The sequence below is a fragment of the Bos javanicus genome, chromosome 5, assembly GCF_032452875.1.
Source record: "Bos javanicus breed banteng chromosome 5, ARS-OSU_banteng_1.0, whole genome shotgun sequence".
Classification (NCBI taxonomy): domain Eukaryota; kingdom Metazoa; phylum Chordata; class Mammalia; order Artiodactyla; family Bovidae; genus Bos; species Bos javanicus.
Genome location: NC_083872.1, coordinates 100,217,325 through 100,274,373, shown reverse-complemented (window position 1 = coordinate 100,274,373; position 57,049 = coordinate 100,217,325). Strand labels below are relative to the sequence as shown.

The 57,049-nt window shown below is 40.9% G+C and overlaps 3 protein-coding genes across 6 annotated transcripts; 2 read left to right on the top strand and 1 right to left on the bottom strand.

The window, feature by feature from the left end:
• Positions 1 to 3,281: 3,281 nt before the first annotated feature.
• Positions 3,282 to 14,952, bottom strand: OLR1 (oxidized low density lipoprotein receptor 1). 4 transcript variants are annotated; one of them, XM_061417897.1, is made up of 6 exons: positions 14,794 to 14,952; positions 12,875 to 12,970; positions 11,124 to 11,369; positions 5,511 to 5,650; positions 5,075 to 5,190; positions 3,282 to 4,469 (listed from the first exon to the last, which is right to left on the bottom strand). In XM_061417897.1, the coding sequence occupies exons 1-6, from the start codon at positions 14,870 to 14,872 to the stop codon at positions 4,325 to 4,327; spliced, it is 822 nt and encodes a 273-aa protein (XP_061273881.1). In that variant the 5' UTR covers positions 14,873 to 14,952; the 3' UTR covers positions 3,282 to 4,324. The 4 variants fall into 4 exon arrangements, with proteins under 4 accessions (XP_061273881.1, XP_061273882.1, XP_061273883.1 ...); XM_061417898.1 differs by having other exon boundaries at positions 14,803 to 14,952; XM_061417899.1 differs by lacking the exon at positions 12,875 to 12,970.
• Positions 14,953 to 25,513: 10,561 nt separating this feature from the next.
• Positions 25,514 to 35,618, top strand: TMEM52B (transmembrane protein 52B). Its single transcript, XM_061417896.1, has 5 exons — positions 25,514 to 26,137; positions 28,403 to 28,446; positions 30,837 to 30,875; positions 31,431 to 31,597; positions 33,366 to 35,618. Exons 1-5 carry the CDS (start codon positions 26,084 to 26,086, stop codon positions 33,608 to 33,610), a joined length of 549 nt encoding a protein of 182 aa, XP_061273880.1. The 5' UTR covers positions 25,514 to 26,083; the 3' UTR covers positions 33,611 to 35,618.
• A 7,825-nt stretch (positions 35,619 to 43,443) lies between these two features.
• Positions 43,444 to 54,014, top strand: GABARAPL1 (GABA type A receptor associated protein like 1). The gene is made up of 4 exons (XM_061417895.1): positions 43,444 to 44,878; positions 49,574 to 49,652; positions 51,075 to 51,193; positions 52,645 to 54,014. Exons 1-4 carry the CDS (start codon positions 44,789 to 44,791, stop codon positions 52,708 to 52,710), a joined length of 354 nt encoding a protein of 117 aa, XP_061273879.1. The 5' UTR covers positions 43,444 to 44,788; the 3' UTR covers positions 52,711 to 54,014.
• The last annotated feature ends 3,035 nt before the right edge of the window (positions 54,015 to 57,049 follow it).

The following is a 57,049-nucleotide window of genomic DNA, read 5'->3' as shown; positions in this document are numbered from 1 at the left end:
GGGTGCAGGAGGAGAAGGGGACGACAGAGGATGAGATGGCTGGATGGCCTCACTGACTTGATGGATGTGAATCTGAGTGAACTCCGGGAGTTGGTGATGGACATCGAGGCCTGGCGTGCTGCGATTCATGGGGTCGCAAAGAATCGGACACGACTGATTGACTGATCTGATCTTATCTGATACCATTTCTGTCCTTCATTGAGCTCATCTTTGCATGAAATGTTCCCTTGGTATCTCTAATTTTCTTAAAGGGATCTCTAGTCTTTCCCATTCTATTATTTTCCTCTATTTCTTTGCACTGATCACTGAAGAAGGCTTTCTGATCTCTCCTTGCTATTCTTTGGAATTCTGCATTCAGATGCTCATATCTTTCCTTTTCTCCTTTGCTTTTGGCTTCTCTTCTTTTCACAGCTATTTGTAAGGCCTCCTTAGATAGCCATTTTGCTTTTTTGCATTTTTTTTTCTTGGAGATGATCTTGATCCCTGTCTCGTGTACAATGTCATGAACCTCCATCCATAATTCATCAGGGACTCTGTCTATCAGATCTAGTCCCTTAAATCTATTTCTCACTTCCACTGTATAATCATAAAGAATTTGATTTAGGTCATACCTGAATGGTGTAGTAGTTTCCCACACTTTCTTCAATTTAAGTCTGAATTTGGCAATAAGGAGCTCATGATCTGAGCCACAGTCAGCTCCCGGTCTTTTTTTTGTTGACTGTATAGAGCTTCTCCATCTTTGGCTGCAAAGAATATAATCAATCTGATTTCGGTGTTGGCCATCTGGTGATGTCCACGTGTAGAGCCTTCTCTTGTGTTGTTGGAAGAGGGTGTTTGCTGTGACCAGTGTGTTCTCTTGGCAAAATGCTGTTAGCCTTTGCCCTGTTTCATTCTGTACTCCAAGGCCAAATTTGCCTGTTACTCCAGGTGTTTCTTGACTTCCTACTTTTGCATTCCAGTCCCCTATAATGAAAAGGACATCTTTTTTGGGTGTTAGTTTTAAAAGGTCTTCTAGGTCTTCATAGAACCTTTCAGCTTCAGCTTCTTCAGCGTTACTGGTCAGGGCATAGACTTGGACTACCGTAATATTGAATGGTTTGCCTTGGAAACAAACAGAGATCATTCTGTCATTTTTGAGATTGCATCCAAGTACTGCATTTTGGATCCTTTTGTTGACTATGATGGCTACTCCATTTCTTCTAAGGGATTCTCACCCACAGTAGTAGATATAATGGCCATCTGAGTCAAATTCACCCATTCCAGTCCATTTTAGTTCACTGATTCCTAGAATGTTGACATTCACTCTTGCCATCTCCTGTTTGACTACTTCCAATTTGCCTTGATTCATGGACCTAACATTCCAGGTTCCTATGCAATATTGCTCTTTACAGCATCGGACCTTGCTTCTATCACCAGTCACATCCACAACTAGGTGTTGTTTTTGCTTTGGCTCCATCCCTTCATTATTTCTGGAGCAATATTTAATTAACATCAAAGTAGACAAGGCAAGCGAGAAAGGCAACAAAGATGAGTTGAAAAAAGTGAAGATGATATCAAGATGAGAGACTTAAATCTAACTGCATCAATGTCACAATAAATATAATCGTTTAAACACACAAACACAGGCAGAAATTGTCAAAGTATATAAAATAGCAAGACTCAACTGTCTGTCACCTGAAAGAAACACACTCAAAGTACAAAGACAAAAAATGATTAAAAGTAAAAGAATAGGGACTTTTCTGGTGGTAGAGTGGATCAGAATCTGCCTGCCAATGCAGGGGACACAGATTGGATCCCTGGTCCAGGAAGACCCATATGCCGTGGAGCAGCTAAGCCCACGTGCCACAACTACTGAGCCCATATGCTGCAACCACTAAAGCTTATGTTGCGCAGTAAGAGACGTCTCTGCAATGAGAAGCCCAGGCACTGCACAGAGGAGTAGCCTCTGCTTGCTGCAGCTAGTGAAAGCCCACATGCAGCAGTGACAATCCAGTGCAACCAAAAATAAATTAAAAAGTCAAAGAATGGAAAAAGATGCACAAGGTTTACATTAATCATAGAAAAACAGAACTGCCTGTATTCATTTCATTCAAATAGATTTCAAAGCAAACATTATACAGCCAAACTGATTTTTTTTTTTTAAGGTGGGGGGAGGCACAAGTAAACAATGTCAGGAATGAGAGAGGTAGCATCACTACCGACTCTAGAAATATTAAAATATAAGAAAATATAAAGAAAAATGTTAGGCCAAAAACAGAAAAAAAAAAATAGAAACTTAGATGAAATGGACAAATTCCTTGAAAGACAGAGCCACCAAAGCTCATTCAAGAATAAATAATTCGAATAGCATTGCACCTATTAAATAAACGGACTGTTTAACTGTAAGTAGTTAAAAACCTTATAAAACAAAGAAAAATTTTTGCCCAGATGACTTTAATGGTAAATTGCTTCAAACACTAAATAAACAAATAGTACCAATTTTACATAAAATCTTTCCAAAAATTGACATGAAGAAGTACTTCTCTGAAACCTAAACCTGACGAAGCCTTTACACGAAAAAAAATTACATATCAGTATCCTTCATAAACATAGTTGCAGAAATCCTAAGCCAAACTTTAGTGAATATAAAATTTGGTGATATATTAAAGTGATAATTTTAACCCCAAGAATAATTTTAATCCCAAGAATCCAAAGATGGCTTAGCCTTCTCTAATTATACAGTGTAATTTACCTTGTTAGAAAAAAAATAAAACTATATAATCGTTATCAATAGATGTAGGAAAAATATTAGACAAACCAATGTGTTAGTCTCTCAGTCATGTCCAACTCTTTGTGATTCCTTGGATAGGAATCCCCACCAGGCTTCTCTGTCCATGGAATTCTCCAGGCAAGAATTTTAGAGTAGGTTGCCATTTTCTTCTCAAGACAAATCAATACCCATTCCTAATAAAACCTCTCAGTATTATAGGAATAAAAGGAAAATTCCTCAAACTGGTTAATTTCATTTGTGAAAAATACACAGCACCATATTTAATAGTATAACATTGAATGACTTACTCCAAAATCAAGAACAAAATAAAGATATGTACTCTCACCATTCTTATTCAATATTTGACTAGAGATTCTAGTCCATGAAATCAGGCAAGGGAAAGAAAAATAAATCATCCAGAAAGGAAAAAAAAAAGTATTTTTTTTTCAGATAACATGATTATATATATAGAAAATCCAATGAAATACACACAGAAAAAACTTACCAGAAGAAATAAGTGAGTTTATCAAGGTTTCAGGGTATAATATTAATATCAAACTTTATTATAATTCTACATACTAGCAGAAGACTTTGAAAATAAGAACAACAAATGATAACAATACTATCTACAGTAGCATAAATAATGAGAAATACATGATGATAATCTAACAATATCTACACAAAGAACATTAAAAAGCATTGCTTAAAGAAAATAAGGAATACCTAAATAGAGCAATACACCTTTTTCATGAGTTGAACAAATTAGTATTTTTAAGAATTCAATTTTCCCTAAATTTATGTATGGATTCAGTGCAATTCAAAATTTCAAGTTTTTTTAGAAATGGACAAGCCAATTTAAGACAGAAATAGAAAAGCATAGATTAACCAAACAACTCTAAAAAAGAACAACAATGAATAACTACTACCATGTGATTCCAAGATATATTAAAGAACCATAGAATTCAAAATATCATGGTGATGTTGTAAGCCAAGAATAATAAATAAATAAATGGAAAGGAATAGAAAATCCAGAAATAGAGCCAGGCATGTATGGATAATTGTTGACAACAGTGCAAAGGCAATGTAGTGAAGGAAGAATAGTCTTTTCAGCAAATGTTGCAAAAACAATTGAATACTCACAAGCAAAAAACAAACAAAAAACTTCCATACATCCATATATCACTTAGAAATTAATCTAAAATAAGTTCTAGATTTCCATGTAAAATCTAAAACTCTACAATGTCTAGAAGAAAGCATAGGACAAAAATGAGAAAAATGCTGTGACCTTGAGTTAGGCAACAAGTTCTTAGAAACAATGGAAACAGGAAAATTGACTTCTCTGAAGTCCTGCAGGGGAGGACTTGGAACAAGTTAGGGAAAAATATACAGAGGGAATTACAACTTTTGCTATCAAGGTGCCAGGCAGCTGGGCCAGTCTCTGCTAAGGAGTTCTGCACTCAACCAGTAGCAGGCATTTCCCTGGGCTCTAATGGTTTACATCTAAGTGATGAAGTATAGCTTAAATTCCGGAAGAGAATTCAAAGGTTTCCTTCTTTTCCTCCAGATCCTTCAAATTCACTGTGCTCTCAATAGATTCGCCTTCTTTTGACATATACTGAATGCAGTTAAAATGCAGTTTTCAGCAAAAACAGTTCCCCTTTGAATATATGCACAGGTCCCTGAAGGATACATATTGGAAACAGCTCCCTGAATTCTAAACCTGCAGGCAGGGAGAAAAAAAAAACAGAAAAATTAGATTTACTGCCACCTTGTCTTAAAGCTTCAAGTCATTAATAAATGTGAGCAGGAAAAGGTAAGAGAAGATCCGAATGGGTAAATGGGCAGGTCCTTGTGTGAGAGAGTTGGAGAGAGAGATTCAGAAATTCCCCAGGCTTTTTTCCAGCAAGAGTATAGGACACTGCATGGAATGCAGCAGTAACTTCACTAGTAGGTTCAGTGAAGAATAAGAAACTTACGGACTTCCCTGGTTGTTCAGTGGTTAAGAATCTGCCTGCCAATGCAGGAGACATGTGTTCGATCCCTGGTCTGGCAAGATCCCATATACCTTGGAGCAACTAAGCCCATATACCACAGCTACTGAGCCTGTGCTCTACAGCCCAAGAGCCACAACTACTGAAGCCCATCCCCTAGAACCCATGCCTGGCAATAAGAGAAGCCACTGCAGTGAGAAGCCCACACATCACATGAGGAAGCAGCCCATGTGCGTGACAACTAGGGAAAGCCTACACAAAGCAACAAAGACCCGGTGCAGTCAAAGATAGAAATAAATAAATAAACAAAACTAAAAAAGAGCATCAAACTTACAAGTGGGGCGTCAAAGGAGTACCATCTTCCCAAAGCCACGAGTAATTGGGTTTCCTCATTGACAACCCCATCCAGAAGGGGAAACTGGAATGGGCAATCATTTGCTGGATGAATTCCTGTGGGGAGTAACATTTCTGTGTCGATGAATGAGTGGATGTGGACTTTTTAGATTAGAGTCACAAAACTAAAGAACTCAAAAAGAACTTTGACATCTTCTCCATGGCTTTACAGCGATGTCTACTGGAGCCTAGAAATGCTTAGTAACCTGTCCATCCAAGGTCATGCACATATCCAGTGGCCACACAAGGCTAGAAATCATGTACATGTTCTGATTCTTAAGCAAGCACTCCTCTACTGAGGGTCTAAACAAGATCTACTTACCTATGACCCAATATTCCAGCCCGACACACATCCCATACATCTGTTGAACACTCACCAGTTCATCTGTGCTATTAATCTTCAGCAAGTGGGCATCCAAAGACAAGCAGTTCTCCTGGCTTTTTTCCCAATTAAAAGAGCCAGAGGAAAATTGGTAACAGTTTTCTTCATGCCAGAGCCAGTCTTGGGGACAAGGACCTAGGAAATATAGTATATCTAATCAGTGAGTTATGCCTGAGAAAAGATATTAATATTTCTACAATTCTTAACTCAGTTCACCTCTCAGGACTCCCACATGCATACCATCTCTTCTTAGTCAGAATTACACCCAGACTCTGCAAATCTCTAAATAGCCTAGAGTCTTTATTTCTCCATTTTTTTTTTTTTTGGAGAAAAAGAAATGCATTCTGATTTTAGAAAACTAAATTAAAAAGCGAGGCTATTAAAAAGCAAGGCTTGAGCTGGGATGTAATATTAGAAACTGATCTATTTTTTAAAAAATTATGTTTGGAACTATGGAAATGAGAGTTAGGGGATGAATATTTAGTAGCTATTCTGTAACTAAAAGATGTGCTTATATATTTTAAAACTTCACCTCTTTGAATAACAAATTTAGGCTTAGATCCTGTAACTCTTACTTCTGAATAGGTAGCCCTGTGAGACTTTTGAGTACTTGAGTCATGGCTCATCTGCAGTGAGATTTGCAGTATGTATAAAATATACCTAATTTTGAAAACTTAGTATGAAAAAAAGAATGTAAAATAATGCATGAATAATATTTATACTGATTAGTGTTGCAATAATATTTCAAGTATATTGGATGAAATAAAATACGTCACTAAAATTAATTTCATCTCTTTAATTTTTCATGTGGCTCCTATTGGGGTGGCCAAAAAGTTTGTTCAAGTTTTTTCTGTAATATTTTATAGAATAATAGAAGCTTTAACATTGCATATGTGGTATACCCTGTATTTTCTTTTGGACAGAGCTGCTTTAGGGAGAACAGTATATGGAGGCAAAGTGGGCATCTCCATTTCAACAAGATTTCAGTAGGTAGAGAGTTTTCAGCAGCAAAATTCCCAGGAAGTCCAAAAACCTCAGGGCTTAGGCAACAGGCAAAAACGTGATGGTGTCTGTGTGTCTGTGTGTGTTAGTTGCTCAGTCATGTCTGACTCTTTGTGACCGCGTGGGCTGTAGCTTGCCAGGCTCGTCTGTCCATGGGATTTCTTAAGCAAAAATACTAGAGTGGGCTGCCATGTCCTTCTCCAGGGGAACTTCCCGACCCAGGGATTGAACCCAGGTCTCCTGCATTGCAAGCAGACTCTTTCCTGTCTGGGCCACCAGGGAAACCTGTCTATGTGTTTACAGATATTTTAAACACTCCCCAATTCCTTCTCTTCCATTCCCTCTTCCTCTCACTTCACCTCACCTTTTTCTCCCTCTCATCCTTCCCCTTTCTTCCTTTCTTCATTACCATCATCACCATCTCTCCTGTGTGTTAGTAATACTTGAAACCTCTCTACTAGGGAACAAAGACCTTTGTGCTACTCTGTGACCAAAAATATAAAAATCAAATCCTTGAGAAAGGCAACATTTCAATTTCACTTTATGGCATAAAATCATGAGATAATTTTGTAAGAACAGGCTTTATCAGAGAGGTCAAAATAGAAGGCAGTGAACTACAAAAGGAGAAAGTGAATGAAAGAGGACATACAGAACACCAGGCTGAAAGCAAAGAATGCAAGATTCTTCTCAATTTGCATAGTCCTGTCTTACTATGTTGAAGGAAAGAGAATATTGGCTTTCTTGAACTAAAAGAAAAGTCTAGGTAGGTTTTCCAAGTCATGAAAAAGTGAAAAAGATGAATCTCATAATGTATTCAAACCACCTGTATTTCTTTAATCATTTTTTATTTAACAAACCCAAAAACTGCTAGGTGCCATTAATGGTTGGCAATAATTTTATGTATTAGCTCATTTAATCCTCATAACAACAGTATGTATAAGTTCATTCATTTTCTTCATTTGGAAGAGAAAATGAGAATTTGAACTTAGGCAGTCTAAATCCAGCATCTGTGTGTTTTATCAGTATATCCCATGTGTGTGTGCTCAGTCACTTCAGTAGTGTCTGATGCTTTGTGACCCTCCAGGCTCCTCTGTCCATGGGATTCTCCAGACAGGAATACTGGAGTGGGTTGCCATATCCTCCTCCAGGGGATCTTCCCAACCCAGGGATTGAACTGTGGCTCCAGCTACTACTACATTGCAGGCGGATTATTTACACACTGAGCCACTTGGGAAGCCCCCATTATATCACATTACCTCTCAAGCTCCTGAGTTTGAATGAATTGAGGCAATACTTCTTGGTGCCCATCAAGACATGTTGACACAGTGTTTTGAGGTAAATCTGGAACTTGCCACTTTTAACAAACTACTTGGGTGACAATTACGTACACTAAAAGTTGAGAACCACCGCTAATTTCAGTGCTAAAATATCTGTTACTTGGAAGGCACTGCATCTTTCTAGCTGGCTGACCTCAAGCAAACTACATATGCAAATTTCCCAGCATCTCACCCTCTTCATACTTTTATGGAGAATCACAGACTTGTCAGTAAGAAAGATAAAACTTATCTCAAACTTGGGAAAACTGGCATATTTTTCTGCATAGTATTTTATTGCTGCTTTTGAGAATCTTCTCAAAGCTGCTTGATGAAAGGCATGTCTGCCAGCAGAAGACACAACATCTAGTATTTTTGATTAGTTGTCTAAACTTGGCACCTCTAGAAGATGGTTCTGAACAGTCCTGACATAGTTTTACTCCCATACGACTGATAAAAACAAGACTAGTTTATGGCCCCACCTGTGAAATAAACTATTTTTGATATGTAGCTATGTCTACTTATATAAACATCCCTGTCCTTGATATATTAGGATCCTTCCTTTAAGCCTTATTTAAGATGGTTTTATTTCCTCAGCTGTTCTTTCCTTAAAGAGATTAATTGACACTTGCTTTAAAAAATCAGCTTGTCTAAAAATTTCTGCTTATTTTGGAAATTTAAATAACCCTGGCTGGAAGAAGCACAAGCTGGAATCAAGATTGCCAGAAGAAATATCAATAATCTCAGATATGCAGACGACACCACCCTTATGGCAGAAAGTGAAGAGGAACTAAAAAGCCTCTTGATGGACTCTGTGGGAGAGGGAGAGGGTGGGAAGATTTTGGAGAATGGCAATGAAACATGTAAAATATCATGTAGGAAACGAGTTGCCAGTCCAGGTTCGATGCATGATGCTGGATGCTTGGGGCTGGTGCACTGGGACGGCCCAGAGGGATGGTATGGGGAGGGAGGAGGGAGGAGGGTTCGGGATGGGGAACACATGTATACCTGTGGCGGATTCATTTTGATATTTGGCAAAACTAATACAATTATGTAAAGTTTAAAAATAAAATAAAATTGGAAGAACAATAAAAAAAAAAAGAAGAAAGTGAAAGAGGAGAGTAAAAAAGTTGGCTTAAAGCTTAACATTCAGAAAACTAAGATCATGGCATCTGGTCCCATCACTTCACAGGAAATAGATGGGGAAACAGTGGAAACAGTGTCAGACTATTTTTTTGGGGCTCCAAAATCACTGAGATGGTGACTGCAGCCATGAAATTAAAAGACAATCCTTGGAAGGGAAGTTATGACCAACCTAGACAGCATATTAAAAAGCAGAGACTTTTGCCAAGAAAGGTGCTTTTAGTCAAGGCTATGGTTTTTCCTGTGGTCATGTATGGATGTGAGAGTTGGACTGTGAAGAAAGCTGAGTGCCGATGAATTGATGCTTTTGAACTGTGGTGTTAGAGAAGACTCTTGAGAGTCCCTTAGACTGCAAGGAGATCCAACCAGTCCATCATAAAGGAGATCAGTCCTGTGTGTTCACTGGAAGGATTGATGTTGAAGCTTAAACTCCAATACTTTGGCCATCTCATGTGAAAAGTTGACTCATTGGAAAAGATCCTAATGCTGGGAAGGATTGAGGGCAGGAGGAGAAGGGGACGACAGAGGATGAGATAGCTGGATGGCGTCACTGACTCGATGGACATGGGTTTGGGTGGACTCGGGGAGTTGGTGTTGGACAGGGAGGCCTGGAGTGCTGTGATTCATGGGTTCGCAAAGAGTCGGACACTACTGAGCCACTGAACTGAACTGAACTGTACATACTGAGGGCCTCCCAGGTAGCTCAGTGGTAAAGTATCTGCCTGCCAATGCAGGAGACGTGGGTTTAATTCCTGGGTTGAGAAGATCTCCTGGAGTAGGAAATGGCTACCCACTCCAATGTTTTTGCCCGGAGAAATCCATGGACAGAGGACCCTGGTGGGTTACAGCCCAAGGAGTCACAGAGTCGGGCATAACTGAGCACATACGTACTGAAGGTATTTGTAAACTGCAAAAGTTTATACGAACCTACTTATCATTAAACTTACCTGGGTTTCAACTTTTTGATCTATAAAATAAATGCATGGGTATCTGTAAACTCTTACTATGTAATCTTTAGTCAACAAAATTACATGGTTGAGGCCATGAGCGATACAAGCAAGAAGCTGGAGAAATCTGTTTATTAGTGGCAGTTAGGTGCTAGTGTCCAGAATAAGATTCTCAGGCACCCCACCAAGAAAGCAAGGTATTACCAAAAGTGACTACATTTCACACTTTCTAATGCTCCCCATGAATAAAACACATACCTGATTTAATTATACACTGTTGAAAAACGAAATAGTACATATGGATCACTTCTGTAATATTATCAGAGTTCACATTATCCTCTCCTGGTTACAGATGCTACTATTTCTACCACCTCCTAGATTCTGAGTTCACTTCGTTGACTGAGATCAATCAGTTTTTCTCATATGCACTGACTTCCTGGGTCCCTCACATTTTTGTCTGATTTGAAGTATCTACTTAACACTTAAAAGCCAGCTCACCTCTATTGACTCAGTTTATGTTGATGTAGTTGTATACTTTAAGAAACAGTCCCATAGAATAAAGCTAATGAAGAAGTGGGAATCCTCAGGACAAAGGAGACCACTTGGGAAAAGAAATCAGTGATTATGATACATTGGAATGGAAAAAGATGAGAATCTGTACAAAGAAGTGGGAGGATTCTGCCAGAAAATCTCAAAACTAAAGTCTTAAAAAGAAAGAGAAAACTCTTGTGAGGAAGGAAATCTTAAACCCACCAGAAAGTGTGGTTGATTGAATCAGATAATCTCAAGAATTTGACATGTGATAGAGTGAGGATGACATGGAATAGGGGCTTCCTTGGTGGCTCAGAGGGTAAAGCATCTGCCTGCAATGCAGGAGACCTAGGTTCGATTCCTGGGTCTGGAAGATCCCCTGGAGAAGGAAATGGCAACTTTCCTTTTCTGGTATTCTTGCCTGGAAAATTGCATGGACGGAGGAGCCTGGTGGGCTACAGTCCATGGGATCACAAAAGTCAGACACGACTGAGCAACTTCACTCTCCAGAGCTAGGATGACAAAAATAGAGGACCTCTAATGTAGAACCTGATGAATGAAAAATGATACAGACATCTATACACCAATATTGTCCTTGGGACATTTCAAAAGAAAGGTTAAGATTTACAGATAAACTTCTATTGTCTCTCTGGACCCCTCTCTCCCTCATACCTGAATAGTTTGCTGCCTCTTTCAGAACTTCTTGGAGATTCAGGTTCTGGCGATGAAGTTCCATTAGTTTCTTGGATTTCTCATCCAGCTTGTGGGCAAGGGTTTCTATCATTTCTTTGAGTTCCTTCTGTGACTCCTGGGCAGATTTTTCTGATCGGCGCTGGGCTAAAATCTGTCCCTCCAGGATATCTTCCTGGTGAGTAATATTTGCTTGCTGTTGCTTTATGAGATCAGAGACCTGGGATACTAAATTAGAACTAAATTTAGATTCCAATTCCAATTCCCAATAAAAAAATTCCTCCACTGGATTTTGAAGAAATCAAAGAGCAGAATCAAGCCATCTGTTTTGACAACAAATCAACCCAACCTTACTCAAATTATGGATTTGGAAGTTATTTTATATTTCTGCAATATACATACATATATATATATATTAATGTTGAAAAATGTCTCAGATACTTGTGATAAAAAACAAACAAACAGGAATTTACTTGTTACTGAGAGTTACACACAAGTTAAAAGAAATCACAAGTTAAATCATTCATCAGTGGCATAAGTACAATGTAGATAATATAAAATAGGCAGACACCAATCATACTCAGTGACTATTAGTAGCACTTGTCATTAATGATTTACTCTACTGTGTATTAATTCTGTGTCTTAATTGCCCTCTCCCCACCTTCCACACTTCCTGATTTTACATAAAAACTGTGACACTCACCCTGTTTTTGAGAAACTCTCCCATGGGACTATTTTAAGCTGCTTTCGCAAGAATATGAAAACAATTTTTCAATTTTAGCTTGTTTTTTTTTTTTTTGTCTTTAGAAAGAGTGGAGATGAAAGGAAGGTTGTGAAATCAAGCAGGCAACAAATGTTAAGGGTCCAATGTCTTGATTCTATAAGTTTTATGGTTCAGTACCAAGTAGACCCTTTGGCTTGAAACCCATACTTGACCCTGTTAAAAAGTGATCAGAACCTCAAAGGAAGACTCTTTCAATGACCACCACTGAGTCAAGGGCTCTTCTCCCACATCATTAGGAAAGGATTTATAGGTCCAAAGTGTTTATAGATTGAAAAAATAAGTGATTTTTGACCTTAAACACCATTGAGGAACAAATTAGCACTTCAAAGGCCTTCATAACTTGGATTCTAGGATTCTAGAGAGCCAAAATAGCTCAAAGCTATAACCTAAATATATAGGTGGATTAGATGTATGATCATCGCCCTTTTTTTCCCTTCTTGGTCACTTTCACCTTTTCATTTCTTTTCCTTTGACATCCCCTCTTTCCTAAATGGCCATATTGTAAATCCAAAGACTGTTTTATTTTAAATATTGTATTTATGAAGACTGTGTTTCTGAGTTAACTTTAAATTGGTATTTAATCATTTGTATTAAAACTCAATGTGAACTAAATGAAGTGTCTTTTTATGGGTCCCTCCGGTGATCTTATGGGTTAGTAACTTCAAATTATTTCCTTCCTCATTATTCTGGGATTTAAATGGACTCTATCCATGAAGTTCCGGAAACAAAATCAAACAAAAACCTAATATCTGTAATCTTCATCCATGCCTCAATCTATTTGAGGGAAGAACACAATAAACTCATTCATCTTCCCATTCACTCCTAAAAACAGTCTGCCTCAAATGTATCTAAATCAAGGTGGCTTATAGTTACTATGAAACCAACTAATAAACCCTGTTTATAAGCCCTCATTTTTTTTTTCTCCCTTCTTTCCTGCTTCAGCACTTACATTGCAGTATCAACAATATAACAGTCACCAGTAATCCCAGACAAAGGACCCCTAGAGTCACAGCAGCAGGGTACCACCTCCAAGAGGAAACAAAACCTAGAGTGATTCAGAAAGACAAAAATGATGGAGGTAAGTGGTCAAACAATTCTTTGGATCCAGCCTGTACCTGGCACTTTGCACTACTTACTTCTAGTCTTTCCAATGACTCTGCAAATAATTCACTATCCACATTTACAGGCAAAAAATATGAGCAGTTAAAAACTTTAAGTAATTTACCCGTGGTCACACAACTGATGAAATTTAGGAGCTGGGATTCAATATCAGATATTTGACTCCAAGGATCTGATTCTAGTTAAGTTCATTTTTTTTTTTCTTTTTTCTTTTTGGCCTTGCCACTCTAAACTTCCCTGCCCAGGGACCAAAGTCATGCCCATGACATTGGAAGCATGGAATCCTAACCACTGGATCACCTGGGAATTCTCCAAGTATCTGATTCTAAAGCATATACTTTGTCTCAAGAAACTCTCAGTGCAGCTTGGTTGGATCAACTTCCACCACAAGGCAGAGAGTCTGATATTTTCAGTACAGACCATGTGTATGTATGCATATGTGTGCACACACACCCACACTCCCTACACACATAACCACCGTTATAAGTAACATATAATAAATGAATACTAGACATCAAACAAGTAAAGTCTTTAGTCAGTTAACCAACTGAGAAAGTCTCAAAGAACTAACATATAATTCTATGCTATTTAGTTTTTATTTCATTAAAAATAAATACATCTTGGACCTGGGGTTATTGACCAAAGAAAAAATATAAATGAAACTCTTTATTCACTTGATTCATATTAATATCATGTCCTACACTCATACCAGCTATAGCACTCTTGTTATGAGAAAAAAATTCCCTATTATTATAAAAGCAAATCATGTAGCTCACTAGCGTATGAATATCTTATTATGAAGTCCATCACCAAAAAAGCACAGATACTACCGGTTCAGAAAGAAAACATTTCAAATAAAGGATTTGGACTCCTCACCTTGTAAGATAAACAAATAAGGCACTGAAAATGTTAACTCTATATGCAAATAAGGAAACTGACAATTCAGTGAGTTGCCTAAGATCACACAGATGTTAAGATCCAAACAGAGATCTTTAATCCAATTGCAAGTAGCTACATGGCTTGGACCATCACATCACAAAAGCTCCAGTGTGAATGTATAATGATTCAAATCAATCAGTGATCAAATATTACTATTTTCACTGAGTTCTCAAGTGTTAAATGCACTCTACAGATGAATCAAACCAAATAGAAGTTTTGACAGGAAGGAATATGGTTGATTCACTGATTCAAGAGTGATTAAGCTTCTACAATATGTCTGGCAAATTAGTAGAAAGGAAGTTGAAGATAATTATGTGTCTTGCAAATAATTGCTCAATCCTAGCATTAGGAGAAAATATCTGGGTAAATCTTTCAATCGACATTTCCCTCTGGTCAATATTCCTCCCATATTATAGCTCAGTCTTAACTTTACCACTTAATAGCCACATAAAACTGGGTAATTTAGTTAATCCTCCTGGTTACCAGTTAGTCCTCTGTAAAAGGGATATGATAGTAGTCCCAACCTCAAGGTGTAAAGCTTTAATGCATATAAAATGAATATCATAGAAACTAGCCTATAGCAAATGATCAATAAGAGTTGGTTATCAGCACCCTCTACTACATCATCATTCATACCAAGTTGGCTTATCATTACCTTCTTTAATAACCATTATATCTGACTTGTTTTCCTTTTAAGTAAATGTTATTAACTCTAATACTTTCCCACACCCAGGCATTGTAGTTTTCTACTCCTATATTTAGTTAGTTTACATGTCTAAATTAACTCTGTCCTTGTATTCATTTACCCACCTGTAGTACCTTTTGCTGTCTTGCCATTTGGCTTCTGATCAAGTTGATCTTTCATACCCTTGGGGTCATCAACAGTCATTTTCAAATGTATTCCAAGAATGAGAGAGTGAAGCTGTTGAGGACTTCTACAAAGTAAAAGTTTGTGAGTTCCTGCTGGAGTGTTTAAATAGCTACTGATATCTGGTGGAATGACTCAATCATTGGTAGGAGGAAGGAGCAGCTTTGCTTCATATTGGGAAGTTGGCTGACGCAAATTCTTGAGATATGTCTATTGCAGGAAGGGAAAGTGGTGAATCTGAGAGTGTTTCAGGATATTTCACCAAGTAATTTATGAAAGGGAAAATTGTATTTTCCATGAGCCTTAGAGGAGTGGATTTTTACCCATGCTTCAGATAAGAAAACTGAAATTTAAAAGGCTAAGTCCCACAAAATTTGTAGAAGAGTGTGCATTTAGACCAGATTTTTATTCCAATATCCATAAATGTTTATTTCACTATAACAGACTATCTCTACACTGGGGTCTTTCATAAGTCTCACATTTTCTTTTTTAATTTTGATATATTTTTGGTCAGCAATAGGCTTAGGAATTTGGCAGTTAATCACATATGACTCATCTCTCTAGCCATGACAACCTTGGTAATCTTAGAACTTAGGAATGCTATTTCATATAGTGGCAGTATAGAGAAATTTGCAGCAGATGGAGCTAGTTCAGTTCAGTTCAGTCACTCAGTCGTGTCCTACTCTTTGTGACCCCATGAATCGCAGCACACCAGGCCTCCTTGTCCATCACCAACTCCCAGAGTTTATCCAAGTCCATGTCCATCGAGTCAGTGATGCCATCCAGCCATCTCATCCTCTGTTGTCCCCTTCTCCTCCTGCCCCCAACCCCTCCCAGCATCAGGGTCTTTTCAAATGAGTCAGCTCTTTGCATCAGGTGGCCAAAGTACTGGAATTTCAGTTTCAGCATCAGTCCTTCCAGTGAACACTCAGGATTGATCTCCTTTAGGATGGACTGGTTGGATCTCCTTGCAGTCCAAGGGACTCTCAAGAGTCTTCTCCAACACCACAGTTCAAAAGCATCAATTCTTCGGTGCTCAGCTTTCTTTATAGTCCCACTCTCACATCCATATGTGACCACAGGAAAAACCATAGCCTTGACTAGACGGACCTTTGTTGACACAGTAATGTCTCTGCTTTTTAATATGCTGTCTAGGTTGGTCATAACTTTCCTTCCAAGGAGTGAGCGTCTTTTAATTTCATGGCTGCAATCACCATCTCAGTGATTTTGGAACTCCCCAAATAAAGTCAGCCACTGTTTCCACTGTTTCCCCATCTATTTCCCATGAAGTGATGGGACCAGATGCCATGATCTAGTTTTCTGAATGTTGAGCTTTAAGTCAACTTTTTCACTCTCCTCTTTCACTTTCATCAAGAGGCTCTTTAGTTCTTCTTCACTTTCTGCCATAAGGGTGGTGTCATCTGCATATCTGAGGTTATTGATATTTCTCCCAGCAATCTTGATTCCAGCCTGTGCTTCCTCCAGCCCAGCGTTTCTCATGATGTACTCTGCATATAAGTTAAACAAGCAGGGTGACAATATACAGCCTTGACGTACTCCTTTTCCTATTTGGAACCAGTCTGTTGTTCCATGTCCAGTTCTAAATGTTGCTTCCTGACCTGCATACAGGTTTACACTCAACAGAGTTGAATTTTTCATCAAAGAATACATTTTATATGTGTTTGCCTTAAGTCACAAAGATTTCTATGGAATCTCAACAAAGATACTATATGTGCTGCTGCTGAGTCACTTCAGTCGTGACTGACCCTGTGCGACCCCATAGACAGCAGCCCACCAGGCTTCTCTGTCCCTGGGGTTCTCCAGGCAAGAATACATTCTCCAGTGCATGAGAATGAAAAGTGAAGTTGCTCAGTCATGTCCGACTCTTTGCGACCCCATGGACTGTAGCCTACCAGGCTCCTCTGTCCATGGGATTTTCCAGATAAGAGTACTGGAGTGGGTTGCCATTTATTCACTGATAAAATTCTCACCTATCCCCCCTCCACCCCCGACAACTTCCTAACCAGAAAAGAAATCTCTCCTTGCAATTATCCTTGCTTAAAAAAAAAAAAAATCCTTATCTATGAGAGATATTTTTTGAATTATTTATGGGCAAAAATGGTGTGATAGCTAATATATGCTTTAAAATATATAAAGAAGGGACTACATAGGGGGGCTTCCCTGGTGGTCCAGTGGCTAAGACTCCATGCTGCTAAGGCAGGGGCCCCGAGTTCAATCCCTGGGAAGGGAACTAGATCCCACATGCTGCAACTAAGACCTGATGTAGCCAAATAAATAAATACTTTTTAAAAAGCAGAGACTACATAAAAGAAGATTGGGGAAAAGTAAATAAATAAAATATTTAGGAAACCATTAGGAAAACTCACCTATATGATAGTTTAATTAGGATTTCATTTCTGTCCCTAAGTTTTTTGCCCTCCCTTTTTCTGTACAGGGTACCAGAGACCAAATTGAAAATAGTTTGTCTATCACTTAAAGTGCTACTCTGTGAGACAGTTCACAAAGGAAAACTCAGCATGTAGCCGATATGTCCTCCTCCAATCAGCTTGTAACAAATCAGTGTTACTTTCCTTTTAACTAAAGACCCATTCCATCTCCCTTGATTGTGAATGCCAGGAAGCAAGATTAAATACATTACTGCATTTGCCACAGTAACTGTTCACATAAATAGAATCTCAGGAAATTATTTTAATGATGATTAATAAATACTGAAATGACACCACAATGAAGTAGAAACCTTTTCATTTCTCACAGTGACAGCTATTTTGGAGGCCATCAATATTCTAGTGGATTAAGATAAGCCATTATGGGCTTCCCCCATGGCTCAGCAGTAAAGAATCTGCCTGTGACGCAGGAGACACGGGAGATATGGGTTCAATCCTGGGCTGGGAAGATCCAGGGGATTTCCTGGAGGAAGAAATGGCAACCCATTCCAGTATTCTTGCTGGGAATATCCCATGGACAGAGGAACCCAGCAAGCTACCATCCATATGGTCCCAAAGAGTCAGACACGACTGAGCACACATACACTAGAAGATGAGACATATAGGTAATTTTGTTGAGGGAAGGGACATGACACATGCTTCTTAGAGCATATCCCATCCTCCTAGCCTTTACGGGTTGTCTTGGGAAGTAGTGTATCAGAAGGATGCATGTGAGTACATAGTTAAAATACCCAAAGAAAATCACACGACCAGAAAGAACTATAGAAGCCCTAAGATTGAGCTAGATCTCTAAGAATTCTGATATTCACCTCCACACTTCACTTATGAGACCCAGAAAAGCATAATCATCCATTGTCCTTTGGGCCAACACTCACAGGAATCTCCCTAAGCAGTCTGGGACTTGGTGCCGAGCTCTACAAATCCTGTACTTCCTTCAGAAACAATTCTTTTTTGTTTTAATAAATCCTCTCAACTTAACATTTAGAGGTTGGACTGTCATCGTCAATTTCTTTTTCCACCTTCATTTTCTATATTCTAACATGCACTGTCAGTTCAGTTCAGTTCAGTTGCTCAGTCATGTCCAACTCTTTGCGACCCCATGAACTGCAGCATGCCAAGCCTCCCTGTCCATCACCAACTCCTGGAGTTTACTCAAACTCATGTCTGTTGAGTTGGTGATGCCATCCAACCATCTCATCCTCTGTTGTCCCTTTTTCCTCCCGCCTTCAGTCTTTCCCAGCATCAGGGGCTTTTCAAATGAGTCAGTTCTTCCTATCAGGTGGCCAAAGTATTGGAGTTTCAACTTCAACATCAGTCCTTCCAATGAATATTCAGGACTGATTTCCTTTAGGATGGACTGGTTGAATCTCTTTGCAGTCCAAGGGACTCTCAAGAGTCTTCTCTAACACCACAGTTCAGAAGCATCAATGCTTCAGCACTCAGTTCTCTTTATAGGACAACTCTCACATCCACATATGACTACTGGAAAAACCATAGCTTTGACTACATGGACTTTTGTTGGCAAAGTAATGTCTCTGCTTTTAATATGCTGTCTAGGTTAGTCTTAACTTTCCTTCCAAGGAGCAAGCATCTTTTAGTTTCATGGCTGAAGTCACCATCTGCAGTGACTTTGGAGCCCCCCAAAATATAGTGTCAGTGTTTCCCCATCTATTTCCCATGAAGTGATGGGACCAGATGCAATGATCTTAGTTTTCTAAATGTTGAGTTTTTGACTTTCCTCTTTCACTTTCATCAAGAGGCTCTTTAGTTCTTCTTCACTTTCTGCCATAAGGGTGGTATCATCTGCATATTTGAGGTTATTGATATTTCTCCCAGCAATCTTGATTCCAGCTTCTGCTTTATCTAGTCCAGTGTTTCTCATGATATACTCTGCATGTAGGTTATATAAGCAGGGTGACAATATACAGCCTTGACGTACACCCTTCCCAATTTGGAACCAGTCTATTGTTCCATCTCCAGTTCTAACATGCACTGTGTTGATTCTCAATTACTTTGGTGTTATTCCATCTCTCCATTTAAACTATAAACTCTTGAAAAGTAAGGATTTATTGCCTTCTGTTAAGGAAATCTCATTCTTTTCTACACCAGGCATACCATGTAAATTGTGTTATATTCTACAAACAGTTAACAGTTAGCACATGAGGTTCTTAACTATCAAGACATCACCAGCATGAACTAGACTTTTAAACTACAAAGAAATTTAAGGAAAATCTATCTCAATTGTATTATTTTGAGAAAGTAGAACTAAAGCCGTCCCCCAACACCACAACTCTATTAAGTGGTTTACTATCTTTTTTCTGTCTGATGCTACACAAAAACTCAGTTCACTGTTCTTTCAGTTATATCAGATCATAAAAGACATAGGTGATTTCTTCTGAGTGGTATTATAAATGCAGTATGCTGCTGCTGCTGCTGCTGCTGCTAAGTCATTTCAGTCATGCACAACTCTGTGCGACCCCAGAGACAGCAGCCCACCAGGCTCCTCTGTCCCTGGGATTCTCCAGGCAAGAATACTGGAGTGGGTTGCCATTTCCTTCTCCAATGCATAAAAGTGAAAAGTGGAAGTGTAGTCGCTCAGTCATGTCCGATTCTTCAAGACCCCATGGACTGTAGCCTACCAGGCTCCTCCATTCGTGGGATTTTCCAAGCAAGAGTACTGGAGTGGATTACCATTGCCTTCTAATGCAGTATGAAACTCTCTCAAAGGATTCAGTGAGAGAGTTTTCATATCACCAAGACAGAGAATATCAATTTCACACAAGACTTTAAACATGTTGTCTGGTAGAGGATACCTGCATTCACTCTCAAACCTTTTCTTTTCATTTGTTTTTATTTTTGGTCACACCCTACCCCTTGCAGGATCTCAGTGTCCCCAAACAGGTGCCTAGAGTCTTAACCAGAGGACTGCCAGAGAAGTCCTGCAAACTTTTTCTTGATGTCTCTTGAAGAAGGGACTCAGAGCTCACATGGAGGTGCCGTCATGTGGACAGTGTGAAAAACTAGATCAGTCACTGTCTTCCACATGATCTAGTTCCTCAGCACGGCCATGTTGAGAGCCATGTTTTGCCTTCTGCTATTCAAGCCCATTAGAAATAAGTGATTTTTTTAAATTGTGACAAATGTTATATACCATTTTAACCATTTTTAGGTGTACAGTTTCATGGCATTAAACACATTCACATTGCTGCTTATAAGACCTTTCACACTATCCATCTCCATAACATTCTCATCTTCTCTAACTGAAACTGTATCCTTTAAACAATAACTCCTGTGATGGTTGATTTTATGCATCAACATGACTGGGTCACAGCCTGCCCAGATATTTGGTCCAACATTCTTCTGAGTGTTTCTGCATGGGTGTTTTTGGATGAGATTACCATTTCAATTACCATTTCAATATGGGCTTCCCTGGTGGCTCAGATGGAAAAAATCTGCCTGCCATGCAGGAAACCCGGGTTCGATTCCTGGGTTGATAAGATCTCCTGGAGAAGGAGTATTCTTCAACCCACACCAGTATTCTTGCCTGGAGAATCCCATGGACAGAGAAGTCTGGTGGGCTACCGTCCATGGGGTAGCAATGAGTCAGACACGACTAACCAGCTATCACTTAATCAGTAGAGTAAAGCAGATTTCTCTCCATGTGAGTGGGTTTCATCCGATCAGTTAAAAGCCTGAATAGAACAAAGGACTAGCCTTCCTCCAAAAAAGGGAAAAAAAAAAAATTCTCCAAGAGATAGCCTTTGGACTTGGACAGGAACTCACTGCTGACTAGCCTAGGTCTAGACCCTGCCAGCTCACACTACAAATTTAGACTTGCAGCCTCCATAATTGAATGAGTCAATTTCTTATAATAAATCTCTTTAGGTATATAAACAAATTCTATTGGTTTCATTTCCCTGGAAAACCCTGACTCATACAACACCCCACTTCTTCTTCCCCCCAGTTTCTGAAACCACCATCCTATTTTTTGCCTTTATGAATCTGACTACTCTAGGAACCTCATACAAGTGGAAGTTTATGATATTTGTCCTTTTATATCTGTCTTATTTCATTTAGCATAATGTCTTTAAGATTCATCCAATGTTTTAGTATATGGGCTTTACCCATATATACCCAGGTGACTCAGTGGTAAAGACCTCGCCTGCAGTGCAGGAGATGCAAAAGATGTGGGTTCAGTCTTTGAGTCAGGAAGATCTCCTGGAGAAGGAAATGGCAACCCACTCCAATATTCTTGCCTGGAGGATCCCATGGTCAGAGGAACCTGGCAGGTTACAGTCCATGCAGTTACAGAGTCAGGCATGACTAGAGCATGAACACAACAGCAGTAACATTGTAGCAACTGTCAGAATTTCCTTCCTTTTTAAGGCTGAATAATATTTCACTGCATAAGTATGTCACGTCTTGTTTATCCGTTGATTCATTGAGGAATTTTTGGCTTTTTCCTGTTTTGGAAAGATCCCTGGGGATAATTTCTGCAATCTTTATGTGGCAGAAAAGTGGTTCTCATTATTCCTCTGTAATCTCTTCCTCTTAAACGTGGGTGGAATCTGTGGCTTGGGATGAAGTAAAGGTGATGTAATGTACGTGATCATGTATATGTGTTTACATAAGGTATTGTGCCTATCTCAAAAGACAAATGTGCATGAATTCTGCCTAGGGGAGCTTAGAAATGAATCCTTTCCCAGTTAAGCCTTTCAGTGAAAATGCAAGCCAGAAAACACCTTGAGCATAGCCTCATGAGACCCTAAGGAGAGGCTCTAACTAAACTGTGCCCACATTTCTGAGCCACAGGTATTGTGAAATAATAAATGTATATCATTTTATATCACTACTTACATAATTTGTAGTAATGTGTTACATGGCATATAAAACCAGTAATTCTATGATAGTCTTAATCCTCCTATTTTGTTAAACTTCCTTGAGTCTAGTCCTATCACTGACTTTTAGTGCCTCTCAAGTTGCCACTCAATACTTAAACTGGAATATTGGTTTGTAAAATAGAGACGCTATATTTTGTCTTCCTGGTGGAGCTTCCAGTAGTTGTAAGATAGAACTGGTTTCTCCTGTTATAGTATATATTTTTGAAGATCCACCGTTGAACACTTCATAGCTCACCCTAGATGCCTCAGAATAGTAATAGTCTTAGTCTCTGTTTTGCTGAATGCTTCCCTAGTGGTTCAGCAGTAAAGAATCCACCTGCCAATGCAGAAGATGAGGGTTCAATCCCTGTGTGGGGAAGATCCCCTGGAGCAGGAAAGGGCAACCAGCTCAAGTATTCTTGCCTGAGAAATCACATGGTGGGCTACAGCCCATGGGGTTGCAACTTAGCAACTAAACAACAACAGCAACAGCAACACTGACCTGACCTAGGCAAGGTCCAAAGGAGAATAATCAAAGGAACCAGACATAAAAAATTCCTTAGCCCCACTTATTACAGGTATTGTATAACAATTCCCTGAAGCATAGGTGAAAAGACCTGTGTACAGTCCCCTCCATTGGTTCCACACCATGTCCTTAACAACCTGGGTACAAGCTAATGATTCACGAGCATAATGGAACCACAAAATTGTGTAGGGTTGTAATGAGATCATTCCCTTCTGGCTCAGCCACCTGCCCTTCCAATGCAGATTGTCTTCAGTCTTCTCACTTGCCTTCTCTTTCCTCTCTCAGTCCCTACATGGATGCTTTGATAGAGACTGAGCTCAGAGTTAAAACTGCCACAAGGCATAATCACTTTCATTTGAATAAACAAGAAGTTCTCTTTCACTAACCCAGTGGTGGAGGGAGGGGTGGGGGAGGGGAAGCGGCAGCAGTAATTCTAAGAAAAATAACAAGAAGGTCATTAACAGAATTCCATTTGTTCTAACTTGTTAGGAAGCTGGAGGGCAAAGAGATGATGGCAATCACAAGGCAGGAAAGTGCAATGGGGGTGAAAAATGTCATGTTAATAGGAAAACCTGTTCATGCAGGTGACGGCTGGCATGATTGGGAGAGAAGAGGGCCAGGGTAGCAAGGGGAAATATTCAAGAACAGGAATCCCAAGAAAGCTACAACAAGGTCATGGTGACAATACATGAAGCAGGAGGACACGTTTTGCAGTCTATTGATGGTAAAAGTCATTGCTGAAACTGAGTGGAAATCAAAATAATCCTGGCTAACACTCACAAAATATTTTTTTCATATCAGGGTTGTATATGTAGCCTGGTGGAATACAGTCCATGGGGTCACAAAGAGTCAGACATGACTAAGCCGTTTTTCACTACATTCACGGTATATGTATTTCATACACATTAACATATTTAATCTAAATGTATAAAAGTTAGTGTTAGTCACTCAGTCATGTCCAACTCTTTGCAAACCCATGGACAGTAGCCCACCAGGTTCCTCTGTCCATGGGATTTCTCATGCAAGAATACTGGAGTGGGTAGCCATTCCCTTCCCCAGGGGATCTTCCCAACCCAGAGATTGAATCCATGTCTCCTGCATTGCAGGCAGATTCTTTAGCATCTGAGCCGCCATAAGTGTATGAAGTAACTTGATGCTTTTGAATTACGGTTCTGGAGAAGACTCTTGAGAGTCCCTTGGACTTCAAGGAGATCAAACCAGTCAATACAAAAGGAAATCAACCCTGCATATTCACTGGAAGGACTGATGCTGGAGCTGAAGCTCCAATACTTTGGCTACCTGATGCAAAGAGCTGACTCATTGGCAAAAATCCTGATGCTGAGAAAGATTGAGGGCAGAGGAGAAGAGGGCAGCAGAGGATGAGATGGTTGGATGGCATCACCAACTCAATGGACATGAGTTGGAGCAAACTCCGAGAGACAGTGAAGGGTAGGGAAGCCTAGTGTGCTGCAGTTCATGGGGTCACAAAGAGTTAGACACAACTCAGTAACTAAACAATGAACAATAACAGCAATTATTATTATTACTATTATCCATTTTATATAGGATGAAACTGAGCCAACAGAGAGATGTAATATCTTGCTCAAGATCCCACAGCTAATAAGTGACCAAGTAAGTATTTCACTCCACAGACAATGTAGCTGGAGTCTTAGCCATGATGCCCCACTGTCTCTGACATGAGTAAGAGAAGAGCAAGTTTAATGATGCTACATCACACTCTGAATAGAAATACTCTAATCAAAATTCCTTCATGTCTCTGATTGTATTTTTTCTATGGAACAACATCTAGGGCAGGTCTCACGGGCATTCCATTCCTAGTTCATGAATCGGAAAATTGAGGACTGAGAAATTATATGATAATTTAGTGAAGGGCCAAGATTCTGCCACCTTTGTCCTGTAAAATGCCTCCTACCTGGCCCCTCTTCTGCTGAAATTTGGGACATACTCTTATATTTATACCTGTGATGGATTCATTTTGATATTTGGCAAAACTAATACAATTATGTAAAGTTTAAAAATAAAATTTAAAAAAAAGAAAAAAAAACAAAACAAACAAAAAATGACGTAGTGCTCATTTATTTCTGAAAATGAATGATTTTGGATCATCAGTATTGTACCAACTTTTTCTCTCACTGTTTGAATTCCTTGGCTAAGAAAAAAAAAATTGAGTTTATATTCTCCATTCTTGTATCACATTGTTATGCTGTGTGAGGGTTTTTAGAACCAACTGCCCCCAATGGTCTTCCTTCAATAACTCAGTAAAATCAGATTTTCAGAGTTAGGAAGGATACAAAAGTTGCTTTTTTTTTTTTTCTGTAAACAAATGCCCAATTTTCCTATGAAATAATTTCTTTTAAAAAAATTCTTAATATTTTGTATTAAAAGATTATTGGCTTAACCACACATCATTTATGCAGCATTCATTTGTCCCTAGAGAGGTGTATCTCTATAAATATTGTATGTCCTTTCCATGGGTATTTATTTTGGCTCTGACTTTAGATTAAATGAGAGAGACAGAGAGACATATAGATCTTGAGTCTTGTTTTAGAAATGTCTGTTTGATTTTTCACTATTTCAATAAGAATTGAAGTCAGTGTGGAGGGCAACTTCAAGGACAGCATCCAGAAATTCTAATTTCCAAACTTGCTTTTCCAAAGATGCTATAGCTTTCCAGTTCATTTGGCAAACTCTCAGCCCTACTCCAGTGTCTAGAAATAAATGACCCAGAACCAGGAGAGTTGATTATCAACATAGTAAAGGGGGGTGGTTTCCAAGAGCAAGAGAGGAGGGCTAATCACATGGAGAGCCAGTGTGAATGGAGGTTGGCAGGGTGACTTTCAACCAGCAACAGTCATCCTGGAGTGCTTGGGTGAAGGGCCAAGAATATTACTCCTTTTCTGATGGAAAAGAGACTTTATTTGGTCTCCCTTTGATCCCCCTTCAAGTCCAGTTTCTTACCACTGCCTAGAAAAATACCTAATTCACAGGACTTACGTGTCCTTCCTGAGAGTTGTCCTTTTGGAGGCAGTGTGGACAAGGCATCTAGAAAGGACTAAAAGTAGAATGGAAGAAAAGGAGGGGCAGGGAAGCAAATGTAGAGACCTTGAGCCCAGGGGCAGAAGTAGAGAAAGAAGCTAGGATGAAAGGGGAGAGAAAAATTACAGAAAACAACAACTACAGAGAGTGAGAGGAGAGAAAGAGAGGAGGAAAAACCAGCGTATTGCTGAGAGAAGTTTCTGTCCTTAAGTCCTCTAGGTCAAGAAGTCAGACATGGCCCAGAGCACAGAAGGGAGACGACGGATGCCCAGTGCCTGATCTGGAGAAGTAAGAGTCCAGCCAGATGGGACTGCAGTCCCCAGCTCTGATGGCCTCCGCCCTGGTGTATTTCACCCAGGTGAGTCGTGAAAATGCAGGAAGGAGACTTTTGTTTGTTTCTCAGATAAGCCAACTGTCAAAAGAACCTGGGCGAAAACTGAATGAGGGGGAAAGACATATACTTTCGAACCAAAGGGGTGGGAGGGGAAAAGAATTAACTAGAATGTTCCCTTAGTATTATAGGGTTACATAGTGACCTGTGACGAATGACATCAATGAAAAGAAGGACATATATACAAGTAGGATAGCGAAGGCAATTTAGAAGTGTCTGTTATGTATATTTCTCTCTTTTAGTGTCTTATCACCTAGCCCTCAAAATCTCAAGTAAATTATTGAGACTTCCCTGGTGGTCTGGTGGTTAGGACACCATGCTTCCACTGCAGGGGGCACAGGTTCAATCCCTAGTGGGGGAATTAAGGTCCAAAAAGTAAGCCACTCATGTGGCCAAAAACAGAAAAAGGTTCTCAAGTAAATTATTAAAACCAAGAACATAATTCTCCTAAACGGTATGTCCCACATCAGCCTTAATACCACTCTAGCAGTTTAGGTGCCTCCCGGTCAGAGATAAGTTAAGAGACAGAAAACTCTTTAAAGGTAATTTGGACCTTTTATTTCTCTCCATTGAGAAGCAGGAGATTCTAAGTAACTCAATTGAGAAAGGGTCATTGGACTGAGGGATTCCAGACCATTGTCAGAGAGAAGTTTATTCAGTTATGAAATCTACTAAGAAGAAAAGCAAATGATGAAATGGGTTGGCTTCCAATTTCTGTACAGCTCCTAACAGGAAGGTTGCTGTCTATTTGCTTCCTATACACCAGTTAATAGAGGGCCTGAACCCATATCTTTTCCTTGTATTTTCTTTTTGCTTCCTCTTCTCTTCCTGTTCTTCCCTTCCAAATTTCTTTTCTCATTTCTTCTCTTTTTGTAACAGGCTTGAAAAGGGATGTTTTATCTACTAACCACCTTAGGCTTTTTTATTTTCCTTTAGTAAAGAAAGCAAAACGAAGTCCTGTGGATGGGTGGAGGAAACCCATACTTTGTCATCTTTAGTGAAACCAGGAGTTTCTCAAGTGTTCTTTGCAGAAGTCAGCTGTTAGTTCTTTTATAAGTCCTTTTCACCCAAAGTCATGAGTCTGAGTGTCCCCCTGCTCCCAATTTTCAATAAGTACAAATTTCCATCTCCTTAGAGAAATTTTGTGGCATTTATTGTTGATTTCCTGTAATATCAAATCATCCAAGTTACTGGAAGAGTGAAACAGTTTTTAGAACAAAAATTTACCTAGAGAGTCTTAGAAGGAGAAAGTCAACTGAAACATACCTAGAAGAGGCGGTGGAAGATTTCTTTCCTGCGAGTAGAAGGGATCTGACAGCAATGTCAAGGAGTTAGAGCAGTCTGTCTCTGGTTCCAGTAATTCATTCAACATGAACACATGATAGAATTTGGTTTGGAATTCTGGCCAAATCTATAGGTATGTGCAGTTGTCATGTTACTTAAATGTCTATGCCTTAGACCCTTAACATTTCAAAGTAAAGTACCCACTGGCATGGTTACTGTGCTGAAATGTTATGAAATCTTAAAAATTCTTAGCAATCTGGCTGGCAGAGAGTAGCTATTCAATAAATAGTTCTTCCACTCCCTTCCCCCCTTCTTCTCTTGTATGGTGAGTTTTTGCTTTTGTTTTAATATTTGCCCTCTGAACAAGCTGAATGACATATCTAGCTTAATCTTAAGTCATGTTTTCAAAATGTTTTACTCAGAGTGTAAATAGTACTACACAGAATTAAATACAGAATTACCACCACTAAGGCACTGAGTTGCTTTTTTTTTAACTTTTAATTTTAGATTGAAGTATCACCAGTGAGTTATTGATGTACAGAGGAAATAAAAAAAGAACACTGGGGTTGAATTCAACTTGTAAATGAGAGAGAATTTGAAGGATCTGTCTGGGGGACAGATGAGAAAGTTTCTAAGATGAACAAATTGGTATAAACACTGCATCTCATTCATAAAGTCAGAGATGCTCCCTCCCCACCACGGAAAAAAAGAAGAACCAAATCAGAGTAGACATTTGCTCTTGCAGGCTTTCCCACTTTGAATTTAATAAAGATCAGGCATAGGAGAGATGAAAACAGTCCTAACCATGATTGACCCTATGACTTTGTCCTTGTATTGACTACGCTCTCACCCGCTAACCTGACGGCACAGTCATGAGGGTGACACATAGGCTGCTGAGCAGAGCAAATGAGACCATTTCCCTGTCTGAGATTATTTCCCTTCCTACAGCTTCCTCGGGCAAGATGTGAGGAGAACTGTGTCAGTCCTGAACAGTAAGTATCTGAGAATGCTCAGTGGAAGGAAGGCGAGACAGACAAAAACATCAACACCCCAAACAGGGTCAAATGTCATCAGATAGCTGTGATTTCCCTATTTCTACTTAAATGGGCCTCCACCCACTGATCTCACAGACGGGTTCTCCAAAAACAAGTAAGCATTCCAGTCATCCTAAACACTCAAAATAATACTGCTGACAGCACTTTTTTCCAAAGCCAATCTTCCTATCAAAACTTTTTTGATAGGAAGTAATCTCAGTTTATACAGTCACGGAGATTTGGGAAAGATTTTCTTTCCCATGCTTCTCAGTGACTCATTGGGGCAGACAGAATTCACTAGACTCAGACAGATAAACCTGGGTGATTGCTAGAGTAGAACCACCATTTCAGATATGCAGAGCATTTCCTATTTTTTAGGGCACGTTAATATTTATTGGACTTTCCTGGTGGCTCAGTAGTAAGGAATCCGCCTGCCAACACAGAAGATGCAAGAGATGTGTAAGTTTGATCCCTGAGCCAGGAAAATTCCCTGGAGAAAGAAATGGCAACCCACTCCAGTATTCTTGCCTGGGAAATCCCATGGACAGAGGAGCCTGGTGGGCTACAGTCCATGCGGTGTCAACTGAGTCAGACAAAACTTAGAGACTACACAACAACCACAGTAACAACAATATTTATTGCAGGTGTCACTTAGCTCTCACTTTGAGGTGATTATCCCTCCATCTAAATCTGTCACAATTAGGTCTCGTGTAGACACAGGACACCAAGATGAAAAAGGGAAGAGATTCACTCCTCTTGGAGGTAAACTGTTTTAAGGAAGCAGGGACAGTTTGAGTAAGACTTACTTAGCCTGAAGAAAAATACATATTTAGCCACGGAAAGAGTTTCCCAACAGCCAAGTCTGTTAAACCCAGGGAGAATGGCAATGGCCTTCATTACTCGTCACATGCTCTTTGAGGTTTTACACGCCTACCACTGTAGGAGTGTTACTTTTAATAGAATCAGAATCATAACGCTGTAGAACTGGAAGAGGCTTTGAACGAATGAGAAATATGAGGACACTTAGAGACACTGTTTATTGATGAAACAAACTGTATGGTCTACAACTGTGCAGAGAGGATAGAGAAGTAGATTTCAATAGATCACTATATCAGAAAGGATTATTAAATGCATTAATAATTATCTTCAGTAACAAATGTTTTCCTTCCCCTTCTCTTCCTACTTACAAACTTATTCCACTTCTTGTCCCATGCAATCCATATTTTCTTCATTCTGTAGAGAAAATTGATAATTGCCCTAGTTCATTCAGAGTATTGAATTAGCTTTCATCATGATGGAGTTGGTTTTTACATTCCGCCCCCCCCCCCGCCCCCCCCCGCTTCTTGTTTGGCCTCAGGGGATATGCTTATCAGTTTTGATCCTGGATGTGAAAATTTAAAGCCCTTTTTATAGTGGGTGTTTTTATGGTTTTATTGTGACCCCCCTCTTTTTCTTTTTTTCCCCTTTGTTTCTGCTTTTTATTTTTTATCAAAATATAGTTGATTTATAATATTGTGTTAGTTTCTAGGGTACAGCAAAAGGATTAAGTTATATATATACATATTCTTTTTCATATTCTTTTCCATTATAGATTATTACAGGTCACTGAATATAGTTCCCTGTGCTATATAGTAGGGCTCTATTGTTTACCTATATAGTCGCCCTTTTTGCAACAGCTTGTAAAACAAATTATAAATGTTCATGCTTATAATTGAAATATTCTTTATATTTAAGCTATTGACTTCAAATATATACAAACCTTAACTGTCACATTCATTTTTACTCTTTGTAAGCTTACTCTGCAAGTTCTTTCTTGATAATCGTCATCAAAACTGTTTACAATGATTGTGGTTACATGTTCTATTAACATTACTTTAATGATAACTAGTTTAGTCTGTCTTATAGTGATTTACATGATGGTATAAACCGCTTCTGGGCTTCCCAGGTGGCACTAGTGGTAAAGAACCTGCCTGCTAATGCAGGAGATGTAAGAGACTCAGGTTCAATCCCTGGGTCAGGAAGATCCCCTGGGGGAGGGCATGGCAACCCACTTCAGTGTTCTTGCTTGGAGAATCCCATGGACAGGGGAGCCTGGCGGGTTACAGTCCATAGGGTTGCAAAAAAGTCGGACACAACTGAAGCAACAGCATGCACAATGAATAAACCACTACTAAAGGCATCCCATTTCATGATAGATTTAGCTGGTTACATTGAAGTTAACATAACCTGTAACGCTTTTATTATAAAGGTATCATACATTTTTGTAACTCATATTTCTGATTCTGAAAGTATAACAGGCATTGATTATATTTTTATTGCAAAATAAAATTATTATTCTTTCTCCATAGCTGCCTGACCACAGACTGGGTACATCTCTGGTATATATGGTAAGTTTCAGCTATGTTACCCAAATAGACATTTAAAAGGAAGCGTTTCTCAGGGGTATTAGTTTTTAAGTGTTTTTTTTTTTTTTCATTTTTAAATATATTGACAACAGAGGGGAAAAAATCTGAGATATTGAGCCTACTTACCTAACATCTCACGGAGTAAAGCCTCTTTTCCTCATCACTAACCTATGTGACAATATAGCAGGATTTCCTATTTCAATACCATCTCCTGGGCTAACATCAACAGATTGTTGTGTATTTTCTCAGGGTCAACTCTAGAAATAGCCACAGAAAGGAGACTACTTCAGTAAAAATTTGCCCCTCCAAAATGCATTTAAATCTCTCATGAATTGTTCAAGTGAACTGACTTAGTCTTGCTGACAAAATAAGGAAGTATATATATGACAGGAAAGCCTGGAACTGAAATCTTAAAAGCATTCTAAAAAATATTCAAGCAAGAATTAAAATGCAGACATTGAAGGCTGATTATGCAAATTGGTTTAAAAAACAAAACAAGGAGCACAGAGCTCTCAGTACTCCGTGGGGTCCTTGCAGGCTGCTGGTGGTCATCGGGGCACTGCTTCTCCTGTGCGGCCTGACTTCTGTGTGCTTCCGCTGCTGTCTGGATCGCCAGCAAAATGGGGGAGAGGAGGGCCAGCCACCCTATGAAGTGACGGTCATCGCTTTTGACCATGACAGCACTCTCCAGAGTACGGTCACTTGTGAGTATATGGACATGTAACACGGGAAGTGAAGCCGGGTTTAAAAGAACACCTGGTGCGAAGGTTTAAAAACATTGATCAAACAGTATTAGATTTATTTATTTATTCACGTATTATTTTTGCTTGCATTGGGTCTTCGTTGCTGCATTCGGGCTTTCTCTAGTTGCCCCGGGGAAGGGGCTACTTTCTGGTTTCGGTATGAGGGCTTCACATGGTGATGGCTTCTCTGGTTGGGGAGCATGGGTTCTAGAGCAAGCAGGGTTCGGCAGTTGTGATACAGGGGTTTAGTTGCTCCGTGACATGTGAAATCTTCGGGGACCAGGAATGGAACCCTTGTTCCCTGCATTGTCAGGTTGATTCTTATCCATTGCACCAAGAAATAAAAAGTCATTCAGTTGTATCTGACTCTGCGATCCCATGGACTATACAGTCCATGGAATTCTCCAGGCAAGAATACTGGCGGGGGTAGCCTTTCCCTTCTCCAGGGAATCTTCCCAACCCAGGGATCAAACCCAGGTCTTCCGCATTGCAGGTGGATTCTTTACCAGCTGAGCTACCAGGGAAGCCCACTGTACCAAGAGGGAATAGTGTTAAAGATTCTAAATCTTGGGGCAGCTTTAATTTCCAGACGCCTGATGGTATGGTGACCTTGCCTCTCACGGATGCTGTACTTATGGTCTGATGATGGAATGAAGGAAGAAATGAAATGTTAGAGACGATATTGGAAATGTCTTATAGGAAAAATGTACAAGTTGATAAACAATTACTTTGATAAAACTATTTTAAGCACTGCACATATCCCTTTTTTGAAAACATCTTAGATTTTGTGAACGCCAAACTTATATTTTCTCTTTACTATATTTTTTATCTTTAGAAAAATTAGTCATGGGATACTTTAAATTCTTTATTCACCAGGTCTTATTCTGTTAAATATTAGGCCCAACACCTGATAGTTATAAGACACTTTCCTTTATCTCCCTCTGTTCTCTTCTTTGGATTATATTCTTTCCTAAAATTGGAGAGTGACCTACTGGGCAGAACAGCAGGTGGAAATATGCTGTAATATTTATTTTGAAAAAAGAGAGAGCTATAGCACATTGTTCACCTTTTCCTGCTTCTTTTCTCACTGTCAGTCTACGGGGAAACATAAATAGGCAGAAACAATTACTTCTAAGGGATCTGCAACTTCAGTGGGTTGGCATAAAGGGTTTTAAATTCGTAAAGGGGAAAGACAGGGGTTATGAGATGTGGGGACACATTTTAGATTATTTGAGAAAGCAAAGAGGGAAGTTGGTTTCTACACAAGCTTCACAGGACTTTTATAACATCTGTTGCCAAGAGTGACAATGAGTTTTGACACTTGTTGAAAATGAAGGGGGATTTGGCTTCCCTGGGGACTCAGTGGTAAAGAATCTGCCTGCCAATGCAGAAGGCACGGGTTCAGTTCCTGGTCCAGGAGGATCCTACATGCTGTGGGACAACTAATCCTATCTTCCTCAGCTACTGAGCCTGTGCTCTGAAATAAGGGAATCCACCGCAATGAGAAACCCATGCACCAACTAGAGAGTAGCCCCTCTTCACCACAACTGGAGAAAACCTGTGGGCAACAGCGAAGACCCAGTGCAGCCAATGAGTAAATAAAGAAAAGGGACAGAGGCTAGACACCCTTTTCATAAAATAATATAAATCAAGGGGAACTGCATGTGCTGTAAGTCTCTGGTTTCTGAAGATGCCACATGTACTTGAACTCCGGTTCTTTCCTGCCTAGCCCTGCAGTCAGTGTTCGGCCCTGCGGCTCGAAGGATCCTGGCTGTGGCTCACTCCCCCAGCTCCCTGGGCCAGCTGCCCTCCTCTCTGGACACCCTCCCAGGGTATGAGGAAGCACTTCGCATGACTCGCTTCACTGTTTCAAGGTGCGGGCAGAAAGCACCTGATCTACCATCAGTGCCAGAAGAAAAGCAGCTGCCCCCGATGGAGAAAGAGTCTCCCGGCGTACAACACTCTTCTGATTGATGGGGACCTTTTTTTTTTTTTTTAACCGTTGTATTTTATTTAGCTGTAACAAATCAAATTGCTAAAACTTTTGTTTATGTTAAATTTGAGATAAGCCTATAGACCCAGCAAGAGAAATGTAATTATAAACAGACATGGCCACTAGTTGCTAGTAGTAACAGTTACTATATTACACATATTTTCTCTTGTAATATGTCAGACATTCCTTCTTTGGTTCCTGCTTGCAACACAACTTAAAATTAGCACACTAATTTGCATTTATAAGTAATTCACATTACATTTATAAGTGATTTATAGGGAAAATATTACATTTATAAGTGATTTAAATTCTCTGTAATTTAATGTCTCATCTGCTGAAGTATAGTAGTCATAGTACCTTAGAAGTTCCTTTTTAATTTATTTTTAATTGGAGGATAATTGCTTTATAATGTGTTGGCTTCTGCTGTAAAACTACATGAATCAGCCATATATATATACACACACACACATATATATATATATCCCCTACTTCTTGAACATCCCTCCCACCCCCCAAAATCTGGTTTTATTAATGGAGTGGAGGTGTCCTCAGGGTTGGTAAATATGCCCAGACAAATGGAAAATTTTTTCCTAACTTTCAGAAGGGTTAGGATGGCATCTAAACATCATTCTGTGGGAAAGATAGATTCTAACTCTTCATTTCCAGGTGCATCTATTTTCTGCTATGGGATGCTCTTGTTGAGAACTCTTCTTTATCCAGGGGTAAAAAATTTGCAATTAACCTGTAGTGATGCTGATTACTACTAAACTGGAAAGCACCAGAGGCAGCTTGGATTCCTTCACCTATCAAGTTCTTTTCCCTAGAGGACGCTGCAAGTTTCCCTAGCAGCAAACAGGTTGTGTACACTTGTGGAGAAAGACACTCGTATAGGCACAGCCAGAGCTGTTAATGCACTGAATTCACACAGCCTTCCTCTCATGAGAACATTCACTTTTATGCTAAATGACAGTGATAATTTGGGACATCATGTAGTACCTCACTGGACATCCAAAATCCAGGGGTGGGATTGCGGGCATGGGCTAAGAGGGCACAGTAAAGTACTGAAGTGCAAATATTGAGGTCTTTCTTTCATTCTTCTACCCACTAACAGAACGGGAAACTGAATAGAATGCAGTAACAGTTCCATTCATTTTTTAGTTCCTCTGCCCTGCAAACACATGCACGCACATGGAGGCATGCACACATATGCACACGTATGCTTTTGTAACTCTAAAAGAATAGCATTGTTTTGCCTCTTTCCTCCTTCCTGCTTTGACTGCTTTCAAGTCCTGTCTCTATAGTGACAACACTTGTTTCTAGTGGTGACCTTCACTGCCACCTGGTGGAGCGATGGTAGAAATGCATTCTCCTATTGGCACCTAAAGCTTCCCTGGTGGCTCAGTGGTAAAGAATCCACCTGCCAATGCAAGAGACGTGGGTTCGATCCCTGGGTCAGGAAGATCCCCTGCAGGAGGAAATGGCAACCCACTCCAGTGTTCTAGCCTGGCAAATGTGTACTTCTCCAATCTTTGGAGCACTAACTGCTTGGAGTCCTTCCCAGGGCACCATCCTGCTGTTGCATTGCTAACCTGTCCACATAACACACTACCTCCAAAATTTCCTGTTATTGGAAAATTTAGGAAATGAAGTACATTTGGGGAAAAACTACTTGCCAGTGACCTTAGGAAAGTTACCGAACTCTTTCAAGAACAGTCTCTCATTTGTAAAAGAAAGGATAATAACACCACTGATGATAGTTGTGAAAATCAAATAAACTGTCTAGAAATGACAAGATTTGTAAATTATTATACACATGCATTTGTTACTATTACTTTTGACAGTTTATTTTCACTTGCCTCCTATGATGTTGCTGAGAATTATATTCTGATTTGTCCTTTTGCCAGTCAGCTTGCTGTATTATTGCTAAGTCACCCCTCACGTAGCTTTATTTCATCAATAAATATTTGTTGGTTGAGGTAAACAGCTGGAGACATGTGATCCGTCTTAATATATCCTGTGTAGAGGTAAGGAATATTTTAGAAAATTTGTTTATTAGTCAATTAGCTCCATTTCAGGGAGCAATACAGACCCAGGGGTGGCTGATTAATGCACCACCTCATTAAACCCTTTCTTGGAACGCTCACTGAGCCAGGAGGGAAAATGTTCTAAGTGAGTATAATCTGCTGGTGATCTACTTTATTCTGAGTCATTTAAGACACTGCCTCTGGAAATTGTTAAATGCATGAATTGTTAATAACACCCAAGGGGGCCTTGTTTTGCACTGCCAAATGAATCTCTTCAGTGTCACATATTCCATAAAGTACTCTAGATCCTTTCAACCTTCAGGATGCTACAGCCTTAAAGAAGTTAAAATGTCCTCAGGTACAAGGAGATCTGGAAAGAAACCCTGCCTGTAAGGATCTTGTTCTAAAGAGATCTATCTGCCTCACTTTGCCTCCCCCCTTGCCCTGTCCTTAGCCACATGGAGTCTCCCGCCCCTGTCCCCACTCCCATTTTGTCACAAGCCATTAGCAGCTATTTGGCTTCACTTCTTTACTCAGTCTAAGACATCTGCTCATCAGCTCAATCACTTTCACCACTGGTTTAATTTTGTTTCACTCCTTTTAACTATCCTCATGGGTTTCTCTGCTGGCATAGATGGTAAAGAATCTGCCTGCAGTGCAGGAGACCCTGGTAACATCCTGCAGCCTGCCTATGAAGCTTCACTATCCAAACTCTATAGCTTAATCTGTATATATAGAGAGAGCTTAATTTGGGTTTTCTAAGGTGTTTCCCAAACCAGTCAATCCTAAAGGAAATCAGTCTTGAATATTCATTGGAAGGAGTGATACTGAAGCTGAAACTCCAATACTGTGGCCACCTGATACGAAGGACTGACTCGCTTGAAAAGACCCTGATGCTGGGAAAGATTGAGGGCAGGAGGAGAAGGGGATGACAGAGGATGATATGGTTGGATGGCATCACTGACTCGATGGACATGAGTTTGAGTAAGCTCCGGGAGTTGGTGATTTACAGGGAAGCCTGGCGTGCTGCAGTCCATGGGGTTGCAAAGATTCAGACACGACTGAGTGACTGAACTGAACTGAGGGTGATTACACTAAGTGGAGGAAAAAAACCCCCACACTTTAAAAAAATCATTTTTTATTTGCCAAAACTGAAACATGTCCAGTGAGGCATGGATATCTGAAAGGAAGTGTCAGTATCTATATGAATGGAGAGAGTAGCATGGAAGCATATACACTACCATATATAAAACAGATAGCCCATGGACATTTGCTGTATGCCTCAGGAAATCCAAACTGGGGTTCTAGCACAACCTAGAGGAGTAGGAAGGGATGGGAGGTGGGAGTAAGATTCAAGAGGGAGGAGACATACGTATACCCATGGCTAATTCATGTTGATGTATGGCATAAACCAATGCAGTAAAGCAATTGTCCTTCAGTTAAAAATAAGTAAATTTTAAAAAAATGAGTCAACAATTAAAAAACAAGGTTCATTATAAAAAAAAAAAAATATCTACATAGCAGAAGGAGAAGACACTGAGAGCATGAAGCTCCCAGTCTGAGAGAAATGGACCAGATGTGGACTAGTTTACACAAGAATAATACAGAAGCTCCTTTCTGCGGGAAGATGAGTCTGAGAGAAGACTGACCAGGTTGTGATGACTGGTTTCCTCTGTGGTTTAGAGGCAAATAGAACAGCACAAGAAACCTTGTAGTGGTTTGTTTCTGGTCCAAGTCTAAGTCGGGATTTATAGGGTCTGGCTGAGAAGACTATCAAAGGGTCTGATTAGTTAACACATTAGGAGTTTACATGTATATGAGAGCATGGAACTAAAGCAAAAATGAAATTTATGTAACAAATTTAAGAGGCAGGGGAGAAAAACTGCAAAGTCTGGGAACAGCCGAGTTTTGTTTTCTTTTCATCGGCTGAGCAGATTGGCTGGAAGGTAATAAAGAAGACAGGATGGGAAGTCCGCCCTTCAACAGACTGACAGGGAAAACAATTTCAGTGATTTATGGATTGTCCAAGATACATTTGTAGAAGATAATTTACAAGCTATGTCTGAATAATGTTGGCCAATACCCATCTGTTGGAACCTTCACCTCTGTTAAGCCAGAATTGCACTATTTTCCACCTCAGAATTGCTCAGAACTTTAGAACTTGGAAAGGGTGTCATGAAGCAGTCATGTCTGAGTTTAAACCTGAAAGATTATAGAATGTAAACATCAAATATGCATGATAAGTCCATTTTCTGTCTATGAGCAAAGATGGGAAAGATGGGAATGCGAATCATGGAGAGTGTTAAAAATCCCAAGAGTAATAGAAAAAGAAAGATTCTGAAAAGATAGGCTGGGATCTTTTGATGACAAGTAAGTATTACATAGTATGAGGCTTTCCCAGTGGTTCAGCGGTAAGATGCAGGTTCAATCCCTGGGTTGGGAAGATCCCTTGGAGGAAGAAATGGCAATCCACTGCAGTATACTTGCCTGGGAAACTCCACAAACAGAGGAACCTAGTGGGCTATAGTCCAGGGGGTCGCAAAGAGTCAGACACAACTGAACAACTAAACAAACAACAAATTACATATTTTAACTGTGTGCAGGCTTGGCCGCTTGCTGCTCAATAGCCAATAAATTGAAGGGCAAGCTTTGATAAAGAAGAAAAGTCAGCAATCTGAGGAGATGGTGGACTTATGTCCAGACACCAACTCTGATGATCCTGCTTCGTCATGCCAATTTTTAAATGGAACAAGGAGAAACAATCTTAGTTAATCATTAAGGCAGGAGGTCAGATTCTTCATCATCTTTCCATTGCATGCAAACCTGCTGATGTCTCTTCCTCGGGACATTGTCTTGCTCCCATGGTCCACCTGCGGTTGGATGTTCTCTTGCCTGTGTGATCCACTTGCGCTTGGAAGATCCACCTGAAAATTAACTAAAGAGGAAGCTAGGGAGAGAGGGTCAGTTATTTAACAACTTAATTCTTCGTTCTTACTTCTACTCCAAGAAAGCAATCAATAGATTCAGTAAGGTGTTACATATATTTAGGAAAGCAGAAATCAGGAGCTAAGTTATTAATGAGCTAAGTTATTAATGTTGTCTAATGGTCTCATCTTTATGATCAAGGTCTAAAGGAAACAGGGATGGACAAACAGAAAGGAGAGGCAAAGGAGATACTTACCATATGAGTTTAAGGAGTTTGGTTTTTATCCTGCATTGTATGAAAAGCTATTGAAAGTTTTTGAAGAGGGGGAAAAAGATCATGTAACCTGTAAGATTACTGTCACTAGAGGATGAATGGGAGAAGTGAGATGTAGAATTCAGGGAGACCACTATGGCTATTCAGCCATGCCAAAGACAACACTTTAATAGCTTTCGTAAGAGCTTGGTTATAGGCAAAGTTATGAAACAAGGCAGACTAAATTTAATGCCTCTTCATTGTGTTTCAGTTTCCAGGTAGAACACAGACTAAGTGTTTATGCTACCCTTTGGTTCTTACTGTGCTGTTCCGCAAATGATATCAGTGTTCTGAGTGCCTGGACCTTTCTTGGTCCCAGTTTATATAGCAAACTTGCCTATACAGGATTTGTGTGGTACACCCCTCCTGCACTAGACTTAGGACTTGATTTTCCTTCCAACGTTAATCTGATTACTATGGCGGGTGGAGTTAGGTCCTCTCTTCTCTCTCTCTCCAAAAGGGGTGTAAATTCAAACTCAGTGAACACCAAAGTAGATAAATGCAAATCCAATTCAAAGTGGACAAAAGTTCATGAGGGGTCAAACAATTAGTAGGTAACCATAACCTTCTGAATGCCTACAAGGGCCCTTTTAATTTTCCAAACAATGTGCTCCATTTGGTCAGCTTTTGAGGCTAAAGCTGTTACAGAGAAGTGATATGACTGGCAGAAAACTGAGTTCCTGAGCTGGCTTTGCACTCAATTTCCTCAGACTTTAAACACCAAACCAAAAAACCTTTTGCTGTTAGTTCTTTAGATTAATTTTTATTCCTTTTACTCAAATATATACTTTCAGACAGATTGCAAAGTCAAATAGCTCTACAAGGCTTGTGAAGAGAAGCACCTTTCCACCACACACATGTAAAATCCCTACATTTTAGCTGACTTTTAAAATCTACTTTACTTCAAATACTATGCATAAATTTATATTCCTTTTTTTTTTTTGAAGTATAGTCGATATACAATGTTGTGTTAGTTTCAGGTGTACAGTAAAGGTCCATGTAGTCAAAGCAATGGTCTTTCCAGTAGTCATGTACAGATTGGGGAGTTGGACCATAAAAAATGGCTTCGGAAATAGAACTGCCTTATGACCCAGCAATCCCACTGCTGGGCATACACACTGAGGAAACCAGAAGGGAAAGAGACACGTGTACTCCAATGTTCATCGCAGCACTGTTTATAATAGCCAAGACGTGGAAGCAACCTAGATGTCCATCAGCAGATGAATGGATAAGAAAGCTGTGGTACATATACACAATGGAGTATTACTCAGCCATTAAAAAGAATACATTTGAATCAGTTCTAATGAGGTGGATGAAACTGGAGCCTATTATACAGAGTGAAGTAAGCCAGAAGGAAAAACATAAATACAGTATACTAACGCATATATATGGAATTTAGAAAGATGGTAACAATAACCCGGTGTACGAGACAGCAAAAGAGACACTGATGTATAGAACAGTCTTATGGACTCTGTGGGAGAGGGAGAGGGTGGGAAGATGTGGGAGAATGGCAATGAAACATGTAAAATATCATGTAGGAAACGAGTTGCCAGTCCAGGTTCGATGCATGATGCTGGATGCTTGGGGCTGGTGCACTGGGACGGCCCAGAGGGATGGTATGGGGAGGGAGGAGGGAGGAGGGTTCGGGATGGGGAACACATGTATACCTGTGGCGGATTCATTTTGATATTTGGCAAAACTAATACAATTATGTAAAGTTTAAAAATAAAATAAAATTGGAAGAATAAAAAAAAAAAAGGCTTCGGGCTGAAGAATTAATGCTTTCGAACTATGGTGTTGGAGAAGACTTTTGAGAGTCCCTTGGACAGCAAGGAGATCAAACCAGTCAATCCTAAAGGAAATCAATTCTGAATATTCATTGCAAAGACTGATTAAGCTTAAGCCCCAGTACTTTGGCCACCTGATGCGAAGAGCCGACTCAATGGAAAAGACCCTGATGCTGGGAAAGATTGAGGGCAGGAGGAGATGGGGGTGACAGAGGATAAGATGGTTGGATGGCAGCATCGACTCAATGGACATGAGTTTGAGCAAACTGCGAGATAGTGAAGAACAGGGAAGCCTGGGATGAACAGCAAAAATGAAGTATGAAGTTAGTTGCTAAGTTGTGTCTGACTCTTTGAGACCCCATGGACTGTAGCCTACCAGGCTCCTGTGTCCATGGAATTCTCCAGGCAAGAGTACTGGAATGGGTAGCTGTCTAGGTTTGTCATAGCTTTTCTTCCAAGGAGCAAATGTCTTTTAATTTCGTGGCTGCAGTCACTGTCTGCAGTGATTTTGGAGACCAAGAAAATAAAACCTGTCACTGTTTCTAGTTTTTCCCCTTCTATTTGCCATGAAGTGATGGGACCGGATGCCATGATCTTTGTTTTTTAAATGTTGAGTTTTAAGCTAGCTTTTCCACTCTCCTCTTTCACCCTCATCAAGAGGCTCCTTGAGGCTTCCTCTTTGCTTTTGGTCAAGTCAAGCAGGGGTATGTAATAAGGATCAATGCAAGTAAGTCTTGCATTCTTCTTTCTTCTGCAAAGTTTCAAAAGGATGGGATTGCTGACAAGATTAGGGTGTGTGCAGGGTCTTAGGTAGCCCAGTCTCTTAATCTTAATGAGCCTCTCTGGTCCCTTTAATCTTGTCTCAGGTGGTTTTGTGACTGCTTCTCATCTGATTAACAAATGTTCTGCCCTCTGGGCTGCCCTGACGACTCTAACTATAAAGAATCTGCCTGTAGTGCAGGAGACCTGGGTTTGATCCCTGGGTGGGGAAGATATCCTGGAGAAAGGAAGATACAACCTGGAGAAGCGAATGGCTACCCATTTCAGTATTCTTGCCTAAAGAATTCTATGGACAGAGGAGCTTGGCAGGTTACTGTCCATAGCGTCATAAAAGAGTCTGACCTGACAGAGACTCAACAACAATAATAGAGTAACTAAGAAGTAATATATTGGAATAAATAGAAAAATATTACTTGTCATGACATGTGTGTGCACCCATGTCAAGTTGCTGCAGTCATGTCTGACTCCTTGTGATCCCATGGACTATAACCCACCAGGCTCCTCTGTCCATGGGATTCTCCAAGCAAGAATACTGAAGAGGGTTGCCATGCTCTCCTCCAGGGGCTGTTCCTGACCCAGGGGTTGAACCCATGTCACTTACATCTTCTGCATTGGCAGGTGGGTTCTTTACCGCTAGAGCCATCTGGGAAGCCCTGTCACGGCACATGTGAACTAAGTTTTGCTGTATTGTATTGTTAAAGTATGTCTAGTTTTCCACAAAACCACCAATTGACTTTGAAAGTTGTTGTTGTTTAGTTGCTCAGTCGTGCCTGACTCTTTGTGACCCCATGGATTGCAGCCTGCAAGACTCCTCTATCCCTGGCATGTTCCAGGCAATACTGGAGTGGGTTGCCATTTTCTTCTCCAGGAGATCTTCCCAACCCAGGGATGGAACCCATGTCTTCTGCATTGCAGGCAGATTGTTCACTGTTGAGCTACCAGGGAAGCCCTTACAAAATTCAGTTCAGTTCAGTTCAGTCGCTCAGTCGTGTCTGACTCTTTGCAACCCCACGAATCGCAGCACACCAGGACTCCCTGTCCATCACCAACTCCCGGAGTTCACTCAAACTCACGTCCATCGAGTCAGTGATGCCATCCAGCCATCTCATCCTCTGTCGTCCCCTTTTCCTCCTGCCCCCAATCCCTCCCAGCATCAGAGTCTTTTCCAATGAATCAACCCTTCGCATGAGGTGGCCAAAGTACTGGAGTTTCAGCTTCAGCATCATGCCTTCCAAAGAACACCCAGGACTGATCTCCTTACAAAATTACCTTCTGTATAATATTTTAAATGTTCTGCTACAAGTATATGTAGCAAGCTGTAAAGGGTTGACAGAGTGGCTAGTCTGTGAAAAAGTATTTGCATTTAGAAAGGCCTTAAGGCATAAAGGTTAATGAAATTTCATCTCCTGAGTATCTGTGTTATGTAATCTGCTACCATGAATAGGTATTTTCAAAATAAAAGTTAAAATCATTTTTAAACTAGCTATGATTGTTTCTAGTAGATTTGATGGGAAAATAACACTCTTCTCCATTGATTTTAAAGTATTCCTTTGAGAGATTTAGCTATATTTGGGTCAAAGCTCATATCAGCTAAAATAACCACTTTGAAAACAAGGACTAAACATTACAAAAATATAATGCGATACAAGAATTCCTGGATTTCCATACATAATAAGGGTTGAAAAATGCCATGGAGAAAAATGATTAGCATTAAAAACAAAGGTTAGGGACTTCCCTGGCGGTCCAGTGGTGAAGACCACCTTGCAATGCAGAGGTGCCAGTTCAGTCCCTGGTTGGGGAGCTTAGATCCCACATGCCTTGTGAACAAAAAACGAAAACATAAAAGAGAAGCAATATTGTGACACATTCAATGAAGACTTTTAAAATGGCCCACATAGAAAAAAAATCCTAAAAATTAAAAAATGTAGGGCTATGCAATTCATTTTCCTTGTTTCTTTTCATTTGTTTTTTTTTTTTCAATCAGAGACCCTGAGACCTTGATGAAAGATGACAAGTGACCCACTGTTGTCATTTTTCAGAACTTCCTGGACTTCTTTAGGGCACAGCAGCCCCTCATCCTGTATCTTCATTCTTTTTTAATATTACAGTTTCTGCTGCTCTTCCCTTACAGGTCCCTATAATCACTTGTTAGTAGTGGTTGGAAAGGCCTTATTCCTCTGTCTTAGCAGGGAAAGTGGAGGGCAAGAGGGAGGCGACACTGTTACCTCCAGTCTTCCACCAGCCCTTCAGGTGGCGCTTTGTATTCATGGCTGGAAAGGAGTACCCTCCTCCCGTGAATTTTTGCATCAGGGGAAAAATTGAGGACTACCGAGTTAATCGCCTGAATCGCACGATATTTTCTTTTCCGAAGACAGACCTAACTTCTGAGATCTGTCATTCATTTCCATAGCTGTAACCTATGCAAAGTCCTTAGTAGTAACGACTGACGTCACTTCCCTGGACCTTGATCACACCTCATGCCCTTCACCGGCTACATCTCTTCAGTTCCCTGAGTCATGCTCTGTTTATATTCTAGGGGCAGATTTGCTGCAAAAACCCAAACATGACGCCAACGTGGTGAACGAGAGGTCACGGGGCGGAGGCAGCCAGCCCAGCATCCCAGGCAGCCAGCCCAGCATCCGAGGCACCAGTGTAATCAATGAACGAGCAAAGGGCGAAATACAAGCCCGGGGCACCTCTGAATGGGCCAAAGAAGTTCCAGGACTCCCATCCCACCTCTTTCCAGACACCAGATCCCAACAGGCTGAAAAAAAGCTGGATTTTTACCATCTGTATTTGTTTTGGGGCCCAACCAAGAAATGGCGGAGAGGGTAGAATACCTCTTTAGAACATTATTTTTTGCTGTTGTTTTAAAAACACCTCTAATGTCACTTTCACAATAAAATAAAATGTGAAAATTCCTCGTGTTCTAAATGGACTATATTCGGGGAAACTGAAACTAGAAAGAGAAAACACTGAAATGGACGGCGCCTGCCCACCCCCATCCCGCGGTCCAAGGTTCGCGGGGGCGGGGCTTCCTGACGTCACAGGATCAGCGGGCCGTCGGGTTGTTTTTGTGCTCGCAGCTCTCGGTAAAAGCCACCGGGAATTCTTTACCTGGCCCTACCCTGTCTTAGAACCCAGGCCCCGAGTCCCTCCTTTCTGAAAGCTCTGCCGAGCGGCGCTGCGACGTGGGCTGGCCTCTTGGAAGCGAATCTGAGACTCATTGCGAATTGCCCAAAGGGATCATCATCAAAAGACGGGAGAGACGCCTTCGTCCGCGAGAGAGGCAGGCCCCGTCCGGGGATTTTAGAAATCCTGCGGTTCATCATGAAGTTCCAGTATAAGGAGGACCATCCCTTTGAGTATCGGAAAAAGGAAGGAGAAAAGATCCGAAAGAAATATCCGGACCGGGTCCCTGTGAGTGTCCTAGGGGGGAAGGGGGGGGATGGGGATGGGGGCGGGGGAGTCGCGATGGCTGCCCAAAGGCACAGAAGGGTGGCCCCTAACATTACTCAACCTGCACGCCCTTCACCGCGGGGAGAGCCAGTGGAATGGACGTTCGGACTGCGGACCTTTAAAAACTCGTATCCCTAGAGCCTGTCCCCATCTTTTAGAGCTGACCGCAGTTTTAGAACGGATCCTACGATTGAGTGACTCAGCAGCGTTCAGCGGATGTGTTGGCTGGGATGTACTCAAAATGTAGCTTTTTGGGGAGAGAATGATGAGGTCGGGACCACCCATATGCGGCCTTAAAGATAGCATGGAACTGTTCAGGAATGAACAGGGGGATTTGCTCCCATCAATTTCCACCCTTAGGTGGTTCTCCGTTAATCGGGAGGACTTTGGCCCTTTGTAGCCCTGGGTTTGGGAGGGAAATATTCGGAAGCCATTGGATCTTTTGTTTTATTCTGTGAGAATTAGGAAGGGAAGGGGATGCCACAAGAGTCCTGGCCCAGAAAACAAGGTCACGTTCTCTGCGCAGCAACCCGGTTGCCTCATCATTCTTGGCTCCAGGGTGTGTGGGCAGGTGTTTATTCTGAACACATTGTACCTGAACACAATCAGGAAGGACTGAGACCTTCTTCTTGGGTTTTTGGACTCAGGTTTATGTTCTTTAACTTAGTGCAGGCGGAGAGAAGGAACAGGGAAGAAATACCAAGGTGTCTTTCTGCATCCGGGCGTTTTTCCTGTTACCCTTCCCCCGCCTCTTGCCTGGTTTTCGCTATTGTGGGCTGCGTAGCTGGATTTGAGGGCAGAAGGCTTTTAAAGTGTGATAGAGGGAACAGCAATCCTTGAGTTTTGGAGATGGGAGGATTAAAGACCCTAAGACTGTGTTGTTTATCTTAGGGCAGGGACTTTAGGATAAATATTACAGGTAATTTACGTGTAAAGGAATTGCAGTTATCTGATGGTGAATTCCTTTCCAGTCTTCCATCTAACTTTTCATGTTCTTACAGCTGCCAGAAGCGACCTGGGCCGTATAAACCTCTTGGAGTACTTTTTCTATAATCTAAGGGAGACATGAGGGCTGTTGCATTAGGGGAATTACATACAAAGGTGTTTTCAGCTAAAAAGGAGAACTAGCCCTATTACCCACTAAAGGATGCTTCGCAAATTTCTTTCCTGGTCTCTGGACCTTGGATGACTGCTTTAAAAGTTTCCCCCCAAGTCTTGGTGACGCCCATCCTATCCTCTTACAATATTTTCAAGTGACAACTAACTTTGATTGATAGCTTACCATGTCCCTGGGAATATCTTCAGTGCCCTGTCTGTAGTCATTCACTTAGTCCTCACACCATTATAATCCCTTTCTACAGAAGAAGGATCTGAAGAAATGGAGTAACTTCCTGCAAGTGGCTGATGTGTGCCTGAGCTGGGATTCTGATCCTGGCTGTTGGATCCTCCAGGCCATAGTGTTTCTCAAGGTCCGAGGCAGTTCGTGATTTAAGAATGATTTAAGCGTGCATTGTGCTGTCAGCTATTGGGAATAGAGAAGTCAACTGTTGCTGCCCTCACCAGTTCAGATGGCAGTATGATGCCAGAAAAACATTCCAGTAAGCAAAATGATGACCGTTTTTTTCAGAACTCCAAGATTAAAGCTCTGTTCCAATAATAGTTCTGTATAAGCTACAAGCTCAGAATTGTACCTGTTCCGAAATCTAGTTAAAATTCTCCTATATTTCCTCAAAACAGCCCTTCCCATTTCAGTTGTTTCCATGCATTCACCCAGAATTTCAGCTAATCCCTCTATTTTTTTCTCATTGTTTGCTGTTAAATATTTTACTTATTTGATAATTTGTAAGCTCTTATGACTCACTCAGATCTCATGATTTCTCCAGTTGGATTTTAACCAGTGGCCAAACTCCTTCCAGCTGCTCGGTGTGTGGCTTTCTTTCTGATGACAAAAAAAAAAAAAAAAAAATAATAGAAGGAGCTTTGCCCTCTGAATCCTGAGATTTGGTGTTAGTTCTGGGCAGAACTCTGCATCTCACTGTGCTGAAGTGTTGTGTTGACAGAAAAGAGGGTTAAATGATTTCCAAAGCCCTTTCTCACTGGACTGTTCTGTTATTAAAGCAGTCACGTACCCTGATTCAATTGCACTTGTCTTTGTTGCTCTCTTTTCCTGCTCCTTTCTTGTGGTTTCCATCTCTTATTAATTGGGGCTGGAGCTGCCAGGTCTCAGAGTTCCTGCGTAGCACAATGCTATGCTCCCTCCTTCCCTTTTAATTTTATTTACCTGCTGCCTCATTGTTGGGTCTTCACTGGTCTATTCCTATGCTCTTCTGACTTTGTTTTCATTTCTGATTCATACATCAGTACTCCAGGTTTAATTTTTATTTTTTTTTAAATTTTTTTCTTTTGGTTTTATAGAAATGTAATTGACATATGGCACTGTATACCTATAAAGTGTACAGCATCATGATTTGACTTACATACCTTACGGAATGATGGTCACAATAAATTCAGTGACTGTCCATACAGTCTCATACAGATACAAAATTAAAGAAATAGAAAAAAAAAATGTGTGATAAGAACTCTTAGGATTTACTCTCAAAGTATAATTAACCTACAACACTGTTAATTCCTGTTACACAACATAGTGTTTTTTATGCACATTTCAAGACACCATGATAAGTCTAGTTATGATAACATCACTTTGTTAGTTACTACTCTGTTCCTCACAGTTTACATTTTGTGCCTGTGACTTATTTGTGATAATGTTCTTCTGGTCTTCCTGGTGCAGAATTCTCTTTCTCTGCAAAAATAAGCAGGTTTTTCCACTATATTAACCTATCCCCTTAAATTTAAAAGCTTCAGATTTCTCCAAATCATTATGTTTAGATCTTTACAGTTTACAAAGCTTTTTCACATAAAAGTTTTATGGATTTATGGATTATTTGGAGAAGGCAGTGGCACCCCACTCCAGTGTTCTTGCCTGGAGAATCCCAGGGATGGGAGAGCCTGGTGGGCTGCCGTCTATGGGGTCGCACAGAGTCCGACACGACTGAAGTGACTTAGCAGTAGCAGTGAGTTTGTTGTGTCCATTCCATGTGTCTGTAAAAGATGTGTTTGAAGGTTACCATGTTCCTTTTTATCAGGTTTCCCTGGCGGCTCAAATGGTAAAGGATCTGCTTGAAATGTGGGAGACCCAGGTTTGATCCCTGGGTTGGGAAGATCCCCTGGAGGAGGGCATGGCAACCCACTCCAGTGTTCTTGCCTGGAGAATCCCATGGACAGAGGAGCCTGGTGGTCTACAGTCCATGGGGTCACAAAGGCTCGGACACAACTGAGTGACTAAACATACATACATATTTTACTCCTTGAAATGCTGAAGTTAAGAGAATTTATGTGACCTGTACCCAGTGTTTGTTTATGCTTTAACTTTTCTGTACTTCCCTTATCTTCTCTACCTAAAATGATTATATTTTCTAGACTAAAAATCTAAAACTGATGGTTTTATAATCAATTCAAAGTATTTATAATTTAAATCAAATTACATATTACATCACTTATATAGTATATAAATACTGAATGTGTTTTTGTAATATTTAAATTAAGTACATTATTTAAATTATTGCTTGAAATTTTATTTATAAAATATTTCCTGTTTTATACATCTACATGTATAACTTTTATGTATCTTTTTTCCTTTTTTTAAATTATTTTTTTATTGAAGGATAATTGCTTTACAGAATTTTGTTTTCTGTCAAACCTCAACATAGGTATACGTATATCTCCTCCCTTTTGATCTTTTTTCCTTTTCATTACAGAAATAAATGACCCTTCTAAACTTGAAAGTATTGTAGAAATATTTAATGTAGACACTGAAAATCCCTTAAAATCCTAACAGATAATCAATACGGGTTATTATGGGTTATTGTACTGACATTCTATTAATATAAGCACTACTTTTACACTTTTTTTACTTAATAGTGCCTTGAATGCATTTTTTTTGCAATCATTCTCAAAAATTTTGATGAAGTACAAAATTTAAACCACATTATCTGTACCTTTACAGATAAATATCATTTATGAGAAAGAATAAACCTAGTAGGTACTCAGGACCACTTGAGAAAATCCAGACAATTTTCTTGGTGCTTCAACTAAATGCCAGAAAGTATATATCCTATAACAAAGTACCTGCCTACCAATGCACGAGCCATAAGAGACTCTAGTTTCATCCCTGGGTCAGGAAGATCCCCTGGAGGAGGGCATGACAACCCACTCCAGTATTCTTGCCTAGAGACCTAAGGAGAGAGGAGCCTGGTGGGCTATAGTCCATAGGGTTGCAAAGAGTTGGAAATGACTGAAGCGACTTAGCATGCACGTACACACGTCTTATAGGTAACTTGTAATTAAAATCAAGATCCTCTTTACTTTTCATAATATCCCTTCCTTATCCTCTTGTTGTTTCAGTAATAAAATTATAACCTTATTAAGAAAGTTTGTTTCCCCATACATTTTGTAAAGGGTAAGAGAGAATAAGAGATGGAAAAGTTGTATTGAGCCTAGAGAAACTCACTTCAGATAAGGGCAATTGTAGGGTGTAGAAGGCAACATACTAGGTTGGAATCTGCAGTTTTCATTCCCACCCTTTGTCTCTCCTCCCAGGTGATCGTGGAGAAGGCTCCCAAGGCCAGGGTGCCTGACCTGGACAAGAGGAAGTACCTCGTGCCCTCTGACCTCACTGGTAATGTTCTGTCCCTCCCCTGACCCTTCTCCCACAGCAGACCCTTCCTCCTACAGTAGCAGACCCTTCCTCCCTCCTTCCCAGTCCTTCCTGTGTGCATGCGATCGTGGGCTTGAGGGGAGGTAGAACAGAGGAAAGTGAGTGGGATGCCCCAGAGAATTGGGTGATTCAGCGATGGTGATGTAATTGTTCTTTCCCATCACTGATTTCCTTAAGCTTTTCCCATTGTTGTAGGGCCTTGTTTGATTTAGAGGCAGCAGAGTGTGAGAGCTTGAAAGAAAAGACCAGATGCGTATTATATAAGCCGCTTAAAATTCAGGTTTGTTATTGTGATACCAATTTACACCATAAGGAAAACCAGACTAATTTGTTGGGAAGATAACATTATAGAGATTCTCAGCTGAATACCTTGACCTCTTCAAGTTATGGTTTTTTTGTTCATACATCTTGTAGATACTGTTTGGATTTCCAAAAGATACATTAATTCTTCATGTTGATGTTTAATGGAATAACCACTGCATCCAGGAGACACTTGGAAAGATATTGGTAGCTGTGTTTGCTCCAGAGTGATTAGGTTTGAATATCAGCCTTCTAGAAACCATGGGCAGAGGAGCCTGGTAGGCTGCAGTCCATGAGGTTGCTAAGAGTCGGACATGACTGAGTGACTTCCCTTTCACTTTTCACTTTCGTGCATTGGAGAAGGAAATGGCAACCCACTCCAGTGTTCTTGCCTGGAGAATCCCAGGGACGGGGAGCCTGGTGGGCCGCCGTCTATGGGGTCGCAGAGTCGGACACGACTGAAGTGACTCAGCAGCAGCAGCAGCAGAAACCTTTCAGTGTACTCAGTGAAAAATAAAGCACTGAACGCCACTCATTGCCCCGACATTGGGATGAGGGATTGTACTAAGATTACTGGAGTCCAGTAGATATCTTCCATCACAAGTTTGTCTTAGGCGGAAATGGACATGAAAGTGTCTGGTGTGTGTGTGTGTGTTTTTCTCCCCATATTATGTGGCTTTGGGATCTTAGTTCCCCCTACCAGGGATAGAACCTGGGCCCTGGCATTGAAAGCACCAGAGTCCTAACCGCTGGACCCCAAAGAATTCTGAAAAGTGTGTTTCAAATCAGATTTAGACCATGGGAATGTTAGCATTAGGTCTGAAATTGAGTAAAGTGGAGACGGATTGAGGAATTAAACTCCATGGCATGTCAGGGAACACACAGGCTTCTTGCCATGTCATTTTTTGTTTCTGAAGCTGCAGGACAGTGTTAGGCTCTGCTCAGATGATAATGCCAGTCTGGTGCTTTGGGAAACAGGTGCAGTAGAATTGTTTTCCGGATCTTACTACCCTCCTGCTAACCTCTTGTCTTCTTCTGCTTCGTCTTTGTTTTCTAAACGCCACCCCCACACCCCCCATCCAGTTGGCCAGTTCTACTTCTTAATCCGGAAGAGAATCCACCTGAGACCTGAGGACGCCTTATTCTTCTTTGTCAACAACACCATACCTCCCACTAGTGCGACCATGGGCCAGCTGTATGAGGTAATGGTCCTGGCGACAAGGCTGTACCGCCTGGCTTTCTCTAGCCTCCGTCCCAGGTGTTATCTTCCACACACCCGGGAAGTGGGGCAGGTGGTAGAGGTGTCATTTATCAGGATGCTCTCACATGGCCGTGTCAGGCCCTGGGAAATCAGGTGTCTCTTGTCCCTCAGCAATTGAGCGGCACACAGGATTCAGTCCCTTTGAATTATTTTCTCAGTCTTGCCCTGCCGTAGTGTTTTAACATTGGAGTGTCCTTATTGAAACAGCAGGAAGTGCTTTCTGACCACAGATATACCAAATCAAATCAAATTTAAAGACCAGGCAGTGTTTCAGTGGATTCATTTGTCTTCACAAATCAACTCAGTTGGAGGGAGTAACTTGAATGATTTTATTTGGTTTAATTTTTGGCAAACTGTAAAAATATGATGATAAACTATAGTAGAGAACTTGATCATGATTTATCACCTTAGATTGTAACTGCATCATTATTCCTCAAAGGGTTTCACACAATACTGTCTTATAATTCTATCCTATTAGTGAACTTTTCTAATAATTTCTAGTTTTTATTCCACAGCATACATTCCCTGGTTTATATCCATATATATATATCCCAATATATATAATTTTATATCTCAATATATATATTTTTATATCCCAATATATATATTTTTATATCCCAATATATATAATTATCCCTTCGATTCCAGGGTCGGAAAGATCCGCTGGAGAAGGGATAGGCTACCCACTCCATTATTCTGGCCTAGAGAATTCCATGGACTGTATAGTCCATGGGGTCATAAAGAGTCTGACATGCTGAGCGACTTTCACTTTCAAATATATATAGTTAATGGGTTTCCCTGGTGGCTCAGCGGTAAAGAACCTGCCTGCCAATGCAGGAGACACGTGTTCAATCCTTGGGTCAGGAAGATCTCCTGGAGGAATAAATGGCAACCCACTCCAGTATTCTTGTCGGGAAATCCCACGGACAAGGGAGCCTAGTGGGCTACAGTCCATGGGGTCACAGAAGAGTTGGACACCACTTAGTGACTGAACAGCAGTCAACAACAATATATAGTCATGTTGTGTCGTTGTTCTTGCCAGAATGAGCTTCATATCTCTGATGTGTATGATGTTCTCCATGAAGGTTTTTGTGAACTTAAGAGTTCAAAGTTGAATCCCAGCCACTTCTCCTGCTTCTTTGATCCCCGTTTTTTTGGCCCTGCCCAGTGGCATGCAGGATCCCAGTTCCCTGACCAGGGATCAAACTGGTGACCCCTGCACTGAAAGCTCAGAGTCCTAAGCACTGGACCACCAGGGGAGTCACGCTATCCCCTTTTGAAGGGGGATGCAGGGTACCTCCTATGCCTACCCTACAAGGTTGTGTGAGACTCCAGCCCCTAGGGATGACGAACTTGATTGTTTCTAAACCATTCTCTCCCCTCTTCGCCCAGGACAACCATGAGGAAGACTACTTTCTGTATGTGGCCTACAGTGACGAGAGTGTCTACGGGAAGTGAGTGGCGGAAACCGGCCAGTGGGAGCGACCGGACTCGGGGCAGGGGGAGGGGCAAGTGTGGGGCTTGGGGAGAGAGAGACAGAGGGAGGGCTCCCCCCGTGAAGGAGACAGAGGAGGAACACCTGGAAACACGACACCGCACACACCATCACCATATTTTCACACGCTCGATTGACATTTTTTGCTGCTTTCTCGGCCCTGGGAGAAAGCATGTCAGGACAGAGCTGTTGGGTTGGCTTTGATAGAAAAAAAAATAGGGATACTTTAGTCTCACAACAAACACTGCTGCAAAATCTGATTTCCATGGAAGAACCGGAGTGGGCAAGCTGGGGCCAGAGATCGTGAACCGACAATAACTTCCTGCTCTCCTTTGCTTTGGGCAGAGATTCTATTTTTGACATTTGCACAAGACAGGTGGGGAAAGGGGTTGAGAATGTTGTAGGATTACTGGCTGGTAGTGGACCATTCCCAGGGACCAAAAGAGACCCACTGGAATTGAAGTATTATAGCCCCTGACCTCTCCTGTCTCCCACATCCCTCCCACATCCCAGTGGTCATCTCACAAGCATCACAGTACCCAGCCCACCACCCCTGTGGTGGCTGTAGACACTTAGATGGAGCTCCCCTTCTGCTGGAGAGTAGAGGCCAGGCGTGAGGGACATCAGGATTGCAAAGATAGTCTCCATAGCATAGAACTGGAACTGAATGAGTACTGAGCATCTCTGTCTAACCTGCTTTGCTCTTTGGTGCCCGTTTTCCCCACACCTACCTTGGACTTGAATGAGCGTCACCCATTTCAGTAACAGGCTAAAACCACTCGTCTTGACATTTCCCAGACTTCACTCCATGAGTTAATGGAGTTACGTACAGAAGGGGCAGGTATGGGGTAAGATGGCTTGTCTGCACCTCCCGCTTATCCAGAACTCTTGCTTCCGGCCTGCTGTCCTCCACTTTCTCAATGCACAGAGATGCATGGTGAGGGCCAGTGGCACCCCCTCCTTGGGTCTTAATTTCCCGCAGCTGCTAGTTAGAAAAATTTGAGAAGGGTGACTTTTCATAGTTCTTGGGGATTCCATTTGATTCTGATTATTTTCACGTTAGGGTTATGATCTGGGTGGGAAGCAGGAATTTGCACCCAGATGGGACATTTCAATTCATCTCAAGACACTTCAGTTCATCTCCGTGAATGAAAAGGGTCCTTCCCGTGGGGGAAGTCTGAGGGTCAGCTCTGTCAAGATGCAGGCTCTTGTATAATGAAGTTTCTGCTGTCAGACCAAGGAAATAAAAGAATTGCATACCTTAAAATGAGTTAGAAATGTTGCCTTTATTTAGTAGGTGTTAGAGTAGACAGTGTGTGGACTCCCGAGCAGGAAACTTTGGGAGGATGTGGCCTTTTGAGGCGTCGCCCAGATGTGGTCAGACGTGTACTCCACCCCTCACCACCCAGGAGTCACTGTCCAAAGGCCAAAGGCGAAGGGAGCTGGGGGCGGGGTGCACAGGGTGTCTGTTGGCAGAATGTGCGTGGTTTTTTCCTCCATAGATAAATGCCTTGTCACTGCTTTACATGCTCCTCAGAGCTGAAGGTGGAAGACTGCCTACATCAGAAGATAGCGGAGTGGAGGTTGGGGGGTGCTTGTTAAAATGCAGATGTCTAGGCCTTGTCCCAGGTTTAGCTGACTCAGAATCTCAGCGTAGGCAGCTGTATTGTTACCTGGCTCCTTGTGACTCTGCTGCAGACCGAAACTGCAGAGGCGCTAACCTGGCTTCCCTGTAGGTCCTAAGCCAGCCTGTTCTTGCTATCACGTCCTGGTCTGTAAGAGGCCACCGTCTCCCAGAGCAGCAAAAGGCACCTCGATGGCTTTTGGGCTTGGCACAAGCTTGGTGCCCCTTCCAACCTTAGGTTAGAACCTTCAGTCAGGAACCCATATGTAGGTGGGCAGTTGGGATACAAGTTAAGAGACAGCAAAAAACAGATGAGTGGAAATTTCCTTTCTGAAAGAAATCAGGTGGTTCTGCTTTATTCTACTTTTTCCCCAACATAAAATTTTTTTTTTTCCCTAGAAAGCCTGGTGCTTTCTATGAACCTAAGAAGGTTCGTAGGACTGTATTGTGAAATCAGGTTAAAAGTGCGAAAGAACAACAAACGTGAATAGCGGTGACTAGGCAGACAAATGCACCGCCATGCTCAAACTCCGGGGGGCGCTCTACCCTGGTGGTATGTATGGCATTCTCCAGAGCTGGGTAGGGCCCAGGTCTCTGCCTTGTTGCATTCACCCTTTCGACATAATATTGTCAGTTATCCCAAGTTGCTGTGAAAATGTTCCACATATTAACCACATAATTCTTTATGGTGACTGTGTCGGTAACCACCCAATATAATAGGTATGGTGTGATTTGAGGTCTTGTGTGTGAGTTGGGGGTGCTCTTGCCCATGAATACAGCCCCACGTCAGCTGTAATAACACACCAGTCATTTCCAGAAAAATAAACTAGTTGATAAACTGATTGTGTCCAGTTTTTAACTCAATACAAAACTTGTATTCAACTATTTCTAGCTGTGTTTTCTTTTGGATCTATTTTTACTCTTATTTGAATAAGCTCCAAGCATTCATCCTCATTTTGTTTTTACTGCATGAAACCAATTATTTTGAGAAACTGGTCTACTTTGTCCTTAAGTGGCTGAGTTCAGCTGGTCACTCTACTGCAGCCCCAAGTAACTGTTTCCTTCCTGGCCCTGCCTCCTGTCCAGCTCCTCACTCGCCCTTTTGTTTACCTGGATATTACAGAGCTAGGCCTGCAATCTGGTCAGCTCCAGCCTGTGGCATGCTCTCCGGTGGGTAATCAGGGCCACAGAGCTTGTTTTTCTTGTGTTTTAACCTTCCCCATCCCCCAAACAAAAAACAGTCCTTGTTTCCAAAGCTGTAAGATGTTCTTAGCCTGTGATCTCAGTCTGTTTACTTTACCATAAATTTTCTTTTTACTTTTATTCTTGCGGTTAAGGACACTTTAATAGTTTGTAAATACAGGCAAACAGATTATTTTCATTTTGAAGTAACAGGAAGCGATTACTCCAGAAGGAGTCAAATGACATTTCCACGTGCCACCATGCAGGCCTGTGCATATTTCAACAGTGACTAAGAGACAACCCTCGTCACTCTGCGTGTATATTTTGCAGTGTGGACCATCAGTTTTGACAGTTCTGTTTTCAACACAGCAGTGTATTTAAGATCCTCAAGACTTCCATTTAGATGTGTTTAGCGCCTGAAGCTTGCAAAAAGTGATCCTGAGCTCCTGGGTTGGAGGTATGGAACACAACGGTTTGTACTCATCTCCTGGGGCCTGTGTTGCCTTATATCACTCAATCAAAGCTTGGTTTTGCATTGCTTGCCATTCAAAGAAAACTGTGTTTTAGGTGCTCTGATTCCCTACCTCCTTCAAGTCTTGGCTCAGCTATCACTTCAGGCTACCCAGAGCACCTTTTTAAATATTTCAGCAACCTTCACCCACTCGCAGCTCTCACTAATTCCCACGTTGATCTACTTTAGTCCTGTTTGCTGAACACAGATCCTAACATTTTCTGAAGTTCATGGTCCACTCTTACTAGATTGTAAGCTCCAAAAGGCAGAAGTTTTATTTTGTTCAATGGTTCATACACTCTGGTCAGAACAGTGCCTGGCCTAGAGCTGATGCTCAAAAAAAAGTGAAAGAATGATAGCTTCTGATAGGCTTAAAGGTTTCAGTTCAGGGATTAGGTCATGAAGAACCAAATTATCCATAAAAGCACAAGTTTCAAATGGGCCATTCAAGGACCATTGGGAACACCTTGGAGCTTACTAGAAAGATTTGGAGGCTGGGCGTAGGGCTCAAATCCCAGGTTTGCCACTAAACTAGCTCTGTGACATGGGTGGGCCAATTTATTTTTTGTATAAAGGAAGTGGTAAATTTCCTTCCTGTTAGATATAATTACATCAGAGGTTGTGACTGAAATCCTTTGCAAATTAAATGACATTGTTGCATATTAGGAGTAAGTTTCATTTAAGACTAAAATGGCAGTGACGTAGGCTAACTAGCCAGAATAATCTAGGTTTTTATTTTTTTGTTCACTGGTGATATTCATTGGAAGGACTGATGCAAAACTGAAACTCTAATACTTTGGCCACCTGATGCAAAGAACTGACTCATTGGAAAAGACCCTGATGCTGGGAAAGATCGAAGGCAGGAGGAGAAGGGGACAACAGAGGATGAGATAGTTGGATGGCATCACTGACTCGATGGACATGAATTTGAGTAAGCTCTGGCAGTTGGTGATGGACAGGGAAGCCTGGAGTGCTGTAGTCCATG

What these genes read in the sequence shown, in the direction of transcription:
- OLR1 (XM_061417897.1), bottom strand. Translation starts at nt 14,872, where the DNA reads ATGACTGTTGATGACCCCAAGGGTATGAAAGATCAACTTGATCAGAAG. An exon ending in TATATTGTTGATACTGCAAT is followed by an intron (nt 11,370 to 12,874) that starts GTAAGTGCTGAA and finishes GTTCTAATTTAG; the next exon opens with TATCCCAGGTCTCTGATCTC. An exon ending in AGAGGCAGCAAACTATTCAG is followed by an intron (nt 5,651 to 11,123) that starts GTATGAGGGAGA and finishes TATATTTCCTAG; the next exon opens with GTCCTTGTCCCCAAGACTGG.
- TMEM52B (XM_061417896.1), top strand. Translation starts at nt 26,084, where the DNA reads ATGGGACTGCAGTCCCCAGCTCTGATGGCCTCCGCCCTGGTGTATTTC. An exon ending in GTACATCTCTGGTATATATG is followed by an intron (nt 30,876 to 31,430) that starts GTAAGTTTCAGC and finishes GGGTCCTTGCAG; the next exon opens with GCTGCTGGTGGTCATCGGGG. An exon ending in TCTCCAGAGTACGGTCACTT is followed by an intron (nt 31,598 to 33,365) that starts GTGAGTATATGG and finishes TTTCCTGCCTAG; the next exon opens with CCCTGCAGTCAGTGTTCGGC.
- GABARAPL1 (XM_061417895.1), top strand. Translation starts at nt 44,789, where the DNA reads ATGAAGTTCCAGTATAAGGAGGACCATCCCTTTGAGTATCGGAAAAAG. An exon ending in AATATCCGGACCGGGTCCCT is followed by an intron (nt 44,879 to 49,573) that starts GTGAGTGTCCTA and finishes CTCTCCTCCCAG; the next exon opens with GTGATCGTGGAGAAGGCTCC. An exon ending in CGTGCCCTCTGACCTCACTG is followed by an intron (nt 49,653 to 51,074) that starts GTAATGTTCTGT and finishes CCCCCCATCCAG; the next exon opens with TTGGCCAGTTCTACTTCTTA.